The following is a 72089-nucleotide window of genomic DNA, read 5'->3' as shown; positions in this document are numbered from 1 at the left end:
ATCCGACAATTATGAATATGGACACGAACATAGGCATATCTCCGTATCCGAATTATTTGTTTGACAATCTTGACTTGTATGGTTACATTAATATAGTAATTTCTTCGTATCTCTCATTTCTTTACATTCCAAAAAAATGTTCATCGCACATTTTAAAGCGTACATAAAATATAGTTACATAACTTCTTTTTAAAATTTTATTTTTTTGAATAAAAATTTAAACATTTAATTTTTATTTAAAATCATAAAATCGTAAAAAGTAAGTTATTTAACTTTATTTTTTATGCATCTTAAAATTCGTGTCAGACACCCTTTCCGTAAAAAAATGAGGAGAACGGAGAGAGTAACTTTTTTACGTATAATATAATATAAAATAAAAGATATATTTAAGAGAATTAATATATATATAAATTAGAAAAATAAAAAAGTAAAAAATAAACATAAAAAGTCTGTATAATAAAAGACAGAAAGATATACGGAAAGACATATGTCACTATAGGAGCAAATGAAAACTTCAAAGTATTCATCGAATGCTTGAAGTTAGTTTCGTAATACTAAAAATTAGGGCGTGCAACAATAAATTTGGGTGTGCATATATGACCGCCCATTATTTAAGCGTGCATTTTTTGTTAAGTCACTCAAATGCTGGATTTTAAATATGGGCCAATAAAGTGCAAAAATATTAATGCACCGGCAGTTTTGTGCAATCTAGTCTTAACATAACTGCTACAAACTAAGTTAACCCAGACGGGCCGTTGGTCCACCAGGAAGCGGACTATGTTAACCAAAACATAACATAAAACATACAAGGGGTGTAAATATAACTCATCTATTGGGGCCAATCTGTAAAACAGTCCAATCATTTTAGTTAGTCCATTAATACGCAAAGTGCGAGTACTGACTACTGAGAACATCAACAGATTGTGAAACTTTTTTGAGTAGTCAATTTTTTTCAAAATTAGGTGGTGTATTTGATCTAGGTACTATACACTATTTTAATTGGTGCCCTACATAGGTACAAAATTGCATCATAATGAATTAGTATTGTGGCTTGATATTTAGAACCATTTTTATATTTAATTTGGGTAATTTAGCATTTTTTTTTGTTTTATTTCCTGATGAATATACATTAAAATTTATAATCATACTGATAAACTCGATTATTATAACATATTTTTTTTTGAAAGCTCAAAAAATTAAAGCTGGACAAATATTCGAATTTTTAACTAAATAATTTTTACTAGAATGTAATCTTATTATTTAAAAAGCAATCCAATTTCTCAATTTTTCACATATTTTCATGAACATAAAATACAAATTTTGAAACTAAAAAATAATGCCTATAGAATATTTCTAAATGGACTAATAAAAATATAAATAAAGTAAAATTTCACTACTAAAATATTAGAATTATATCATGTTAAGACATGCCTACAAAAGAGTGAGGACAATGGGTCATTATTTATTTTGTCTTTCTTTCACTATTTTAGTATTTTGGATGGTCAAAATATCCAATCCTTTTTTTTGTTTTCTTATATTTTTTTGAACTTTTCTGCAATAATAAGTTAATAATATCATCCATGCATGTCCCCAAATAAGATTTCAAATTGTGAACAAAAGAAATAAGTCAAGAAAACAGGCAAGGGGAATGTGCAATTAGGTGGGTGAAATTATTGGTGATAGTGATTAGTGAATGGTTGATTAAGCAGTTGACTTGACCCACATCTGTGTGTAATCGGGTTGTCATGCTCAAAGCCCACGTTCTAACCCTAAAGACAAATAAATCCCTTTCAAGGATTAATTATCCGGTTGCCTAAGATTATAAAAAAACAAATTTCTTATCCCTTCATTAGGGATGGGGTCGGGTCTCTACACGGCCGGATAGTATTATTTCCGCTTTCGGCCCGCGGTTTTAAACCTAATCCCCGTCCTTGGTTCATTCCTCGTCGGGACTATATATCATTTCTCGTTCCCGGCCCAAACGGGGAAAGGGGATCTTCACGAATAATCGGGGATATTTTATTTAAATCAAAATTTATATTAAATAAATTTTTTCATGCAATATATATATATATAAGTAGCAAAACAAAATATTAAACTGGAAATTCTAATAATTTTGTCTTTTTATACATGAAATATTTATGTAAAATTAAATTACATTTGTAATATTTCACTCTCATCTTATAGTTTGAAAAAGATAGTATTTAAAAACATCTTTAACAACAGAGAAAATGCAAATTATTCGTAGAACTTACATATTTCTTGAAGATAAATAAGAATATATAAATATATCGTAGAGCAGGAAAAAATCGGACGGGGGACGGGGATCGGGCCGGGTAGACATAAAAAACCGTCCTCGGCCCGTTCACCGATTTTTTTTCCGAAATCGTCCCCATTCCTCAGCCCGTACCCGCAAAAATCCCCGAATCCCCACCACTTTCAGTGCGGGGATCAGGGCGGGATTGGTCGGACCAGAGTCAGTGCCCATCCCTAGCTTCGATAACGAAAAGATTGACAATATATATGATTATTTTTCTGATAATAATATAATCACCGCACATTATGTATATATATATCTATATATATATATACATGATCAAATAGAAATTAAAATTAAAATGGAAACTAGAAACTAATCTAAGCCACTATATCAATATAATCTAATGGTCACCCCTAAAAGCACCACACCCCCAACTAATCTGCACCCTCCCGCACACAATTTCAGCTTTCTCCATCCGTTTTTAATTTGATTTTTCCCTCAAACGGTAAGTTTTTTTTTATAATCCGACTTCACTGTATTTTTCTCCATCTTTCAACGATCGATTTGCATATGATATATTTCGAAATAATTTAAAAAAAATATTTGATTTCTAGTTTATATTTTAAAATTGGTTTTTATTTAGACTAGCCACAAACACACACACATATATATATATATATACATATGCGTTCATAAATTAAATTCTATCATTTGTAATGTCACGTCTTGCAAAATTTTTGAAATATCTAAGATGACTCTCAAATAAACAGTTAAAGTGATTATGCAAAATTAAATATAACATGTATGCTAATAATCTTAGCAAATAGATCACCGCAATTCTTGATAAAAATTAGGGTCATGATTTTAATTTAATTTGATCTGTTCTTGTATCGGATCGAAACTATTCTATATAAAAAGAAGCAATAACTTTCACTCGAAACAAGGTGAATGTTAGAAATTGATAGACAAATAACAAAAATAAAATTTTGTTAAAAATTATTTACAAATATTTATCCATCAGGGTGTGACTTTAAAAGTTTACAATTTAAAATTCACAAGTTTGAATTAACTAAAAAGTACGGAAGCAAGTGAATTGTCGTAATGGATAATTACGAGTATGCTAGCATTAATTCAAGATTAGTACAGGTGCGCGGAAATCAGCCCGAATATCGGATTAACAAAAGAAAATTACAAATAATTAATTGATAAATATAATAAGCCGTATGACCAATCTAGAAGCCGAATTCCCTTGTACAGAGGACAAACATATGTCCAAATGATTCTGTAAATTACAAACAACAAATCAAATATTGTACCGTATGAAGATGCGATATTATGGATCCTTCTCAACTGAAAAAGACTAATTGCATTTCAAAGCAATATATTTGACCAGCTAGCTTCTAGCATGTATAGTTACACTCTTTCTTAGTCAACTATTAATAATCGTTTTTATTTTTAATTAATCAACCTTTTCTATTTGCCTTTGCTCTAAGCAACAAAATCATACATAAAAATCTCCAAACAGACCCTTATCAGAACAAGTCTACTGCTGTACATTGCTGCGCATTTACATGCATACATTCTGTACATACTAGTAAACTGCATTATTAGTGTACACATACTTCTTATCTGTCACTACTTGTGTTTTTTGTACATATATATACCACACAAGTTGAAGCTGTAGAGGGGACAAAGTGAGAGTTTTCTAAATGGCTGTCTTTAGGTTGATGTATAGTTGGGTTTATTTTTTTGTGGTGCTGACTTTAGCTGGAGTTGCATTCTCCAGGCATCAAATTAGTGACATAAGTTATCAAGTGAGAGCTGCACAGGAAGCTGACCGGATTATCGAGCTTCCGGGGCAGCCTCAGGTGAGTTTTAAGCAGTATTCAGGGTATGTTACGGTTAATGAAAGCCATGGAAGGGCACTGTTTTATTGGTTTTTCGAAGCTACAGAGTCCCCTGAAAACAAGCCTCTTCTTCTTTGGCTTAATGGAGGTACTTACTTACGACTCATTTCTTTTAATTCCTCGTGTTCCCTTTCTTTTCTCTTCTCTTCTCGGTTCCGTTTTACATGTAGTGTTATCATCTTGAAAGTTCACGATTCCTTTTTAGGCATTATAGTTATATGTGATCATTGGCCTATTTTTATAAATGATATGATCATATCGAAGAACATAAATTTATTGCCATCATTTAAATTTTATCGAGTGCTTCCAACAATCTAAACAGGGCCTAACTCTCTAAAGTAATAATCATTCTGCAAAATTGAAAACTTCTCAATTCTAAAATTTACCTCATTGTACAACTGTACTTGGAGTTTAAACTAATGTAATGAGCTTGGAATGATTAGTTGACCTTGCAATAAAATAAGGAAGTTAAACCATATTATCATTGATGTTATAGCACTGTAATTATGCTGGTGGGAGCGGTTTTGCATTTTGTCATCTTTCTGAAAAAGGTGCAAGTTGTGAACCAACAACCTACACATCTTGTCTAATTTATGTTGTTACATTACATGAGTCTTGTAGATTGTTGCAACACACGAACTTTGTGATGTATTTCTAACCAACTAATCCATTGCGTAATGACTGTCTAGTGTATGTGATTGTTGGAATACATGTCATCATTCTAGCTAAACAAACTGTTCTGGTTTTCAATATTGACAGAGTGTTCAGAAAAACAGAACAACAAAGAATGCATACTTGGGGGATTGTATTTTTTTTAACTATCAAGCATTCCTGCATGAACATATTACAGACGTAAATGTTGCGTGCGGTCATTAGTAGGCGATCATAATATTAATGTTTAAGACTCCCCCTCACTCGTATGAGTGGACAATCAGAGGCCACAAATACAACTGACAAACAATTATGGGGGGAGGGGGCTTGAATCCGAGACCACGTTCTAACCGAGCTCTGTTAGTAGACCATAATTGTTCATCGTTATCGTTTTAGATGTACACAAACTTGGATACCTTACTGTATTCACATTAGATCCCAGAAAATCAAATTGTTAGGTTTGAGTTGTTGCCCATTAGCTATAAGGAATTCACAGTATTGTCATTATCCATGAATGGTTAATTCCTTAAAATGAGTGGACTTGTTTATAGGAATCTAGTATTCTAGATACAGGCACTAGCTATAAAACAGGTCCCCAACCTTCAATTTTCTCAAACAAGATAATTGAACAAGGGTCCCCTCCAATTACATTGTGACCACTTTGCGATAATCATAAGAAAACAAAGTACATTATTTAAAATGTGTCATGATAGGGAAGTAGAATTTAAGGAATAATGTTATAAAGTTGTGTAAAAAGAAGGAATTTGGTGAATTTCAGGGCCTGGATGTTCATCAATAGGATATGGAGCAGCAGAGGAATTGGGTCCTTTCCTCTCTCAGAAAGGCAAACCAGAGCTAAAATTCAACAAAAACGCGTGGAATAAAGGTATAGTTTCCATTTACATACATAACTTAGGTATAGATAGATAGATAATACTGCCATTTCTTTCTAATTCCCACTTGTGTGCTCTGATATGAGTTGGAAGAAACGACACGGCCACTTTTACACAAGTTGACACTCGTGTATTTTCTGCATATAGAGTGTTGCTGCAAAGAGTCTAATATTGATATTGAGCAACAGTTGTATTCGATAAATTATTTTCAGATACATTATTGTGTAGTATTTAGTAGTGCCGTATTGGTAGTACCAAGTGGACAAGTCTTGCACATCAGCAGAGTAGACCCTAGACACTTGATCATCACACGCCAATAATGATCTTCACTATAGTTTTGTTCAGTAATTTGTGAAAATATGGCTTAACATGCAATGCTTGTTTACTTTCTACAGCGGCAAATTTGTTGTTCCTAGAAGCTCCGGTTGGAGTTGGATTTTCTTACACAAATACCAGTAGTGATATTAAAGAGCTAGGCGATGAAATTACAGGTGAGCGTCTGAGCACACACTAGTACATACATTATAGCATATGAACTAATAAATTCTAAGCGAAGGCTTGCCTGATACTTTTTCAGTGCCTAAAAATGATACATTCTGCCATTTTTCTATTTATCAGCCACGGACTCGTATACATTTCTAGTGAATTGGTTTAAAAGGTTTCCCCAGTACAAGTCCCATGATTTCTACATTTCAGGAGAGAGTTATGCAGGTATGCTCATTCACAACAAATAAGGTAAACATATACATAGGAATCGATCCATATTCAAACATATATATATTTGATTACTTTTGTTTCACAGGTCACTATGTTCCCCAACTTTCTGAAGTCATATTTGATAAGAACATGCATGTCCCTAAGAAAGAATACATAAACTTCAAGGGCTTCATGGTGATCATATCTCTAATTACTACTTTTTCCATGAATTGTCTTGATTCTCCACTATTGTACTAAAAATTTGTTCAGTAAAATGAATGAATCACGACATTTAGTGACATTAACTTAATACTGTCAGAATGCTAATTAGAAATTGTTATTAAATTGCAGATTGGGAATGCATTGATGGACGATGAAACTGATCAGAAAGGAATGGTAGATTATGCATGGGACCATGCTGTAATATCTGATCACCTATACGACGAAATCAAGCTTGAATGCAACTTCAGTAATGAAAATACAACAGATGCTTGTGACACCGCCATTGGAAAATATTTTGATGTTTACAAAATCATAGACATGTACAGCTTGTACGCTCCAACATGCTTTGATAATGCCACCAGCAGTACTAGGAAATTTACAGGGATCCGTGGCATTGCTCCTCGTTTATTCTCTAAGCAGGTGAGTTTTGTATTGCCTGTATCCATAAAACATCTGGTGTAACGTAGTGTGCAGACAATTTGTTTGTATCAAGAATGCATCACAAATAATAGAAGTATTTTTTATAAGATTCTTATCGAATCTTGATTGTTATTGCAGAAAGGATGGCACCAGAAGCCAGCTGGTTATGATCCTTGCCTATCAGAGTATACAGAAGTGTATCTAAATAGACCTGATGTTCAGAAGGCACTTCATGCTAATGTCACCAAAATGTCTTATCCATGGACTCACTGCAGGTACAACTAAACCTACCTACATTCGTGACTGACCTTCCCATCCTCGATATTAAATATCCTTAATGTGAACTAAAGAACTAAGTTCTAGAAAACCAAGGTATATAAATGTATAATTCTCAGTATTATATGATATGCAGTGATACCATAACATTCTGGAAAGAGGCACCAGCCTCCATGCTACCAGTCATCCGAAAGCTCGTGAATGGAGGGATTCGCGTTTGGGTTTTTAGGTAAACAAAAATTACTTATAGCCCTGTTACCATTAATAAGCTGAAATTCTAACAACATACACTACTTCAAAATATAGACAAAAAAATTTCACCCCTGTTGGCTTGTAATGTTGAAAAAACTTAGAGAAAAAAGACACCTACATTTTGCAGAGAACTTGTACTGCTATATTTTTTGTTTTCTTTTTCTCTTTTAAAACTCAAGGTAAACTAGCCATTATATAGGCTTTACAAACATATTAAAACTAACTATTACTAAAACTAACCACTACTAATTAATGGGTAAATTACATGTCCATAATTTACTCCATAACTCCACTACCCCACTACTAAACAATTCTAAAATAATATTTTTCTCTAATAATTAATCATTGCTAAATATCTAATAATTAAATAAACAAATAATTAATAACTAAATTTAAGATTATTCCAACATTCACCCCATAATCTTAAATTTACGAAGCACTTTCTCTTCGCCTGTGATGCACTTCTCACCACCATCAATTTTGATGCACTATCTCATCAAAAACACTTTGGAGCACTTTCTCTCCAAAAACACTTTGAAACACTTTCTCTCCACAACTCTAAAGGAGTGGTTCTCCCTCGATCAATTGTGCCATCCTTTCTTCATCATTCTGAAATCTACAATTCTTCGCCAGATGCCCATATTTTTTGCATTTGTAGCATTGTGGCTTTCCTTTGTACCAGCAGTCTTTTTCTTCATGTCCCATCTTATGACAATGGTTGCATTGAACTTTGTTACCTGTGCCTTTTGAGGATGAAGCTTTAGCTAATAGCAGTCCCTCATTTTTTCCTCCAATTTCTTCCTCCCTCATTGATCTCTTGCTTTTCTTTTCTTTTCCACCTATCATTTCATCTTGATACTTCACTAAATATATATGGAGAAATTTTTAATTCCATTTGAAATCACACATAAATACTTAATATATATATATATATATAAATGTATGTATTTTTATAAAAGTCTCACAAGCCCTAGAACATATAGCTCTGATGCCATGTTGAAAAAACTTAGAGAAAAAAGACACCTACATTTTGCAGAGAACTTGTACTGCTATATTTTTTGTTTTCTTTTTCTCTTCTAAAACTCAAGGTAAACTAGCCATTATATAGGCTTTACAAACATATTAAAACTAACTATTACTAAAACTAACCACTACTAATTAATGGGTAAATTACATGTCCATAATTTACTCCATAACTCCACTACCCCACTACTAAACAATTCTAAAATAATATTTTTCTCTAATAATTAATCATTGCTAAATATCTAATAATTAAATAAACAAATAATTAATAACTAAATTTAAGATTATTCCAACATGTAACTTATCGTTTTCAACACAAGTTCTAGTATTTATTTTCGTGCAATGATCGGAAATAAGTTCATGCAATGGATCACATTGTCACAGTTAGAGTTAATATATAAGTTGGGGATAATAATGGTGCAGCGGAGATACTGATGGAAGAATACCAGTAACATCAACAAGGCTAACTCTGAAAAAACTAGGACTTAAGACAGTTCAAGATTGGAGTCCTTGGTACAGCAGTCATGAGGTAATTATCCAATTTTTTTAATTTAATATACATAGCTTTACAATGTCATATACTAATAATTTATGTACAAAAAATTAATAATGTATGTTTGTATAGGTTGGTGGATGGACAGTAGAGTATGAAGGACTGATGTTTGTGACAGTAAGAGGAGCTGGTCATCAAGTTCCAACTTTCAAACCCAAACAAGCCCTCCAACTAGTCAAGCATTTTTTGGCCAATAAGAAGTTGCCATCTACACCATCTTAACACTTCTAATGTACTTCCTTCAACAAGCAAAGAATTGAAGGAAAATAGTGTCGATTCTTTCACAAATTAAAACAAAATTTACTTCTATACTGGACAGTATAATTGAGCAATTTATAAGATAGTGGTGAATGTGACTAGTGAAAAGAAAACAAAAATCTCATTGTGCTCCAAGTATCACAAATATAAGATCTTTCAATATTTCGTTTTTAATATAAGTTTAAGTACGATAAGCTAAGTATCTTAAACTTGTTGGTGTATAACCATAATCATCTGAACTCAGCTGAATATCAAGATTCATACAAATGCAGAGCAGTCATAGATCATCTTGTGGTCCATTCATAGTCTAACATTTAAGGATCAAGTAGGTACTTAAAAAGTTAAAGTCTTCACAAATATTACATCTTAAAAAGCAAAAACAGAAAGTTGTTTATAGATTTGCAGCAGCCAGCATGAACTTGAACCGGCTTCAATCTTCATACTTCAGAGCATAATATTGTCAGCCGGATCCCGGGAAGAATGCAACTTAAACACACAGTGAAGCCTCATAGATTAAAGAAAGAGAAGCTGAAATATTAATGATACTGTGATACTTTTGTTACCCTTTACAACAGTGTTTTCCTGTTGTATTTATACAAGTTTACAAACCTTAAGTTTAAGATAATTACAAAACTAAAACATTGTACCTTTTAAATAGCGTAGCACTCGCTTAAGAGCATACCAGTGATTTTCTGATGGTGCGTGCATATACTGGGACAAGCGATTAACAGCGTAGCATATATCAGGCCTGGTGATACAAAGATATTGAAGGCCGCCAACAAGTTGTCTATATGGAGTTGGATCAATCTTCTTGCTGCCATCTTCTAAAATAAGTGATATTGATGATGCCATTGGAGTTACAGTCTCTTTGGCGCCGTCTAATTTATGTTGAATGAGTAAATCAGAGATATGTTTTGCCTGATATAAAAAAAGACCATAAACTAAAGAAATCACTTCAACACCCAAAAAATGATTCAAGTCCCCAAGTCTTTCAGGGAGAAAGTTTTGTCCAGCTGAGATACAAATGTATTTATAAATGACATAGATTTTCCGGTTAGGACTATATCATGTTTGGATGTAAAAATCTTGGAGGTTGTACCATATAAACTGCGTCATCTAAGCTTCCATTTAGGAAAGCATTATTGATGTCCAGTTGTCTCAAAGGCCAACCATGTGTGAGCGCAAGACTTAAAATGATACGAATTGTGGCTGGTTTAGTTACAGGGCTAAAAGTTTCAGAAAAATCAATCTCGGGTCTTTGTTGAAAGTCTTTCGCAACAAGCCGGGCTTTATATTTATGGATAGAACCATCAGGATTTCTTTTAATTCGAAAAACCCATTTGCATGAGAGAACATTCTGATTAGTTCTTGGAACAAGATCCCATGTACCATTCTGAACTAAGGCATCAAATTCAGAGGACATAGCTTGCCTCCACTGAGGTTCTTTTAGGGCTTGAGTAACACAAGTGTGTTCAAGAGAAGAAGCTACAGGGTGTAAAGTTGTGTGATTTACAAACGAAGAATTATAATACTTGGGGTTGGGCAAACGGGTGCGATTAGGACGATGATTTTTGGGAATTTGGGACTCACGTGATGTGGAAGAAGTTGTGTCAGCAGAAGATGTAGGCACAGGTGGACTAGTTCAGGTGGAGGAACTTGTGTTGGTTGATGATGCGGTCAACTGAGACGTTGAATTTGAAGCGGGCGAATCCGGAGCAAGAGGTGAGTGAGACGGAGATTGAACAAGTGAGTCACTATTATTTGTTGGAGACAAATGATTGTGGGGAGTGGGAGGAGTCAAAGCTGGTGCCTGAGACAAAATTGACATTTTTAAACGTGAAGAAAGCAATAAAGAGTGAGCATGATTACCTGGAGGATCCACATTTACAGGAGCCGGGGAGTACTGCAGGGGGGAAACCTGAAATGGAAATTGATTTTCCACAAAACGCACATGACGGGAATAATATAATCGATTGGCAGAAAGGTCAAGACATCTATAGGCTGATTTTGAAGTAGAATAACCCAAGAATATACATGGAGTAGAATTAGGATGTAATTTGGAGGTTTAGTACGGTCTTAGCCATGGATAGCAAGTACATCCAAAGATTTTAAGTTTACTATAATTGGGCTTTTTACGAAAAAAAAGTTCAAGTGGAGAGACTGGTGCCAATTTTGAGGGCATTCTATTTATTAAGTACACTGCTGTTTCAAAAGCACATGACCAATATTTTAAAGCAATATTTGCATGATGTAAGAGTGTACGAGCAGTTTGCACTATATGTCCATGCCTTCTTTCAGTAAAACTATTATGTTCCGGAGTATGTGGGGGAGATGTGAAATGAGAAATTCCATTATCTCTTAGGAACGATTTTAAGGCAATATATTCGCCTCCATTATCTGAATACAAAGAGATAATTGGTAACTGGGAATACTTTTCAACAACGTTCTTGAATGGAATAAATGTATTTTTCACATCAGATTTATGTTTAATCGGATAGAGCCAAATATATCGAGTAAAGTGATCAATAAATATGACATAAAAGCGATACCCGTCAAAAGAAGTAATCGTTGGTCCCCAAACATCTGAAATAATTAACTCAAGTGGTTTGGACTTGACATAGATGAAATTCCAAAAGGGAGTTTTTTGCTTTTATTACAAAGACAAGAATTACAACTAAAGGAAAGTTGTGAAGGAACACTAGCAACAAGATTATTTGAATCTAAAATGAACTTAAGAGTCTTGGTATGAGGATGACCGAGACGGTGATGCCATGAAATAAGACTAGAGCATTTGGTAGCATGAATTTGGGAAATGGGCTGATGTGGTACGTACTACACATCATTTTTGTTCTCCCCGTGAAGTAGAGTAGCCCCCGTAGCGAGGAACTGAGATGGAAAGAATTCAACAGAAACATGATTAGTTTGACAAAATTTTGCTATAGAGACAAGGTTTGTATTTAGAGAGGGAACACAAAGCACATTAGAAAGACCGAGTGATTTTCCAGATGCATTTAAATGTGAGGTGCCTGTGTGTGTAATTGGCAAACCTGAACCATTTCCAAGAACAATTTCTTCTGGACCCGCGTAATCTGAGTATGTAGTCAAATTAGATGGATCGCTGGTGATGTGATGAGAAGCTCCAGTGTCAAATAACCATTGCTGAGGATGAGAAGTGTGAACCAGCGTAGCATTAACTGTTGGCGAGGCATTTGATGCTTGTGATGCAGTCTGGATGCCATTGTCTCGAAGAAAATGAGATAGTTGCCGACACACTTTTGTATCATGTCCTGGGCGTTGACAGAAACGACAATAAGATCGATTTCCAGAGGCAACACCTTGTGAGGTCCCATGTTGTCGATGAGAGGGCGCTTGTTGGTATCGATTTGAGAAACTGTGATGATAATTGCCTCGTCCTCGTTACACAAAAGTTGTATTGCGATTAAAGGTTGAGGCTTTTTGAGTGTAATTAGCCGTGACAACAGCTGGTTCTGGAGATTTTAATGTGATCCCCCTTTCATAATCTATCAACTGCTCGTGCAAGGTATTAAATGTTATTGGGGTCTCACGAACAGATAAAGCATATTTAATATTTCGAAATTCATCTCCCAGACCAGATAAAGTAAGGATAACAAGGTCATCATCAGGTACAGGTTGTCCAGCTATTGCCAATTCATCCGCTATAATGCGTATATCACGAAGGTAATCAGACATGGTTCGAGAGTTGCACGGATTATTCATGAGATGAGTTTTGAGTGACATAATGCGGGAACGAGATTTGTTTGCAAACAGAGTGACCAGTTGATCCCACATTTATTTATCTGTGTTAGCAGTAGAAATCAAGGGTTGTATAGTCTCATGACAGCTTCCCAGTAGAGCACTAAGTATGTATTTATCCTGTTGATTCCAGGCTTTAAAGGCTGGATTTGGTTTGTCATCTTGCAGAGACGGTGGAGGTGCAGATATGGTGCCATCAATATAATCTAGAAGACCCAGACCGGTGAGAGACGAAATAACCTGTGTGCGCCATACTGCAAAGTTTTTCTGTGATAAGGTCGTCGGAAAATGCGTAGGGGCATTCACCAGAATAATTTCATAAGAGGATGTGACAATCACTGGAGTTTTATCGGTACGAGACATAATTGTGAATGAGACAAGGAGATAGGCAGTAAATAAGGATAGTAATAAAAAAAAGAGAAAAAAAAGAAAAAAAAAGAGAGAGAGGATCAACTGCAATTAAGCTTTATAGCTCTGATACCATAAGAGCATCTCCAACGGGAGTAGCTATATTCATTAGCTATATTAGTAGAAAATAGATATTATGTAAAAATTGATGAACCTGTAAGGAATTCTGCTTCAGTGGTATTAGCTATAATGATTAGTTATATTCAAAAAACAGTTTTTATTGTTATTTTCAAATTTTAACAGTTATGTTTTATCAAAAAGAGTTGGTAAGAAATTATTAATAAAAAATATTTTTTTAACTTAAATATAAGTGGAAATAATATATATATGTATAAAATAAAAATATTTACTGATGTTATTATAATATATAAATCATGAAAAAAATTAGTTAACAAACATTACTTTTATATATTATAAAATATTTAACTAATTTTTTTATCCAAGTAATTTTTAATAGTTTTTTTATATAAAAATGTACAATAAAAAATTATATAATTAATTAATAAAATTGGTTAACATGATTTTTTTACAACTTTTTGATATTAAATTTTTACAATTAATATTACATAAAGTTAAAATATAAAATTAAATTAGTAATTATTTATATATATTAAATGTAATTATTATATATATATAAATATAATTTTTTTGTAAAACTCCACTCAATTCTAAAATCTCAAACCTTAATTATATATATTTGATGAAGCCAGATGTTCTAGCGGGAAGGTGTACAAAATTTTACCTAACAGGCCCTTGGAGTACTGTTTTTTTTACATATTATCTATATTTTTAAAATTAGGGTTGTCATGTAGATATTATTGCTAACAGGTACTCTTCCTTCGAGATGCTCTAATAGATTAAAAAAAGAGAAGCTGAAATATTAATGATACTGTGATACTTTTGTTACCCTTTACAACAGTGTTTTCCTGTTGTATTTATACAAGTTTACAAACCTTAAGTTTAAGATAATTACAAAACTAAAACCAAGTAAATCTGATGAAAGACTTATCCACTTCTGTAGAGTTTTGATAACGTTGGTCACACAATAAATGGGATAATGCTTCTGAACGCATTAGCACCTAACTGATCTGTTAAAGCCTACAAAAACACAGTTCAGAGCTCACATTGATCATTCTTCTATCCATAATTACTTACATCTAAAAAAACTTGTAAATATCGATAATTATGCAATGCACATTCTATAAATCTAATCTTCTTTGAATCTCTGGAATATTACTAGTTACGGAGGCTAAGAGATTAGTAGAGTACTTGCATGCTTGTGTGCTCAAATTTTTGCATATAATCATTTCCACAAGAAAGAGCTTGACCGTTTGTTTAAACATTTTTAAATAAATAAATTCAAAATTTATAATGTAATAAAGATAAAATTTTATATTTAAGAAAATATATTTATTTGTAATGGATCATATAATATTAGAGCGGGCAATCGGGTCGTGTCGTGTACTTTCGTGTCGTGTACTTTCGTGTTTCGTGTACGTAAACATGAAACACATATCCGACCCGAAATGATTTCGTGTACCCATATGTGAAACTCATATCCAATTCGAATCGTGTCGTGTACTTTCCGTGTTCTTTCCGTGTATATTAAATAAAAAATTAATATAATATATATATCTACATAAAATATATAAAAAAATCTATTTTAATGTATAATTTAATGAAACATGGACATGGACAGTGTATATATAAATATATATTTTTACATAGTATTCTATAAAAACTTGTAAATATTTATATTATAATTATATTATATACATAAATATATGCATGTGTTATATATATTTATTTATAAATATATTTATCTCGTGTAATTTCGTGTACTTTCGTATACCTAAATTGAAACACATATCAGACACTAAATCTATCGTGTAATTTCGTGTTCGTGTACATTCGTGTACCAAAAATTAAAACCCATATCCGTATTTTTCGTGTCGTTTCGTGTCGTGTACCAAATTGTCCGCTCTATATAATATTCAACTAGTATAATAGTCCGTGTAAAGTACCCCACCACACTTTTTTTCAAAAATACGATTTTTTTGATTTTGTATTTGCAAAAATATGATTTTTTATTTTTTTTTTCAAAAATACGATTTTACAACACGTTACAAAATGTAACATTTACAACAAGAAACAATTTAAGGACAGAGAAGTTGCATATGTGGTTGTTTTTTTGTTGCAACCCTATATTTACATTTTTTTTTCAAAAGATGCTAAAATTGCAAACAAACTTAGAAAAGTATTTAGTAATTTTTCTTGATTTTATTAATTATTTATGTATCAATTTATAATTCTATTGTTGGTTTAATTGTGAGTCAATTTTATTTTATAATTATTTTATCTTATTTAAATAAAATACATGGTAACTACTTTTAAAAAAAATTTAAATATATTATTTAAAGTATTAAAATTCCTTTTCATTTTATAGTAGAAAAATGTGTCAAATTTAACAAAAGAAAATAGGGCTTTTTGAAAAATTACCAAGATAAAAAATATTTTTGCAAAAATACTATAATTGTTTTAAAAATATTAAAAAAATCCTTTTTATTTGAAAAAAATACTATCTTTCAAATGTTTTGTGGAAAAATACGTTTTTTTTGCAATTTGATTCAAATAGATGCAAGTTTCGACGAGTGCAACTTTATGCAATCTCATGCAACAAAAAAACTCGATTCAAATGTTGAATGTCTCCTTAATTTTGGTTAATTCCGTATTTTAAAAAAAATCAAATCAGAATATAATAAAATCGCAAAAAAAATTAGAGAAGTTAGTAATTTTGATAGTTTCTTAAGAAAATTTTTAGTTTCCGGGTAGGTATGGAAACGGGTCGGTTTCGGTCGGATATTGTAAAATCCATATCCGAATCCAAATTTTTTCGGGTTATCCAAATCTAAATCCGTCGGGTTTCGGATCGTATCGGGTATTTTTCGGGTATTCAAAATTACGAATAATGTAGTCAAATTTAATATTATTTATACATACAAACACTATTAATTTATATGATAGCAAAAATTAAAATACATTAACTAATAAGTAGTTAAACACATTATATTGCGGGTTGACATGATGAGTAATATCTAAGACATGTTAAAAAGATAATAGTTACTAACTCCGTCCCATTGATTTATTTACATTTACTATTTACACGTATTTCGAGATTTTTATAAAATATAGTTTCGTAATGTTTTTTTTCTATTTTTTTTAATAAAAGTTTTAACAAAATTTTTTTATACAGAATTTTTTTTAAAAAAAATATAATAGAGTTATACTTTAAACGAGCATTGAAAAGCATGGGAAAAAAGTGATGTAGAAAATTTAATGAGACCAAAAAGTGATGTAGAGAATTTAATGAGACCAAAAAGTGATGTAGAGAATTTAATGGGACGGTGGGAGTAGTATTTTATCACAAATTAGTTTTTTTTATAAATATATACAAAGTACCTCTTACATGGAAGCTGATTTTGAAATAAAAAATTATAAAGATGGGGTATCGATACAGTTGAAATCCAAATTTAAAATTTTGAATTCTGAGAATTTCAGATTAGATATCAGTTGGATCGGATTAGTTTATCGTGCTAGTTTCAGGAAACATTTTGATATTTGAGAGTTATCTGACGAGATCAAAATAACAACACCTCAAGGCGAGTGAACGAAGTCACGAAGAATACAGAAACTGAGTTTGGGCTCTTCTCCGGACACTATCTGAATTTCTATACACGATTCGATTCGGGCATTCAGTTTGCTATCTCTCTTTTGTTAGTGCATTCTTCAATTGGTTTGCTCTTCAATCGGTAATACTTTTTTTTTCATTTTAGATTTGCACATTATATATATATATAATGTATATATATATATAATGATATATGATGATATTGTACAATTTAGCTAAGAGATCACTGGGTTACTTTAATTGCTCCAAGATTACCTAATGTATATGAATTATTTGTATGCTGTCAATCAATTACTTGTACATGGAAATGAATGGTCTGTTCACTTGATGTATTATATCTGAATCATATATTATAGCTATCATGATTTCTCATTTCTCTATTTGTGGCACTATGTTTTCGCTTCGTATTTTACATGGATTTAGAGAAGTCAATTATATGCTTAATTTCTGCTTTGAGCTTAGAGGTTCATAATTTTAACTGCCTGCACTTTTTCCCTACCAGTTGCAACAATTTTTGACAAATTTAATACTTTAACACTAACTTCTAGTCAACCAATCAACATTGCACCCACCTTATCTAATACAAGCCGAGGTCGTAGGAACTTAGGTTGTGTTTGGTTGGGGTGAATGGAATGGAATGTATGTAAGTTAAGGAAATAAATGGGAGTTGGAGGGAAGATTTGAAAAAAATAATTAGATGGACAATTGTTATGATAACAATTGTGAAGAAAATGGGGTTAATAAGGAATGAAGCATTTCATCTCAAATTGAGGGTGTTTAATTATATTGTAGGCGGTTAGGAATGGAATGGGTGAAAGAATAAAAATTTTAGAAAATTTAATCATTTTCCACTTAAAATCTCATTCCATTTCATTCACCCCAACCAAAAACAACATTGGAGTCTACTTTATATATAGCTCCACCAGGACAGGAGGGTTAGAATCATATAGCTATAGTAATAGGAAGGGTAGTAGATTCTTTTACTAATTAGTAGTGGTTTAAGAGTACAAATAGACCAAAAGTATTGTAATTCAATATGTTTGAACTATTAGACAGAAAATGAAAATTAGTTTTCCACCAATCTCGGGTTTATATCTCTTTAAAATTGTCAATCTATATCTAATTCTCTTGCATTTTAGCTTAGTTTCTTTGATTTTATACTTGTTTTAGTGTTCTATGTAAACATACTCAAAAACACAAAAACCTAAAAAATATAGGAATATTAAATGTGAAGGCATGACACTCTAATAGTATGTTTACAAAAAATCTTGCACTCATAATTGTCGAATATCAAAATAAATCTGTAAAAAAAACAATCTGTATATCTAAATTCAGTTTAAAATACAGAGTAAAGCTGTGACAGAATGATAATCAAATTTTGATGAGATCAGTATTCAATAAAAATGCTGTGGCAATGTGATTAATTAATGATTTTTAAGGTCTGTGTTGCTTAGTGCACGGGAGAACTGGACGTATAATCAAATTATAGCAGACTGGTGGCTCTCGCCTGATGGTGTAGCCTTAGTTTCATTAATGTTGTAAGAATAGGGAATCGGGGTATAGTCAGCAAAGTGATATTGTAACGATTAATTGGGTTATCGGGGATTATTCAGTAATGATTAATTGGAACAGTAATAGGATATATTTAAAAATAGAACAATATTTAATTTATTAAGCTTGATATATTAGCTTAAAAAATATGTAGGAATTAATCGGATTTAATAATCGAACTAGTAGAGGAACTTGTGACGATTAATTGGTAAACCAGACGATTTTTAGAAATATGGTTTCATCACTTTGAAAGTGTTAAAATTATTTACTAACTAGAGTGTTGACGACAAGAGTGCACAAAATCCTCTGGGAAGGTATCCGAGGTTAGTCACTAGAATGTATGTGACAATCTAATGCGTAGAACTTCGAAATATAGCATTTGTTCTACTTACAAATTGCAAAAATTAAGTATCTTACAGTAACTTATTTTAAAAAATAAACTGCTTCATTCGAATTCTCTACAAGTATAAGCAGCAATGATTTAATTCAAATAAATTTAGCAAAAACGTAATATTTCTCGGAACAATCAAGTATAGTTCGTTATTATATAAGATATACCAGAGTCTAGAATGTTATTATTAAATTATTTAACTAAAATAGAGCTAAAAACTTATTAGTTATTATTCTAAAAAATGAAAGTTTGTAGATGTTATTTACTTGATTTTCAATTTCTAACACAAATTGTTTCTTCTCAATTAGAAAGAGTGATTACTTTTTCTCCTTTGCTTGCTTATTTTTTTCCTCTGATCGAGAAATTTTATCTCACACTTTCGCTATTTTATTTTCACTTTCTTATTGCTTTTGTCCATTTTCTTATACTACGATCTTCTAAATTTCTTAGTAGGGTTTTTCTGTTTATCTCTCATTCTCTTTTTAACGAAGTACATCACCCCTTTTTTATGCTTATCAATAATCAAAATTGATTTAGCCTTTTTGAAGTTCTCTCAAATTACTCCAGTTACACATACAATTAATTATTTTACTAAGAATTATATCAAAATTGACATATCAGTAACTCATGGGGACAAAATTAGCTAACATCAAACTACCCTCTCTCCGACCAAGCCTTACCTTGGGGAATTCTCTGGCAATTAGTTTAGGCCAGTTATTGAGGGTTTTTTTTTACCAGAAAACCAGATAAAGGAGGATATTGAACCTATTTCTGAGAGAAAACACAATGAGTTTTTTCCCATTCTAGTAATTGTAATCATCATATCTTGTTTATGGTTGTAACTTGTAAGGTTGTTATGCAGGCTCAGGTGCCAATCTATCTTCTTTGAAAGAAAAAAACAAGTCTCTCTAACATCTTTGACCTCATATGGATCCAGAAGCTTCTCGTACTGCTAGGGAGTCTCTTGACCTGGCATTTGGCATGTCAAACATTCTTCAGACAGGTCTAGATCGTCACACGCTATCTGTTCTCATTGCCCTCTGCGATCTGGGTTTGAATCCCGAGGCGCTGGCTGCTGTTGTGAAGGAACTGCAGAAAGAACCTTCATCCTCCAATGGAACGACTCCATCAGTTACTTAGAATACTAGATATTTTGAATTTTTGCTTTAAAATGTCTGAGCAATCTTCTGGATAAAAGTACTTGTAGTTTTATCGTTAGCCTATATATTCCATGCAACTAATTGTCTGATGTTTTTTTGGGTGTGTAGCTGGACCCAAATTTGTCTTACTATTGCAAGTGGAAATCTGGCTAATGTGTCAAGCTAGCTCACCCTTGATAAACATGTGTTTTGGCTCTTCTGCTCAATGTGGATTCAGTTGACGATTATGACAATCAGAGGAAAAAAACTTCAGTATGATTTTTTTTCAGAAGGGTTGCTTGAGCAAAATGGTGGTGATTCTACTACAGCCTTAAATCATAAAAACTCCACTAAAAAACTTGCTCGTATTAAAGGTTCCGAATCTGTGATATCAAAGGAGAATTTTATTGCTTCTATTCTCTGTGCATCCTGTCAGTAAGAGTCATGGTATAAACAATGTTTTTCACTTTACAGAATGCGAGTTTTCTCCTTTTCTTTTTACATACTTGATTGAGGTTCAACTGTATTACTAGGTCGCTGAGTCAAATGAATACCTTATGTTGGAATGTCCAAGGAATTGGGAATCTTTCGTTCAATGCATTGACATCTCATTGTGCAGTACATGAATTAAAGTTGGTCTTTCTTTCACAGATTAAATTATCCAGTACAGGATAAATGATGATTAAAATCATTTTTTGATATTTCCTGACAGACCCTGATCAGAACAAGTATACTGCTGTACATTTACATGCACACATTCTGTATATATATGTAAACTGCATATTAGTGTACTGTGTAATTATTGTGTAATTATTATCTGTCACTACTCACCAAGGCTGTGGCAGCGCTGAGTGGGGATACGGGTGTCGGGATACCGGAAAAATAAACAAAAAGTTTTGTGTGTGTCTGTATATATATATATATATATCATGTTAAACATAATAAAACTTACCAACAAAACCAAAAATTTGTATGTAAGCATAATCAAATTATTAATCTAAAACATCAAAATACAAGTAAGTTCTTTTCTTAGCACCTCACACTAGCACACAGAGAGAGAGATTCCTAAGTGGCTGTCTCGAGCTTGAGAGAGAGAGAGATAGAGAGAGATTCCTAAATGGCTGTCTCGAGCTTGATGTATAGTTGGTTAGAGAGGGACAGAGAGACTAAATGGCTGTCTCGAGCTTTATGTATAGTTGGTTTATTTTTTGTGATGCTCACTTTAGCTGGAGTTGCAGTCTCTAGACATCAAGTTAGTGAGATAAGTCATCAAGTGAGGGCTGAACAAGAAGCTGACCGGATTATCGAACTTCCGGGGAAGCCTCAGGTGAGTTTTAAGCAGTATTCGGGTTATGTTACGGTTAATGAAAGCCATGGAAGGGCGCTGTTTTTTTTTGTTTTTTGAAGCTACAGAGTCTCCTAAAAACAAGCCTCTTCTTCTTTGGCTTAATGGAGGTAATTACTCGCAAGTCATTTCTTTTAACTTTCGTGTTTTTCTTTTCTTCTCTTTTCTTAAATTTTTTACTAGTATTACATTGTGACCACTTTGGAAAAATTATAAGAAAACAAAACATATTATTTAAAATGTGCCATGAGAGGGAAGTAGAAATTACGGAATAATGATGCAAAGTTCTGTAAAAAGGAGGAATTCGGTGAATTTCAGGGCCTGGATGTTCATCAATAGGGTTTGGAGAAGCAGAGGATTTGGGTCCTTTCCTTTCACAAAATGGCAAACCAGAGCTTAAAATCAACAAGCACGCGCGCATGGAATAAAGGTATGCTTGCAACGACATTTACATACTGCGACTGCTTTCTAATTCCCACTTGTGTGCTGTGATGTGTGTTGGAAGAAAGGACATAAGTGTATTTTCTGCATATAGAGTTGTCAAAAGAGTCTAATATTAAAGTTACTAATATTGAGTAACAGTTCTATTCGATGTATTGGTGGTACCAAGTGGACAGTCTTGCACATCAGCAGAGTAGATACTTAATCATCATGCCAAATTGCCAAACATGATCTTCACTACAGTGTTGGATCGGTAATTTGCCAAACATTATTGCTATGCTTGTTCAGTTTATGTAGCGACAAATTTTGTTGTTCCTGGAAACTCCGGTTGGAGTTGGATTTTCTTACACAAATACCAGTTGTGGTATCAAAGAGCTTGGCGATACAATTACAGGTGAGCGTCCAAGCACACACTAGGACATACATTATAGCATATGAACTAATAAGTTGTTGGTGAAGGGTTCCTTGGATGCTAATATCATATGATACATTCTGTCATTTTTTTGCAATTTATTAGCCAAGGACTCGTATACATTTCTGGTGAATTGGTTTAAAAGGTTCCCCCAGTACAAGTTCCATGACTTTTACATTTCAGGAGAGAGTTATGCAGGTATGCTCATTCACAACAAATAAGGCAAACATATGCATATGAATTGATCGATATTCACTTTGACATATAATTTTTGTTACTTTGTTGTTTTGCAGGTCACTATGTTCCCCAACTTTCTGAAATCATATATGATAAGAACATGTATGTCCAGAAGAAAGAATACATAAACTTCAAGGGCTTTATGGTGATCATATCTCTAATTACTAATCTTTTCATGAATAATCTCGTGTATATTATCAATATTTATTCGGTGAAGTGAATGATTCATGACATTGGTTACATTAACTTAATACTGATCACTTGTGATTACAGATTGGCAATGCTTTGATGGATGATGATACTGATCAGAAAGGAATGATAGATTATGCATGGGGCCATGCTGTAATATCTGATCACCTATACAATGAAATCAAGCTTAAATGCAACTTCACTCTGAAAAATCCAACAGATGCTTGCGACACCGCCCTCAGAAAATATTTTGATGTTTACAAAATGATAGACATGCACAGCTTGTACACCCCAGTATGCTTTGATAATGCCCACCAGAAGTACTAGGCAATTTCCAGGGATCCGTGACATTGCTCCTCGTTTATTCTCTAAGCAGGTGAGTTATATATAGCTTGTATCCGTAAAACATCTAATGTAACCCAGATAGTTAATCTTAATTATTTGCTTGTATCAAGAAGAAGAAGGCATCACACATAAATAAATGTACTTTAATAAGAGATTTTCGAAATCTTGATTATTTTTGCAGAAAGGATGGCACCAGAAGCCAGCTGGTTATGACCCTTGCTTATCAGAGTATACAGAAGTGTATCTAAAGAGACCTGATGTTCAAATGGCACTTCATGCTAATGTCACCAAAATGTCTTATCCATGGACTCACTGCAGGTACAACTAAACCTAACAAAATGCCATTAATTTGGAAAGATGCACCGGAGCCCATGCTACCAGTGATTCGAAAGCCTGTGAATGGAGGCCTTGGCATTTGGATTTTTAGGTAAACATAAATAACATTTTGATAGGGTATAAGAGACCCGGGTAAGGACCAACCTGGATCTATGGAATACCGGGCTCAATCGATGTACCGAGACCCCCCTCTCCCAATACAATCAAATGGAGAGACCAGACCCAGGCCCATCCCATGACCCGGGTCCGGATCCAACCCGGAACCCGGACCTAATGCCTACCCGGATCCGGATCAGGACTCAAGCCACCATGAGGGGGGTTCCTAGCAAACACATGCACATCCCACAACCCGTCAAGCAAGGGTACGCGGACACGTGACTTTGACAGCTATCAACAACCAACACACCAGACAAGCACGGCGCGTGTCAGAGGCCGTTAGGACACTCTGAAGGTGGTCCTCCCCTGGACACGTGTAAGCAATCCCCCCAAGGCAGGCGTCCTCCGCTCCCAAAATCCAACGGCCCAGATTTAGAGGTAACTACCCCTAAATCCTACCTTGGGGCTATATATACCCCCAAGGCTGAAGGGTTTAGGGGTTAAAAAAAATATTCACTCATTCACACTCACACACTCTCATACATTCAAAAACACACAGCAGCCATCACATATACACACACACACAGCAGCCTCTAAATTACATAAGTATACATCCTTTCATCTTCTCCATAGCCTGTTCTTATTCTTACACCGGAGGCGCCGTGGGAGCCAAACCCCCCTTCCGGTGTTGTTTTGCAGGCACCCAACCAGCAGCTACACCTCACCCCCGCACAGAAGGTCCAGGAACGCCGTCGGACGGAGCCGCCCGCTCACCGGAGTTATCATTTGGCGCTAGAAGGAGGGGCGCTCCATCCTTGGGTCTCGGTGCCCCTGGATTCATCTTCATCAGCAAACTCTTGAGAGAGTCCACTTCCAAACCTGTAAGAACATAAACAGCAAAACCCTTTCTTGAATATGAGTTTTTATTTTAGCCACGTTTGTGTGAGCTTGTTGCTTTAGGCCACGTTTGTATGAGCCCGCTCTTGTTTGTTAAGTTTTAGTTGTTTAGGGTTTGATAATCTTGGTAATCTTGAAGCCTGGGGTTTGATAGTCTTGGTGATTTTAAAACCCAGAACTGTTTTAGCTTGCATATTTTCTTTTGTGTTCAAGAGCCTGCTGTTCTTGTTTGGTATTATTGTTAGCGAAACCCAAAAAATTTGCTTGCTGTTATTCTGGAATTTTTTTGTAACATTCAAAAAAGCAACCTCAGATCCACATTTGTAGCCTCAAATCTTGGTCAGTTGTTTGTACAATTGTGGTAATGACAAGAGCAGGAAAAAGTACAGCTGGTAGGCCCTCCGCCAGTACCCACATTCAGGATCAAGACCCCTCTCAAGCCCAAGAACCTGGAGGAGACAGAGAGATCTTCCAGGAGCAACCATTGACGCAGCATACCCCGGTAAGGGATGCCAGAAATGTCATAGAGCTCAATCAGTACAACCAATGTTCCAGTTGCAGAGGAGCATATGGCCAACTTAACAAGCCACGAACTTGCTGAAGCAATCTGGCTCTACAGAGATGAACAAGCCCGGGCTCAGATGGAATTTGAACAAGATGATGAGCAAGAAGAGTCCGGGGACTCTCAGCAATCCAGGAGATCTGTCTTCGACCGAATTGGGGCCAAGGCAAAGAAAAATCAAAAGGAGCCTAGCAAGAAGGAGACAGAAGCAACCAGAAAGAAAAAGTTAAAAGAAATCAGAGAAAAGATAAGAAAGGAAGAGGAAGAAAAGCTGGAGCAAAAAATTCAGAAAAGAATGCAACTGGAGGAGGAGAGGCTCCTAGCTAAAGCAAGAGGCAAAAGAACTCGGAGGGACCCTACCCCCGAACTTATTTCTGATGACGAAGAGGAGGGTCAGAAAGATCTCAAGGACATGATTTACGAGCTCCAGAGAAAAATGGAGAAAGAATCCGGGGTGGAAGTTGGGGAGACCCTCACGCCCTTCAGCCATCCCTCGACAGAAAAATCTCAAACACTACAACTTCGACTCTTTCGATGGACCGAGGGATCCGGAAGAGCACCTCAACTACTTCGAACAGATAGCTCAGATATACTATTACAATGACTTGACGAAATCTAGATTCTTCGCCTCGACTCTCAAGGGGGGCTCAAAGATGGTTCAGCAGAATCCCATCAAGAAGCATCCACTCCTGGAAAGAATTCAGAGGAGCCTTCCTTAGAAGATTCAGAGCCAATAAAACACATGAAATGCACATGTGCCACCTGGAGACAATCCGCCAGTATGATAACGAAGCACTCTCAGCCTATATGCGGAGGTTCCAGGAAGCCATCAACAAAGTTTCGAATCTTGATGAAAGGGAGGCTCTAAGCATATTTCGAAGAAACCTGGATCCAGAACACAATGAGAGGTATATTGTGGAGTTGATAAACAAAGAGCCCCAAAGCTTGGCCGCTGCTTATTCTATGGCAGCTCGGATCATAAAAGAAACAGATGTTCTTCAGGCAATGAGAATGACTCGGAATGGAGGAAACAAGAACAAATCTTCTGATGACCGACCGAAAGGGGGTTACCATCAGGAGAAAAAGTTCAAACAAAGCAACCAAACCCAGCAAACAAATGTTGTACAAAACACCCCAATATTCCAAAGATTGGGTCCTAAAACAGAATCTAAAAGTGATCCCGGTCCCCCTAGGCAGCAAAGGGAGCCTAGGCAAGAACCAGAGTGGACACAACTAAACAGGACCCGGGAAGAGATACTGAAAGAGATCAAGGGAAAGCCATTCTACTATCCTCCAAAGCCAATGCAGACTCCCCCAGAGAGCAGGCCTTACAACAGGCAGTGCGACTATCATGAAACCCATGGGCACAAGACTGAAAATTGTCTCTCTTTAAAATACTTCATTGAAGATCAAGTCAGGAAAGGCAACCTGAATCAATACATCTCAAGGGAGAAAAATCAGAGAGAAGAAAGGCAAAGGAAAGGTAAGAATGTGGTGAATGTGGTCCTAGGAGGTTCGCACTCCCCCCCTAGGAGCCCGGGCTCAGGAGATGCAGTGTTCTCCATTCAATCCTACCCGGATATGATGATATCATTCAGCAGCAAGGATTATGAAGGAGTCAACCCGAATCACAATGAAGCCTTGGTTGTAACACTTGATATCTTTGACAACGAAGTGAGAAGGATGTTGATCGATAATGGATCCTCAGTAAACATACTCTTCAAGCATACTGTGGACAGGATGAAGCTTGGGAGCGTACGCTCCAATGAATGCCAAGAGGACCCTCTGTATGGGTTCGGGAACAACTTGGTCCCGATCCAGGGAACTTTATACTTGCCAGTCGCATTCTGATCGGGCTCAAACCAAGTTACCCATGTGATAAAGTTCTACGTGATCAATACTCCTTCATCCTACAACGGCATAATCGGGCGCTCGGCCTTGACCAGGATCCAAGCAATCACCTCCATATCACATTTGAAAATCAAATTCCCAACTCCAACCGGGGTAGGAGAAATCAAGGGAGATTATGAGGTAGCTGAAAGATGTTATAGCCAGGCTCTGGTAATGGCTGAAACCCACCAAGATAACAAGAGAAAGGCCGTGGTACTCCGGAAACAACAAAGTATTAAGAAACATCGCCCCCACCCAAGGGACGATGCGAGGAAAGAAGTTTAGGTCATAGAGTCCATCTCAAATCCGAAGGCAACCAAACCAAGCTCAGAAGAGCAAAAAAGCAACCAAGTCACAGAAGGGATTGAATTGAGCCTAGGCCTTGGCCAAACCAACCCTACTGTGCAAGCAACCAAACTAGAAAAAATTGGAGAAAAAAACAATAAAGAGATGACAGCCCAGGCTCAGAGTTATATGAAAAAGAACACAGAGGCTCGGATCCAGAAGATGGTATCAAATACGGATCAATCCAAGATAGAGGCTGCTGTTGAAACAGAAACAATTCTGATCAGTACAAGCGATCCTTCCAAAAAGATAAAGATAGGATCCGGGCTCGAGGCTAAGTTCAGAAAAGACCTGGTATCGCTACTCCAAGGGTACTCTGATATATTCGCTTGGACCCCGAAAGAAATGCCCGGGTTGGATGAATCCATAGCGATGCATAGTTTGGACGTCAACCCAGAGAGGAAGCCAGTCAAGCAAAAGAGAAGAAATTTTGCCCCAGAAAGGCAGAAAGCAATCGATGAAGAAATTGAGAAACTACTGAAAGCTGGAATAATATGCGAAGTCAAGTACCCGAAATGGCTGGCAAATGTAGTGATGGTGAAAAAAGCAAACAGAAAATGGAGAATGTGTATCGATTACACAGACCTGAACAGCGCATGCCCCAAAGACCCCTACCCCTTGCCAAACATTGATCAATTGATCGATGCGACTTCTGGGCACGTGATGCTAAGTTTCATGGACGCCTACTCGGGGTACAACCAGATCAAGATGAATCCCAGAGACATTCTAAAGACAGCCTTCATCACCCACAGGGCGGTCTATGCCTATGTAATGCTGCCGTTCGGATTGACTAATGCGGGAACAATATATCAAAGGGCAATGAATAAAATCTTCAAGGACCAGATTGGAAGGAACCTGGAATCCTATGTGGACGACATGATTGCAAAATCCACAAGCGTCCCCGGGCACATAGGAGACCTGAGAGAATGCTTCGACAACTTGAGAAAATACTCACTCAGGCTCAATCCAGAAAAATGCACATTTGGAGTAGGGGCAGGAAAATTCCTTGGATTCATGATAAGCAACTGAGGAATTGAAGCCAACCCAGAAAAGATAAAGACAATCCAAGAGATGAAGGCCCCAAAACACAAAAAGATGTGCAGAAGCTAGCAGGATCACTAGCAGCACTCAGAAGATTCATCTCCAAGTTAGTTGAGAGGTGCCTACCCTTTTTTGACCTTTTAAAAGGAGCAACCAACAAGAAAGAAGTTAATTGGAGCCCGGAATGCCAAAGCGCATTTGAAGAAATCAAAAGGTACCTTTCTCAACCCCCTGTGTTAACAAAAGCTCAACCCGGGGAACCCCTATCCCTTTACCTGTCAGCAGGGGCCCTGGCAGTTGGAGCAGCCTTGATCAGGGAAGAGAATGGAAAACAACAATCAGTTTATTATGTGAGCCAAGTGCTAAAAGATGCAGAGACCCGGTACCCGAGGCTAGAAAAGTTTGCTTTTGCCTTAGTCACAACATTCAGGAAACTCAGACACTACTTCCAGGGAAGGGAGATACGAGTTGTAACAAATCAACCATTAAGGAAGATAATACATAAGCCAGATGTCTCAGGGAGGTTGGTAAATTGGGCAGTTGAGCTAAGTCAGTTCAATCTAAGTTTCATTCCTAGAACAGCAATCAAAACCCACGCTCTAGCTGATTTTATCATGGAATGCAATTTTCCAGAAGAAGAGCCCGTGCCCATGTGCATTGACCCTGAGAGAAACACAGATCAAGAAACAGAAGCCCGGGCTCTCAAAGTTGATGGTTCTTCAACCAATGAAAGATCGGGAGCCGGGCTCATCCTAAAGAGCCCAGAAGGGTTCACAATCCAAACAACAATCTCCTTTGCATTCTCAGCAACAAACAACCAAGAAGAGTACGAGGCCTTGATTGCAGGATTGAAGCTAGCAAGAACACTCAGGATCCAGAATCTCAAAATCTACAGCGACTCCCAGATCGTCGTAAAGCATACAAATGGTGAGTACATAGCCAATGATCCAGTTCTAGCCAAGTACCAGGCTCTGGTCCAAAGCTACCTCGCCTTGATACCAAAAATACAAGTCATCCAAATTTGCAGAGAGGAAAATTCAGAAGCTGATACACTATCTAAGCTTGTTCAAAATTCATCAGACCTGGATTGCTCCGTCTACTTCGAAGAATTGCAGAAACCAAGCACAGAGTCTGAGGAAGTTATGGAAATAGACAACAGTCCAAATTGGATGACTCCATTCATTAATTACTTGGAGAAGGGAGAGCTCCCGGATGATAAAGGGAAGGCACAAAGGTTAAAGGCAAAAGCTTCAAAATTCTTCATTGAAGAGGGAATACTCTATCGTCGGTCCTTCTCCTCCCCAATCCTCAAGTGCATAGGCCCAGGAGAGGCACAGTACTGCCTCATGAAAGTTCACGAAGGAATCTGCGGGGACCACATGTCCGCAAAAGCACTAGCTCACAAAATCAGAAGGCAGGGGTACTACTGCCCTACTATCCACCAGGATTCAATAGACTTTGTGAAAAAATGCAAGGAATGCCAACTCTTCAGCAATGTGACACGGATGAGCCCAGTCCTACCTTCTTCAGTCTTGTCACCAATCCCATTTGCTGTATGGGGCATTGATATCATGGGACCCTTTCCCAGGGCCAGAGGAGACCTCAGGTACTTACTAGTCTCAATTGATTATATGACAAAATGGGTAGAGGCAAAGGCAATGAGAACAATAAACCAATAAGACTGCATCAAGTTCATGGATAACATTCTGATGAGGTTCGGGATCCCGAGAGTACTGGTCTCAGATTATGGTCCGCAATTCGTTGGTTCAGAATTCGAATCCTACCTTCAAGAACGGGGTATCCGGCACAAGAACTTATCTGTAGCCTACCCTCAAGGGAATGACCAAGTTGAAGTAACAAATAGAATACTTCTCAGGGGGATAGAGAAGAAACTCAAGGAAAGCAAAACCAAATGGCCAGAAGAATTACCTAATGTACTTTGGGCATACAGAACAAGCCCCAGAACAAGCACAGAAGAAACCCCCTTCAAGCTGGCTTATGGAACTGAAGCCATGCTACCAATTGAAGTAGGATCCCCCTCCCATCGAGCAATCAACTTTGACAAGATAGCAAATGAGGAGGGGCTCAGAACGAATATTGAGCTAATTGATGAAGTCTGATGTAATAACCCCAATTTTTGAGAAATTTTGAAACCCTTATGAATAGTGTTTTTGCTGAACGAGAAAACTTTTCATGCCACGCTATGTAGGGGTTCTGTTATTGATCTTATGGGATATTATTAGTACTCTATGTGGTATATAAGTGTATGTAAAGATCGTCAGAATCCAATTCCGAACACTTTGATTTTTTCCGGAAATCCAATAGATACGGAAAGAATTGAGTATTAGGTAACAAGATAAAAAGGATTTAAATTAAAGGATTATAAGAGAGGATCATAAAAGGAATACAATATATTGAGAAAGGTTAAGAGAACCTAAGTAATAAGATCCCGGGTATGATCCCTCAAACGATAAACGAAAACGAAAGTTAAGCGAACCGTATAACAGATCAGCGGTCATTAGGCAAACGATTAGGAAGTTAATCAAGGGGATTAGTGGGGATGATATCATCCAACCAATAGAAAGAGGACAAGGAGGGGAGGATGACATCATGAGGATGACACAAGCATGACATGGGAAGGAAGGAGGTGTGGTTGAATGAGAACCACACAAATTCAAGGGCAACAAGGTAATTGACTAAATCAAACACAAAAACAAAGCAACCAAGCCAAGTAAAATCATTTTCATCAAAATCAAAAAGAAACCAAGGCATTGTTCTTCATGCTCTCGGCCAAAACAGAACCAGAACACTAAAACTGCTGTATCTCCTTCATTTCTCACTCAAATATTGTGTTCTATAGCTCATTGGAAAGGTATTGAGATGGCCTACAACTCTTGTTCACAAGTCTCGTCCAAATAATCATGGTAAGACCCTCATTTTTACAGTTCTTTAAATCGGACTTTTAGAAACTTCAAAGCCTAACTTTGTGTTCTTGATTTCTTTGGAAAGACCAAGCTTGTAGGAGGCTCCCTAAGGCTTCCTAGCAACTTAACACCTCCCAAGGAAGGTATAAACTTCAAACCCTAGCCTTTACTTTATTTGTTAGTAAGTTTAATGGTTGGTGTTGTGAAATGAGAAGCATGGATTGTGATTATTAGTAGTTTGGTTTGATTTGGAAGTGTTTTGGTAATTGAAGCTTGATTATAGTTCATAGGTCTTGATTGTGGTTGTTTGAGTTGAAAACCTTGGAGATTATGGACTGATGTGGTATGGTTTAGGTGAAGTTTTGTTGTATTGATGGTTATGAGTTGGTTGGTGGTTAATTGGAGTAGTTTAAACATTGGTAATCGCGTAAACATAGCCGTCGTAACGTCCGCTTTTCTTTGGACTGTTTTTGTGCATAGCATTAGGACCCGAGAACCCCCTGCTAGATTATGACCACTGCCATGTTTAGATAGCTCATGTTACGAGCTTCGTTTTGATATGTAGTTCGTTCGATTCCGATGCACGGTTTAGGAGAAACGACCGTTTCAAGTAACGGCGTTTCGCGAACGAAACTTTTCCCCTCGCCTTACTTTGAAACATAGGTTAAAGACCAAAAAGGGTTAATTAATGTATGAAACATTTATGGTAAGTGTGTTAGGCAGTTGGTAAGACACTCACGAAGGAATCGCTTTAAAACTCGTAAAGGTTAAATTATTAAAAATGGTGGAGTCGAGGGTACCCGAGTGACTTAAGCGAATCAGTGAGCGCAAAACAAGCGTTTGAGTCTAAGTTAGTTAAAGTATAGATTTACAAGTGATTTTGGTTTAATTCCAACTTACTTGTTGTTTATAGGTTACCAGACTCGTCCCGAGCCTTTTATCACCCCAAGTCGCTCAGGCAAGTTTTCTACCCGTTATACTGTTGTTGTGATGTATATATGTATATGCATTATCTTGTGATAGATGCATGTTGGTTAATTAGCAAATGTTGCGATATATTGTAGCATGTGATATGGTATATATGCATGCCTGTTTCATATTCTTGAAATATATATATCTGTTGATTCAGTTGATAATACCTATGCTAGAGGATAGCGGTAACTTGCATATACCCTTAATATAGGGACTCAAAGGTGAAAATATTTTCTAAAACCGGGAGTCGAGGATCCCGAGTAGATTTTGTATATATGGATATGGATATATATATATATTTATATATATATATATATATATGGTTATAGTTTTCCAAACTATTAATCGAATAAGGTTTATTCGATAACTTTAACTTTATTTTATTATTGAATATTATTTCGAATATTATTCGAGGGCTTATGACTCTTTTATATTATTTATTGAATATTATTTCGAATATTATTCGAAGGCGTATGACTCCTTTTATTTATTTATTTGAATATTATTTGAATATTCATTCGAGGGCTTATGACTCTTTTATATTATTTATTGAATATTATTTGAATATTCATTCGAAGGCTTATGACTCAGTTTATATTACTTAATGAATATTATTTGAATATTCATTTGAGGTTCTATGACTCCGATTATTTGCTGAGGTATATTCTTTATTTTATTAAAGAATAAGGTGTCAATAATCAAACTTATTTTCGATTATTCAAATAAAGATAATACTTTCATATAAGTATATCTTTGATTATTTAATACTCGTTTCAAGTATAAGTTTTAATACTTCTACTTCAATTATTTTTATAAAGATTATTCTTTGTGGGAATATTATTTAAATAATAATATTCAGACATTTTCTAAATATACTGGGGACTGATGTACCTCATTAAATCAGTTTTACTCCAAACACTCTTTAAAGTGTTTTCGAGTCTTCAAAATGATTTTTAAAAGTTAGAGCGGATCCCAAAACTCATTTTTATATTTAAGATCTTCCTTTTTAAGGGGATTTAAATACTCGCTCAAAACCTGAGGGATCCGGCTCTGTGGTGTATTTTATATTCGCAATAAGGTTGCAGTTTTGGTAAATGAATTGATTACTTGCCCAATGTTCGGGAAGTAAGCCCATCTAATTGAGTCGGCATAAGCGACATGCCGGGGTACGGTCTATTAATGTGTAAGTGGCTGGGTGGCAGTCCATCAACGCGTAAGAGGCCGGGTGGCGGTCCAACACAAGGTCCTTATGAGGCCAGGGTGATGACCGGTGGGGGATTCATCCATCTACTAGTAGAAAATGTTACTTATTGGTATCTTTGCCTGATCAGCAAGATATCTGGTTTATGCCAAAATTCTTTTCCTTTCCAAAATTCATTGGATATTATAACTCTGTTCATACTTTACATGACAGAGATTTTCAGGAAATGTATGAGATATATATATATATATATATATATATATATATATGGATATATATATCAGGACTTAATGAAGTATCTCGTAACTTCATTATTTATAATGATATTTCAAAGATTGAATATATTCAAGTCTTATCTTGTAGTCTCATCTATGTGATGAACCTTTGAAACTGATTATAACTTGAACGGGGGTAGTTCAAGTAGTATTTGGTAAAGATATAAGTATTTTGGGGTATCTTGTAACTTCATCTTTTAAACTTATATCTAGTTAATGATTGTCTTATGAATGACAAAGATTTTCGGAAAAACGTTGAGACAAGGTTAGATATATGAGATCACCTTGCAACGATATTTTTTGTATATACAGTTATAAACGGGAACTCTGTGTATATTATGGATGGAAGAGGACTTCCAAGATTTTGAAAAGTATATATGTATATATACTGAATATTTTGCGACTTCATCGCATTAAGATATCAAACTTGATTCATTTCTTTTGACCAAGACTTTCATGAGTACTATGAGAAGGCTCATATACTATTAATCATTATACATATTATTTTGGTGGGCTTGCTGCTCACCCTTGCTTTATTTCTTCATCACACAACAACAGTTAGGAAAGATGGCCAGACTCCAGCAGACCCAGCGCAAGCGCGTGGGAAGCGTCCCGCGTCTTCCCGTTGATGTTGTAGCTGCTATAGCTGCAGAGGTAGATCTATTGTAGATCAGACCATCTACTTTTGAGAATCAATTATGTATAATTATAACTTGTGGCAGATAATGGCAATTAACTGTAAATTTATCAAGTAATCATTTTGGGTTGTAATAACTTTTAAATTGTGGATTCAAAGACTGGTACTTATTTAAATTTCATCTCTGAGACTATAACGGGTTGTGGTGTGTGTTAGTGTGGGGTCACAGCATAAGGTTATTTATTATTAATTAAGTGAAGTGATATTGTGGAAAGAAAGACCGTGACGACCCGGATCCCTGACCCCGGGTTAGAAGCAAAAAACAAAAGCAACCACTATTTGCTTAGAAAAATTCTAAGTAAATGGAACAATCACCAATCCAGGTTAGACATACCCGGATTGAAAGCAAATTTAAAAGCAAAAAACAACCCGGATTAACATCCAAATCCAGGTTGCAAACAACCATTATGACTTAAATTTTCTAAGTACATAAAGAAAAAAAAAGAAAGAAAGCAAACATCAATCCGGGTTAGACATACTCGGATTGAAAGCAAATTTAAAAGCAAAAAACAACCCGGATTAGCATTCAAATCCAGGTTGCAAACAACCATTATGTACTTAAATTTTCTAAGTACGTAAAGTAAAAAAGCAAACATCAACTCGGGTGGGTTTTATACCCGGATTGAAAGCAAATTTAAAAGCAAAAAACAACCCGGATTAGCATTCAAATCCAGGTTGCAAACAAACATTATGTACTTACATTTTCTAAGTACATAAGGCAAAAAAAAAATTAAACATCCTGGACACGGTTCCATACCCGGACCAACCCTGATATGAACCCAATCCGGATTAGGGGCCATAACCAGGATCCAGATCGCTAAAAAAAAAAATAGATCGAAGAAAAGCAAATATTTCCTACAACGGAAGAAGAGTTTAAAACACAATACGGATTGCCATAAACCCGGAACAAATCCAAATATTACACAGTTCAAATCAAAGTACGACAATGAGAAATCCTAGAAAATGAAATTACATGGGCTGGGCCCGAGAAGCTTTGCAAAGCTGGTCCGAATCTAGAGGAAGCTGGGGCTCGGACCATTATAGGGTTCCGGTTCCCCTTGACCCTGCTCAACTTCAGCCTTTGTAGCAAGGAACTCCTGGATGAAGCTCTCCCAGGACGCCAAGGGGTCGGTCTTTATATGACGCTCAGCAACGACCCAGGACCTACGAACCTCGGGAACCCCGGCCTGAGCAACCTTGAAATCATAAACATCGCTAGCCTTGAATTCAGCAATGATAGCCTCCTTGTTCAAATTTTCTTTAGCAGCAAGCTCGGCCTTGAGCCTCTCCACTTCCTTGGCCAGCCCCTCAGCCCGGGTCTCGGAATCCTTCAGCTTCTCATTCAACCCGGACTCCACCACACGGAATCCCTCCCGGGCCTCCTCCAGCTCTCCCCTCAAGGAATCGGAAAATATCTTCTCGGCTTTAGTCCGGTTGTTGGCCTCCTTGAGCTCAGTAAAAGCAACATCGGAGCAAATGGATATTGCACTCCCAAGCTGAGAAACAAAAAAAAACATAATTATGAGCAAAGCACAAAGTAAATCGGGGGGCATAATCCGGAACTAAGAGCATAAAAATTCAGAAATCACCTGCCCCCATTAACCTGTAACCCTTTTCAAGGCAGCCGCCATGCTGTACCCCTCTACCTCCTCCCAGTCATCTTCGGAGGGTATACTAGACATGAACCCGGCTAGGTCGATTAGAGTTTTGGTACCTATCTTCACGGCCTCTCCATCGGGCCCTCGGCCTTCCGAATCACATACAACCCGGTTGGAAACCACAGCTTTGCCCCGGGGTGGCTTGGTCGGAACATATTTTCTTTTCTTCCTTAGGGGGTCATCACCGCCCGGAATCTCCTGGACCTCGGGCTCAGACTCGTGGCCCGGATCCGGGATGTTCTGAGGGACGGAGGACTCGGCCCCTCCTTCAATATCTACAGAGCCAGATCCGGGACCAGGGGTTCCTTGCTTGTCTTAAAGGCCAGCCCGAGAGTGTTAAAAGCAGCAGCATACGCAGAAGAAGACATGATTTTCAGAAAATTGCGGTTGAAATGAGGAAGACCTGTGGAAATAAAACAAAGAGAGGTTAAATTACGGATCAGAGGCAACAAATTTATTCAAACAAGTTAAAAGCAAACTGGACCATGATCCGGATCATCAAGATGGGTGAAAGAGATCCGGATCAGAGGCAACAAACTATACATTCTACAAGCAAACTATACGTTGATCCGGATCATCAAACTGAGTGAAAGTGATCCGGATCGAAGACAAGCATCTCATCCAAAATCAAAAAGAAAAAGAAAATTGAAACAGGACCCGGATCCCCAGGATGAAAGGAAGATCCGGATCAAGGGCAACACAAATTAAAGGAAAACTTGCAGCCTAGATTAAAAAGCAGCTTATGGTTCATAAATGTGTCCCGAGTCGGCTGGAACTCGAGAGATTCACAGAAACATCTAATCTGGGTAATAGCCCGGTCTTCGAGCACAGCCGGGTTAAACTTAGTTTGAACCCCCTCAGTAGTAAAGTAAGGGAGATATGCCAAGTCATATCCCTTCAGAAGGATTATCTCCCCATTCCAGTACTACAAAGAAGACTGGTGCATTATTGGTTTGGCTCTGCCCGGGCCAAAACTCCACTCCGAGGCCCGGAGCCTGATCTTATAGAAAGGCTTCTGACTTGACTTGGATAGGTAGAAAATCTGGTGGAAGAGTTTCAAAGTAGGCAGAAACCCGGATTTGTTGCAGCAAGCGATGAACTAGGTCATTGACTTTATCCCATTCGGGGTGATTTGCATCGGGGATATCCTGTATACGTGCTTGCAGATGTGCTTTATGAACATATGGCACCGAGGGCTCCACCCGGATCTGAGATGTTCCATCCAGACCGGGACAAAACCATCTTCTGGACGATGATAAATCCTCTCATGTGGTTCTGGCCATCTCCACTCAATATCTGGGGTCAACTGGAAAACAACCCGGACCGCCTCGTTCATCTCACCCGGATCGGCCTCAGAGAACGAGTCCTTCAACTGGTAGTGATCCCGGCTTATAGGAAACTCAACAAACATCCTCTCGAGAGCTTCCTGGTTATATACCCCGGGGTGACCGTCGGGCTGTCTATCATATCTAACCCGGCTATAATAGACCTCGTTTTCGATCTCGGTCGGCTTTTCAACAAAGTGATACTTAACATCTATCCAGTACCCCTCGGGCGTGAAGAGAACTGAGCCCCCAGGCATTCTCTTATACCTGAACTTTGAGATTATCTCGGCGGAAGCAGAAGCTTTCTTAACCATCTCTCCCCGGATCTGTTCTCTACCAGATGAATCCGGGCCACTCTCCTCTCCAGAAAAGTTTGGGTAGCAGTTATAGACTTTTCTAGCCCGCTCCTTGATCCAGACCATATACCTATTAAAATGAAGGTCAGTCAGCCTGGTCCCTACATATTTTAATTGTTTCGCTAAGAGGTCCGGATCAAGTGTGTTATGTTAGTATAAGCATAACCTAATGATCCGGACCACCAATGCAAGTCCAACCCGAAAAAACATCAACGATCAGGATCATGTTAACTACAAATAAATAGCAAAACAACCATGGACCCGGACCTTTGTGGCAAATACTCAGATCCGGATCCATAGCAACCAAAAACTTAAAATTACCCATACCCGGATAAAAAACAACCAAAAACAGCTTAAAAAACCTAAGTCATACAATCCTACCCATAAACCTCCCCCAAATCCGGATCCTATACCCTCGACCCGGATCAAAACCAAAACCTTCACCCAAAAACAGCAACTTTGAGAATCAAAAACCAAAAAACACAACTTTTACATATACACACAATTATATTATCTCAAGAACACGAAGAACAAACAGAGAAAACCCAGAAAAATCGAGCCCAAAAACTCAAAATCAAACCAAAACACAACGAAAACCTACAGATCTAAGCATAAACACACGAAACAAGCACCAACAAGCAACAAAAACGAAGCCAAAAATCATGATTTCTGCTACTTATGTGCGGACGAAAAAGCAAAATCAAGGCATACAAAAACTCGGAGGAAATAAAAACAAAATCGAAAAGAAAAACAGAGGAATAAAGCAAAAAAGCAAGTGAAGATCTTACAAGTTAATGGAGGATTAATGGCGAGACCGGCGAGACACGGCGGAAGAATCAACCACAAACACGGTGATTTGCAGAAAAGCGAGAGAGAGAAGAGAAAAACAAAGGACTGTTGAGTTTCTTTTGTGAAAATAAAAAATGAAATGGAAGAGGGGAGGCAGCCTTTTATAGGCCCATGAAAGAGTAACTCCCCTGCCACGTGGCGTACAAACACTGGTTCACCCAACAGTTACAAAAAAATATATACACATTAACCGCATTAAACCCCATCATCATTAGGGGCCTATTTTCAAGGAACGTAACTGCCAAATTTTCAAATTATTGGGGGGAATTGAGCAGAAACGTTACAAATTCCAAAAAATTCACAGGACCTAAAGCTTTCTACCCGGATCATATAAGCCTACACAGGAACATATCTTAGTCCGGATTGGCATCTACTACACCAGATCCGGATTGGGGGGCAATCAAGAGCAGAAATTTTCTAAAGCAACTACTATACCTTAATCCGGATTGGTATACATTACACCAGATCCGGATTGGGAGGCAACCAGGAGCAAAAAAATTTCTGAAACAACTATTCTACCTTAATCCGGATTGGTATACATTACACCAGATCCGGATTGGGGGGCAACCAGGAGCAGAAATTTTTCTGAAGCAACCATTCTATCTTAATCCGGATTGGTATCCATTACACCAGATCCGGATTGGGGGGCAACCAGGAGCAGAAAGTTTTTTCCTAAGCCAAACATGCAACCCTACTCTACTCCCTCATCCAGAAAATCTGCATAAGGGAGTGGGGGCAAATGATAGGGTATAAGAGACCCGGGTAAGGACCAACCTGGATCTATGGAATACCGGGCTCAATCGATGTACCGAGACCCCCCTCTCCCAGTACAATCAAATGGAGAGACCAGACCCAGGCCCATCCCATGACCCGGGTCCGGATCCAACCCGGAACTAATGCCTACCCGGATCCGGATCAGGACTCAAGCCACCATGAGGGGGGTTCCTAGCAAACACATGCACATCCCATAACCCGCCAAGCAAGGGTACGCGGGCACGTGACTTTGACAGCTATCAACAACCAACACAACGGACAAGCACGACGCGTGTCAGAGGCCGTTAGGACACTCTAAAGGTGGTCCTCCCCTGGACACGTGTAAGCAATCCTCCCAAGCCAGGCGTCATCCGCTCCCAAAATCCAACGGCCCAGATTTAGAGGTAACTACCCCTAAACCCTACCTTGGGGGTATATATACCCCCAAGGCTGAAGGGTTTAGGGGTTAAAAAAAATATTCACTCATTCACACTCACACACTCTCATACATTCAAAAACATACAGCAGCCATCACATATACACACACACAGCAGTCTCTAAATTACATAAGTATACATCCTTTCATCTTCTCCAAAGTCTGTTCTTATTCTTATACCGGAGGCGCCGTGAGAGCCAAACCCCCCTTCCGGTGTTGTTTTGCAGGCGCCCAACCAGCAGCTATACCTCACCCCCGCACAGAAGGTTCAGGAACGCCGTCGGACGGAGCCGGCCGCTCACCGGAGTTATCACATTTTACCCTGTTTCCGTTGATGAGCTAATATTTAACAATGTACACTACTTCAAAATTTTGACACACAAATGTGGGAATCTGTTGCCTTGTAACTAATCGGTTTCAGCATGCTGCATTAGTATGAAACTCGTGCAATTGATCGAAATAATCGGTCACAAAGCACGGAGTAGAAGCTAATTTACTTTATGGGCTGGACGGTATAGTTGAACAATTTACAACGGAATAGTGGATATGAATGTAACTTGTTAAAAATAATCCCGCTGTTCTCCAAATTGTCAAATGTTATTCGTATACTAAATTGATTACCTTGTCCTTCAACGTTCTGGTTATTGACAATGATCATGGCAATCATCTATTCGGTATTATTTTTTGTAAAGAAGTTCAAAAATTAAAATAATTGAAATTCTTGTAAAATATATACCTTTTTTGGTTGTTTGCTCGGCAATATATAACAACAGATGAATAATTACTGACTATCGAATGTTAGGGACCGGCTTTCATTCTTTTATGTTAGGTTTAATAATTTTAAAAAATTCAAGGTTCACTCAAATATATTCATTTGCATCTATGATTTAAAAATATTCTTTTTTTCCCCTTCAAGTATTGAAAATATATTTTTTTCATCCATTAACTTGGAAAAACCCGGAATAAACCGGACGGTCCAAAAATAAAAAAATTTGAATTCAGTATTTCACGAACAAATAAAAATGAACACTTTTGCGATGAGATAACTCAAATGGTTAAAGGCTTATCTTTTGTCGTCCCAGATTCGATTCTCGCTCACCTCCAAATTAACATGGACATATGAGTATATTCGTATTCGTGCAAATCTTCGTGGCATAAACAATGGGAGAAGAGAATTCAAACTGAAAAAATCACAACGAATGTGACTCGACTTCATCAAATTAGAAGTATCCTTTTGTGGACTTCTCAATAATAAAGTGCAAAATTATACAAAGGTTACAATAATCCTTGGAACCAGGATCGACCCCATATTATACAACCTAGTTAGGTACTAAGGAGAAACTTAAAAGAAATTACCAGTACAATTTATTTCACGCATAATCCTTTCTCAAGTGTTTCTACTAGAGTACTTGAACATCCCAACTACTTGTAACTTGATAAGCAATCTAAAGTATAATTTAGATTGATAAACATTTACAAAGCCTGTTACAATCAACCAAATAAGCAAACCCATAAGCTATATTCTTCAAGGTAGCTTCATGCAGCTCCTCCGATGATGTCGCCGTTGCATCCGTCGAGAAAAACACCCTAAACCCTCTCACAAACGCCTCACGCGCCGTCGTCTCGCAACACAAATTAGTCATAACACCAGTAACAATCACCTCCTCCACGCCCATTTCCCTCAGTCGCTCTTCCAGGCGCGTGCCTCTAAACGCGCTGTAGGTGTCTTTCTCCACCACCATTTCTCCGTCTCGTCGCCCCATCTCCGGCATGATTTCTGCCTCGGGAGTCCCGTCGATGACGAGGTCGTTATTCCACCACTCGGCTAGCATGTTGTTGGACTGGATAGAGGGATTGTGGGAGTGGCGCGTGAAAATGACGGGAATGGAGGCGTGTCGGCAGAGGCTGATGGTTTTGGTGATAGAAGGGATGATGGGGCCCGCGATGGAGGAGAAGTAGTTCTGCATGTCGATGACGAGGAGGATGGATTTGTGGGGATTTGGGTCTTTGATTCTGGTCTCAAATTTCATGTACGAGGATTTTGAGGTTTTTAAAGCAGACATGGTTTGGGCACTCAAGTGTGTTCCAAACTGTGATGAATGATTGTCTTGATAAATTGTAAGTACATACATTAATCATATCTTCTGGCAGGTTCCCAGACACGTGTCCGACTTAGGTTGAACTTTCACTCTTTCAGCAGTACAGTCGATGACTCGGGTGTAATTACGATAGAACTTTCGAGTAAATAAATGACTAATTAAAAAATGTTAGTCATTTTTAAATGAAAAATGCTTGGCAACCAAATAAATTCCGAAATTATCTTCGAAATATGTGGTATTAATTTATCTGTCTTTTTATTGTTATAATTTTATTGATAAAATTTCGAAATACAAATAGAATATATCTCTGAATCACAAAATTCATCGGGTAATCAAAAATCACGCAAGTTAGTCTCCAAAAATTTTAGACGATAAAATCTTAATGTATATAACAAAAAATCCCTAAAAAAGTTTTGTTAAAATCTTGCAAGAATAATAATTTATTTAAAAAAATGAATGTACTATGCCATTAAAGATAAATTAAATATTTGAATAAGTGTAACTTTATCTTTTATTGATTCTCTAATATTTGAATATATTGTAGTAATATTATAAAAGATCAAAACTGTCAACTATAGTTTTGACCAGTGGCTAGTTAATTCTATGTAATCTAGACATATTTAAATAAGATGTACCTTTAAAAAAGGCATTCAAGTAAAAATCTATTTTTAATACTAGAAATTAACTTTTCATGTCTAAAACATAAAACAATACTATTTCCGTCCCTAAAAAATTGGCATTATATGAATTTTTAAGAATCGAACACGTTCAATTTTGGCCAAAAAAAATACTTTACCAATCTATAACCCTTAGAATTTTAAAAATTAAATATGATAAGTTGATAATACATCAAATATATTTTCTAATAATATATTTTTTCATAATTTTTATATTTAACAATATTTATTAATTGTTAATCAAATTTGATAGAGTTTGACTTTAATATTTCACAAAATGCCACTTTTTAACGAACATGGAGCAGTCATTTTAAAACTAGTTTTATGCCTGAATTATAAAAATAATTACCTTTTTGATATATGATTATTTTTAATTTTATTTTAACCAAGAATCAATCAATATAATTATATAAAAGAGAAGACGGGGCGTTTAGGTGACGCATCTCAAATCGTCTCATTCTATTTATTCTAATTTTATCAATTTTTTAAGTTAAAAAATATCAAAAACTACAATCACCTTATATTCTCTTAAATATATTATCATCATTCGTAATATTCTCCTAAATTTCTACAAGATCTTTCATTAAAATTTTTAAAATCAACTTGTCATTTTAATATTCTCTTAAAACTTCTTCTTTGTATTTAAATTAACTTTCTATCTTGATGTTCTCCGAAATTTCCCTTTTAATATAATTTCTCTCATCTTTCTCATAAAATCAATGTACTACATTATATTTTCCTAAAAAATTTCTTCAATTTTTAACTTATGAAATATTTCAAGGACTAGTATCTGTAAATATATTTTCTCGATATTTTTTAAAATCATTATTTCATTATATTTTGTACTTATGTAAATAAGAAGATAAACCCGGTGATGTATCGCCTCTCATATCGTTTCAATTTATTTTTGTATTTTTCCCAAATTTTTATATTATTAAATAGAAAAAATATTATATTCATTATTAACTAAAAAATTATATAATTTCATGATATTAAATTAATGAATAATAGGAGATTTACTTATTGGAGTAAACATGTTTAATGAGAGAACTACTTTTTAAAATTCTAAGATTTATTATATTTATTGATTATTCAATAATTTAGAATGAACAAGATCTGATGAGAAATACAAAAATAAAAAAAACTGCGAAGTGCGGCTTCGTAAACTAGTTACAATATATATCTTTTACCACTTAATTCCATCCTGTTATGCATTGAGAATGTGAGAATCAGAAAATTTGAGAATATGATACTGAATATGTATTATATAATCACTAAAAACATTCACGGTAGCAATCTAAATTGGTATATTGAATGGGCAGATATGGCCTCGTTTGGAATTTCTTAAAAGTAACTTATGATTTAAAGTTGAAAATTACCGTTTAAGTTATATGTACATCAAAAACTTATAAATTATTTAGGTGTTTGGATAATTTTAAATATAAATAACTTAAAAATAGATAATATGTTTGGTAAATTATAACTTATAAGTTATGATTTTTTTGAAACAAAATTAAAATGTAAATTACAAATTTTGAATTAATAATTTTGATACATGAATATAAAATAAAAATGAGAAAATTTAAAAAGTAAGGATAATGGTATCGGGATAAAACTATTTAATATCCACTATTCATCTCGACGAAAATAAATTATACTTTTAATCTGGCCTAAAAAACAAAACTAGATATAATTAGATTGATTTAGTTTAGTCGATATAATGATCCCAGATTAAAACAAAATTATACGATTACAACATGATAAAATAAAATAAAAATTTATTCAAAAAATTTGAAATTCAAAAAATTAGAACTTTAAAATTTGAATTTAAAAAATTAAATTTAAAATATAATAATTGTAAAACATGAATATAAAAATAAAAGAAACTTTTTAAAAATATAAAACAATAATATAAATGAATGTAACAATAAGGTAATGCAAAATTGACATGAATAGTAAAATGAAAATGAGAATGAGAATGAACCCTCCTCCCAACTTTCAAATTTCCAACAATTTTTAACTATATGATGGTTTATTTTAGACTGCAGTAAGATGAAATTTCAATTGAGCTTTAAGCCTGTTTCAGCAAAAACTTGAAGCTCCCAAACATGCACTAGTATTTCTTCTGAATTCGTTGGTTCTTGGGTTCGAATACCTTCTGCGGATATTATTTTTTCCCCAAAAATACAATTAACTGTAACATGATGACAAATTTAGAGTATATCCAATGATGATGCAAAAATAGATGTAGTTATTGTTATAATTTAGTATCAAAAAATAGTTTTTGGTGTTAAAATTGCATCATGGTTTCAATGGTTGATTCTATATTTTATTCCAAATTTCATAACTCCCCAAGTATCCCACTATTTTGAATACAAAATCAGTTTTTCTAGTTAACTTTTTACTTCACCTATTTTTTGTTCTATATTTAGACAAATTATAGGATTGTGTTATTTTAGCACACCATTGAAGTGATAAATTTTAGCTTTTACTCTATAATATTGATATAGAACAAGATGTAGCACACCATTGAACTTGCTTTTATATATTGATTTCTTAGACATCTTTCCTCCCCAAAAATTCTTCACATTATCATTATCTGAATTTGCAGTTCATGAACTATAACTCCCACAAGAGAGAGATGATTAAAATTGAAGGAACATGAAAAATTTGCGTAACGTGAAAGTGTGGGATACTATAGGAGAATGAGCAGGCGAAACTAGCTATTGAAGAATGTGATATTTATGTATGATAGCTCATATTAGTTTGAGCCCAGTGAGAGGAGCTCAGGGCCTAACTAACAAAGGAATGAAGGACGCCCGGGCACGTGACAACATCACCACCGTCCAGGTGGCCCGAATCTGAAAACTTCCAATGGTCCGGATTCGGGGACATGTTGGCCCATCACAGTCGTCCACACGATCCTTAATCTAAAACGCACCGACGGTCCAGAATCAAGGTACAAACCCCTAAATCCTAATGAGAACCTATAAAAGGCTGATCAAAAGGTGTATTGGGGGTTACCGAAATCTTTACTACCTACACACCTATACACACACCACTATTTATCTGTTTAATTCCTATCTTACCCTTTCTTCTCCGACACCCTATCTTACTCTCACGTCGGAGGTGCCGCGGGGACGCCACCCCCCTCCGGTTTTGTTTTGCAGGAGCCCATCCCACAGCTGTACCGCAAATACTGTCATTTCTACACACATGGAGGTTGAGTCCGGGTAGAAGAAAGAGAAGACCCTGGGGTGATTTGGAGTTATCATTGGCGCTAAAAGGAGGGGTCGAACCTCCGACCATCGGTGATGTTTTTTTTCAACATCTCTACTCCGCCTAGGAGACCTGAATCTCTCCGCCCATGAGACCAGAATATCTCACTCCCGTAAGACTACTATTTAGATTTTTCAGATCTACTTTGTTCAACACTTGCGCTTTTAGAGTTTCTTTAGTAGATCTTGTTTAGCCATAATTATCATAATACGTGAACACACATTGGGTTATAGTTGTGATTGCCACATACTTAGATCTAAACTCACATATTATTGCTCGAGCCCACACCCTCTTTTACTTTGATTTTTACGTATTGTTGGAAAACCATGACTATGAGAAAAAACAAGGCTGCCATTTCTGGATCAATCCTGCCACCACCCGCCCCGCCCAGGGACGGAGAAATGGAAGATGTGGAAGAAGGGGCCCCCATATCCCGGACCCCATCCCAACCCCTCCAACCAGGAGATCAGAGAGTAATTATTGAGAAGGAAGCTCACAAGTACGCTGAAACTTCGGCAAATCCTTGGGGAAACATGACCCTGGAACATATACGAGACGCAATGAACATGTGGAAAGAAAAGTACAATCTTGAACCTAAAACCCGCTCGGGGGATCAGGAAGAGCACTCTGGGGAATCCCGTGGATCGATCCTGGAACGAATCGCGAAGAACCTGAAAATGCCACTTGAGGACGCCCGGGATGAAATTCGGAGAGCCTCACTCCGGGACCGAATCCGGAAGGAGGAGGAGGCTGAGGACAAAGAAATCATTGAAAAGAGAATCCGGGATGAAGAAGAAAAATTGAAGAAGAAGGCACACAGGATCCATGTTTCTTCGGACTCCGAACCTGAAAAGGAATCCAAACAAGAACAAATGGCTCGGGCCCTCCGCGATCTCAAAAGGAAGGTCGAAGGTGACATGGAGATAGGAGCAGCTTCCACCCCTTTCACCAGAAAGATGGAGTCCACTCCCAGAGAATTCAGACTCAAACACTTCAAATTTCGATTCTTTCGACGGACTAGCCGACCCCAAAGAGTATCTAAACTATTTCGAACAAATCTCCAACATCTATGATTACAATGATCTCACAAGATGTCATTTCTTTGCGTCAACTCTAAAGGGAGGAGCTCAGAAATGGTTCATCTGAATCCCATCTCGGAGTGTGGATTCATGGAGGGATTTTCGAGAAATATTCTTGAAAAGGTTACAGGCTAATCAAATGAATGAGCTACAAATATGCCATTTGGAAAGAATCCAACAGAGAAGTAAAAAGTCCCTCCCTGAATTCATCAAAAGATTTCAAGAGGCGGTTAACCAACTCTCCAACCTGGAAGAAAAGGAGTCCATAAATATTTTTCGAAAAAACCTACATCCGGTGTGCTGCGAAGGATACGTCAAAGACCTGATCCACAGAGAACCCCAAAGCCTCGCATCCGCCTATGCCTTAGCCTCCAAGTTCATAGAGGAAAATAATTTCCTCAAGTCAATGAAGATGAACAGAAGAATACATGATGACAACAAATCCCTGAAACGTCGCTCATCGTACAGAAAAGACGAAAGATTCAAGGTCGACAGACAGTCATACTACATCCAACAGTCCCAGGGAACCCCACCCCGGGATAGCTATTTAGGACCCCAGAAAAATGAAAGAAAACCAAGAGCCAAAAGAGTGCCCAAGCCAGATCCAGAGTGGACGCCCCTCAACAGATCCAAAAGAGAGCCAAAAGAGAGCCCAAGACAGAGCCAGAGCCAGAGTGGACGCCCCTCAACAAGGCCCGGGATAAGCATTGTGGATACCATGAAGATCACAGCCATACGACTGCGAATTGTTTCTCCTTGAAAATGTTCATCGAGGATCAAATTAAAAAAGGGAACATGAACCAGGATCTTTAGAGAAAATTGAATGACAAAGACAAGGCCCCGTAAAACGGCAAGAATATGGTCAATATCGTTTTTTGTGGGACAACCTCACCACCCCAGAGCCCAGACATGGATAATGATGTAATGATGATCCAGCCCTTCAAAGATGAGCCAATATATTTCTCCTATGCGGACTATGAAGGATTGGATCTAGACCATAACCAGGATTTAGTGGTGGCTCTAGATGTGGCAGATAATGAGGTAAAAAGAATTTTAGTCGATAATGGTTCTTCTGTTAACATAGTTTTCGAGCACACACTCAACATGATGAAGCTCGGACACTTGTGCATGGACCCCTACCTCGAAGATCCCCTTTATGGGTTCGGGAACTCAATGATACCAATCCGGGGAGTCATTTATCTCCCCATAAATTTTGGGACTGCACCCCAGCAGGTTTCCCATATCATGAAATTCTACGTGATAAGTGTGGCGTCATCATACAACATGATCCTCGGTAGGCCCATAATAACCAAGCTCCGGGCCATCTGTTGAGTGACATTTATGTCACTTTATAACGCTCCGTAAAACTTGGAATTGGTGTTTTGTACTCAAGTTGTTGGTGTTTTTAACATGTTTTTGTAGTATTTTGCATTTCAGGCCTTTATCAGGAATTCGGGTGATTTAGCATTGTTTTGATGTTAATATGGTGTTAGGATGGTGTTAAAAAGATTGCTCATGAAAAGACCAACTCAACCAACAAGAAAATAAGAAGTCAGAAATTTTCCAGAGAGCCAGTGTGCCCGCGCTGTAGTAGCGCGCGGCCGCGCCAGGATTACAAAAGTGCAGTGCGCCCGTGCCGGGTCGATTTCCAGGAATCCTGTTTCTACTCTGATTTTGATCCAGAATACTTCTAATCTGCATGGGCTGCTATATAAACATAACTTATGATCATTTTTATAATAAGACGTACCAGAGCTTAAGGAGAAGACGTAAGAAGACCATAGAGCATAATTCAACCAAGGCAAAGAGGATCTAGTCTATTCTTGTGATTCTTTATTTTAAGTTGTAACTTTGGATGCTAGTTTTCTTGCTCGTGAACCTATACTCTCGTTTCGTACTTGGTTTATTATTTATTCAGTATAAAGACTACGTTTATTATACCATGCTTTCATCGAAACCCACGTTGATGATGAGTCCGATTATGGGCTAATCATTATCGTGGGGTTCTAGCGGATTTACTTATGGATTTCTTTAGTTAATTTGTTTCGACACCTTAGTGTGTGGTGATTGTATGATATCCTAATATTGGTTGTGCTTATTCGTCTTATGAGCGTCGCAAACTTATAAGATAGCGTGTTAATTTCTAATGAAGCGAAAGTGAATTTAGGGGTTTAGAACTTGCCATGCTAGCATAGGTTCATGTATTTGTTATGCATGATTCGTAGGTAATTTTAACCATCTTACTTGCCCTATGTAATCACAATAGATAACTTGTGCATTAAACCGTTATGTTGTCAAATTCGACAGACATATAGGGTCTCAATATAATTGATGTATATTCAGCTTCTATCTCTTTTGTGGATGTCTGGTAGTATGGTATTCGTACAACGAAAGTTGATGATTATCAGTTTCGTGTTATCTGATTAGTATCATCACATTGCATGCTAAGGTTAAGAACAAAAAGGCTATTGAATGAAGTAGTAATGAAGTTAGAATCCCATGTTTGTGTCATATAGTAAAACAATCCTCTTAAATCTCTTAGTTAATGTTCTTTAGTGTAATCTCTTAGTTAATCGTAGTTATAACAATCTCAATTTGTGATCATCTTAGCATTGAATAATAACCATAACATTGTTGCATAAGTACATTGATTAAAATTAACCTAAACCAGTCTCTGTGGGAACGAACTAGAATTAATTCTATATTACTTACGATCGCGTATACTTGCGTGAATATTAGCGCGTGTTCTAGCCCTAGCAAGTTTTTGGCGCCGCTTCCGGGGACTCGGTGTTAATTTTTAGTTTATGTGTTTGTCATCAGTGTTCATTAAAGTTCAGTGACTCAGATATTGTTACTTAATTATTTCCTTGTCCTGTTTCAGATACTCTAGTGAGCGTGTATGCATACGCGTTCTCGGTCTCGTAAGAGAATACTGGATAATACTGAGGAAGAAGTTGTAGTAGCTAAGGAAGTTTTCGAAGAAGTTCTTGTAGAGGAGAAAGTTGAAGAAGAAATCTTAGTTGAGAAAGAAGAAAAAGCTCTTGTTACAATGGGTGAACCAGAAGCGAATCCAAAGGCTTTGATGGACTATTCTCAACCAAAGATCAATGATATTCAGTCGAACATTATTTGACCGGTCATTGCGGCTAACACTTTTGAAATCAAGGCTAACACGATTCAGATGATACATAATTCAGTTCAGTTTTGGGGTTCTCCTATAGAAGATCCCAACATGCACATCAGAGATTTCATCGAGATATGCGACACCTTCAAGTTCAATGGAGTGTCTGAAGATGCTATAAATCTAAGGCTCTTCCCATTCTCTCTGAGGGATAAAGCTAAGAGATGGTTACATTCTCTACCATCAGGCTCTATCACTAAATAGGAAGATTTGGCTCATAAGTTCCTTTCTAAGTTCTTTCCTATGGCGAAGACTGCTGCAATCAGGATTGCTCTTACTCAATTTGCGTAGCAGTCTGGAGAGTCTTTGTGTGAGGCTTGGAAGCGATATAAGGAGATGCTAAGGAAGTGTCCTCACTATGGGATGCCTGACTGGATGATCATTAACTACTTCTATAATGGTTTGGGTGCTACTTCTAGACTCATGCTTGATGCAGCATCAGGAGGAGCCTTGTGGGATAAAAGCTACGATGAAGCTTACGAATTAATTGAACTGATGGCTGCTAATGAATACCAAAATTCTTCTCAGAAACTACCTTAGGGTAAGATAGCAGGAATTCTGGAGGTGGATGCAGCTACTGCTATAGCTGCTCAGCTTAAGGCTTTGACGATGAAGGTGGATTCTTTGGCTAATTATGGAGTTAATCAGATCACTAGTGTCTGTGAGCTTTGTGTTGGCGCCCATAAGACGGAGCAGTGTGCTAGTTCTAGTGAATCAGCTCTGTTCGTGAGCAACTTTCAGAGATCGCAACAGCCAGTTCCAGCCACCTATCATCCTAACAACCGCAATCATCCTAACTTTAGTTGGAGCAATTCTCAGAATGCGGTTCAACAGCCTTATCAAAAGTATACAACAAAGCAAAACAACCCCCTGGTTTCCAACAACCACAATACGTACCAAGACAACAACTCCAGTTGCAACAGTCTAATGAAAAATCTGAATTGGAGGAGTTGAGGCTCATGTGCAAGAGCCAAGCGGTGTCTATCAAGACCTTGGAGAATCAAATTGGGCAGATTGTCAATACCTTGCTGAATCATCAACCTGGCTCACTACCAAGTGACACAGAAGTTCCAGGCAAGAAGAAAGCTAAAGAGCAGGTAAAGGCAATCACATTAAGGCCTGGGAAGGTTGCAACTCCCGAAAAATCTCAAATTTCGGAAGATGAAGCTGTGGCTGAAAAAGAAGTACAGAAGGAAGCAGGAGTGGAACTAAGGAAGACTACAGTGGAACACACTCCTCCTGAGGGTAATACGGGGGAGAAACAAATCTATCATCCACCTACTTTTCCTAGGAGGCTACAGAAGAAAAAGCTGGATAAGCAGTTTGAGAAGTTTCTGGAGGTGTTCAAGAAACTTCATATCAACATACCTTTCGCTGAAGCTCTTGAACAGATGCCTAGTTATGCGAAGTTTATGAAAGGTATTCTCTCTAGGAAGGTGAAGCTTGATGACTTAGAGACAGTTGCTCTCACGGAGGAATGCAGTGTTGTGCTGTAACAGAAGTTGTCTCAGAAGCTTAAAGATCCTGGAAGCTTCACTATTCCTTGCACTATCGGAAACTTTTCGTTCGACAAGTGTTTATGTGATTTGGGAGCTAGCATCAATCTGATGCCCTTGTATGTCTTCAAAAAGTTGGATTTACCTAATCCAAAGCCTACTTATTTGTCCTTGCAGTTGGCCGATCGCTCTATTACATATCCACGAGGCATTGTGGGGGATGTTGTTGGGAATGTGTTGTGAACTTGATGACTTCATTAATAAAACACCTTAGTAGATTCAACTTAGTATATTTTGTAGCATTCAATGGATAAGCAAATATAGTCCCGACGGATGACTCAATACAGTCCCGACGGATGATGATTTGACATCCATCGATTGAGTAGCTTATGTAATTAAGAAGTCATGTAGCACATTTCTGCAAACACCTTTGTATAGATTCTGTAGTAGCATATAAGTCATGTTAACTTTAATTAGATATGCAGAATAGGTTGATTAATTGTACATAGATGATGTCTTGTAATTCTGTATAAATGAAATAATTAATTAGTAGTAATGAAGTTAGAATCCCATGTTTGTGTCATATAGTAAAACAATCCTCTTAAATCTCTTAGTTAATATTCTTTAGTGTAATCTCTTAGTTAATCGTAGTTATAAAAATCTCAATTTGTGATCATCTTAGCATTGAATAATAACCATAACATTGTTGCATAAGTACATTGATTAAAATTAACCTAAACCAGTCTCTGTGGGAACGAACTAGAATTAATTCTATATTACTTACGATCGCGTATACTTGCGTGAATATTAGCGCGTGTTCTAGCCCTAGCAAGTTTTTGGCGCCGCTTCCGGGGACTCGGTGTTAATTTTTAGTTTATGTGTTTGTCATCAGTGTTCATTAAAGTTCAGTGACTCAGATATTGTTACTTACTTATTTCCTTGTCCTGTTTCAGATACTCTAGTGAGCGTGTATGCATACGCGTTCTCGGTCTCGTAAGAGAATACTGGATAATGCTGAGGAAGAAGTTGTAGTAGCTAAGGAAGTTTTCGAAGAAGTTCTTGTAGAGGAGAAAGTTGAAGAAGAAATCTTAGTTGAGGAAGAAGAAAAAGCTCTTATTGCAATGGGTGAACCAGAAGCAAATCCAAAGGCTTTGATGGACTATTCTCAACCAAAGATCAATGATATTCAGTCTAACATTATTTGACCGGTCATTGCGGCTAACACTTTTGAAATCAAGGCTAGCACGATTCAGATGATACATAATTCAGTTCAGTTTTGGGGTTCTCCTATAGAAGATCCCAACATGCACATCAGAGATTTCATCGAGATATGCGACACCTTCAAGTTCAATGGAGTGTCTGAAGATGCTATAAATCTAAGACTCTTCCCATTCTCTCTGAGGGATAAAGCTAAGAGATGGTTACAGTCTCTACCATCAGGCTCTATCACTAAATAGGAAGATTTGGCTCATAAGTTCCTTTCTAAGTTCTTTCCTATGGCGAAGACTGCTGCAATCAGGATTGCTCTTACTCAATTTGCGTAGCAGTCTGGAGAGTCTTTGTGTGAGGCTTGGAAGCGATATAAGGAGATGCTAAGGAAGTGTCCTCACTATGGGATGCCTGACTGGATGATCATTAACTGCTTCTATAATGGTTTGGGTGCTACTTCTAGACTCATGCTTGATGCAGCATCAGGAGGAGCCTTGTGGGATAAAAGCTACGATGAAGCTTACGAATTGATTGAACTGATGGCTGCTAATGAATACCAGAATTCTTCTCAGAAACTACCTTAGGGTAAGGTAGCAGGAATTCTGGAGGTGGATGCAGCTACTGCTATAGCTGCTCAGCTTAAGGCTTTGACGATGAAGGTGGATTCTTTGGCTAATTATGGAGTTAATCAGATCACTAGTGTCTGTGAGCTTTGTGTTGGCGCCCATAAGACGGAGCAGTGTGCTATTTCTAGTGAATCAGCTCTGTTCGTGAGCAACTTTCAGAGATCGCAACAGCCAGTTCCTGCCACCTATCATCCTAACAACCGCAATCATCCTAACTTTAGTTGGAGCAATTCTCAGAATGCGGTTCAACAGCCTTATCAAAAGTATACAACAAAGTAAAACAACCCCCTGGTTTCCAACAACCACAATACGTACCAAGACAACAACTCCAGTTGCAACAGTCTAATGAAAAATCTGAATTGGAGGAGTTGAGGCTCATGTGCAAGAGCCAAGCGGTGTCTATCAAGACCTTGGAGAATCAAATTGGGCAGATTGTCAATACCTTGCTGAATCATCAACCTGGCTCACTACCAAGTGACACAGAAGTTCCAGGCAAGAAGAAAGCTAAAGAGCATGTTAAGGCAATCACATTAAGGCCTGGGAAGGTTGCAACTCCCGAAAAATCTCAAGTTTCGGAAGATGAAGTTGTGGCTGAAAAAGAAGTACAGAAGGAAGCAGAAGTGGAACTAAGGAAGACTACAGTGGAACACACTCCTCCTGAGGGTAATACGGGGGAGAAACAAATCTATCATCCACCTCCTTTTCCTAGGAGGCTACAGAAGAAAAAGCCGGATAAGCAGTTTGAGAAGTTTATGGAGGTGTTCAAGAAACTTCATATCAACATACCTTTCGCTGAAGCTCTTGAACAGATGCCTAGTTATGCGAAGTTTATGAAAGGTATTCTCTCTAGGAAGGTGAAGCTTGATGACTTAGAGACAGTTGCTCTCACGGAGGAATGCAGTGTTGTGCTGTAACAGAAGTTGTCTGAGAAGCTTAAAGATCCTGGAAGCTTCACTACTCCTTGCACTATCGGAAACTTTTCGTTCGACAAGTGTTTATGTGATTTGGGAGCTAGCATCAATCTGATGCCCTTGTCTGTCTTCAAAAAGTTGGATTTACCTAATCTAAAGCCTACTTATTTGTCCTTGCAGTTGGCCGATCGCTCTATTACATATCCACGAGGCATTGTGGGGGATGTTGTTGGAAATGTGTTGTGAACTTGATGACTTCATTAATAAAACACCTTAGTAGATTCAACTTAGTATATTTTGTAGCACTCGATGGATAAGCAAATATAGTCCCGACGGATGACTCAATACAGTCCCGACGGATGATGATTTGACATCCATCGATTGAGTAGCTTATGTAATTAAGAAGTCATGTAGCACATTTCTGCAAACACCTTTGTATAGATTCTGTAGTAGCATATAAGTCATGTTAACTTTAATTAGATATACAGAATAGTTGATTAATTATACATAGATGATGTCTTGTAATTCTGCATAAATGAAATAATTAATTAGTAGTAATAAAGTTAGAATCCCATGTTTGTGTCATATAGTAAAATAATCCTCTTAAATCTCTTAGTTAATGTTCTTTAGTGTAATCTCTTAGTTAATCGTAGTTATAACAATCTCAATTTGTGATCATCTTAGCATTGAATAATAACCATAACAATGTTGCATAAGTACATTGATTAAAATTAACCTAAACCAGTCTCTGTGGGAACGAACTAGAATTAATTCTATATTACTTACGATCGCGTAGCAAGTTTTTGGCGCCGCTTCCGGGGACTCGGTGTTAATTTTTAGTTTATGTGTTTGTCATCAGTGTTCATTAAAGTTCAGTGACTCAGATATTGTTACTTACTTATTTCCTTGTCCTGTTTCAGATACTCTAGTGAGCGTGTATGCATACGCGTTCTCGGTCTCGTAAGAGAATACTGGATAATGCTGAGGAAGAAGTTGTAGTAGCTAAGGAAGTTTTTGAAGAAGTTCTTGTAGAGGAGAAAGTTGAAGAAGAAATCTTAGTTTAGAAAGAAGAAAAAGCTCTTGTTGCAATGGGTGAACCAGAAGCGAATCCAAAGGCTTTGATGGACTATTCTCAACCAAAGTTCAATAATATTCAGTCTAACATTATTTGACCGGTCATTGCGGCTAACACTTTTGAAATCAAGGCTAGCACGATTCAGATGATACATAATTCAGTTCAGTTTTGGGGTTCTCCTATAGAAGATCCCAACATGCACATCAGAGATTTCATCGAGATATGCGACACCTTCAAGTTCAATGGAGTGTCTGAAGATGCTATAAATCTAAGGCTCTTCCCATTCTCTCTGAGGGATAAATCTAAGAGATGGTTACATTCTCTACCATCAGGCTCTATCACTAAATAGGAAGATTTGGCTCATAAGTTCCTTTCTAAGTTCTTTCCTATGGCGAAGACTGCTGCAATCAGGATTGCTCTTACTCAATTTGCGTAGCAGTCTGGAGAGTCTTTGTGTGAGGCTTGGAAGCGATATAAGGAGATGCTAAGGAAGTGTCCTCACTATGGGATGCCTGACTGGATGATCATTAACTACTTCTATAATGGTTTGGGTGCTACTTCTAGACTCATGCTTGATGCAGCATCAGGAGGAGCCTTGTGGGATAAAAGCTACGATGAAGCTTACGAATTGATTGAACTGATGGCTGCTAATAAATACCAGAATTCTTCTCAGAAACTACCTTAGGGTAAGGTAGCAGGAATTCTGGAGGTGGATACAGCTACTGGTATAGCTGCTCAGCTTAAGGCTTTGACGATGAAGGTGGATTCTTTGGCTAATTATGGAGTTAATCAGATCACTAGTGTCTGTGAGCTTTGTGTTGGCGCCCATAAGACGGAGCAGTGTGCTATTTCTAGTGAATCAGCTCTATTCGTGAGCAACTTTCAGAGATCGCAACAGCCAGTTCCAGCCACCTATCATCCTAACAACCTCAATCATCCTAACTTTAGTTGGAGCAATTCTCAGAATGCGGTTCAACAGCCTTATCAAAAGTATACAACAAAGCAAAACAACCCCCTGGTTTCCAACAACCACAATACGCACCAAGACAACAACTCCAGTTGCAACAGTCTAATGAAAAATCTGAATTGGAGGAGTTGAGGCTCATGTGCAAGAGCCAAGCGGTGTCTATCAAGACCTTGGAGAATCAAATTGGGCAGATTGTCAATACCTTGCTGAATCATCAACCTGGCTCACTACCAAGTGACACAGAAGTTCCAGGCAAGAAGAAAGCTAAAGAGCAGGTTAAGGCAATCACATTAAAGCCTGGGAAGGTTGCAACTCCCGAAAAATCTCAAGTTTCGGAAGATGAAGCTGTGGCTGAAAAAGAAGTACAGAAGGAAGCAGAAGTGGAACTAAGGAAGACTACAGTGGAACACACTCCTCCTGAGGGTAATACGGGGGAGAAACAAATCTATCATCCACCTACTTTTCCTAGGAGGCTACAGAATAAAAAGCTGGATAAGCAGTTTGAGAAGTTTCTGGAGGTGTTCAAGAAACTTCATATCAACATACCTTTCGCTGAAGCTCTTGAACAGATGCCTAGTTATGCGAAGTTTATGAAAGGTATTCTCTCTAGGAAGGTGAAGCTTGATGACTTAGAGACAGTTGCTCTCACGGAGGAATGCAGTGTTGTGCTGTAACAGAAGTTGTCTCAGAAGCTTAAAGATCCTGGAAGCTTCACTATTCCTTGCACTATCGGAAACTTTTCGTTCGACAAGTGTTTATGTGATTTGGGAGCTAGCATCAATCTGATGCCCTTGTCTGTCTTCAAAAAGTTGGATTTACCTAATCCAAAGCCTACTTATTTGTCCTTGCAGTTGGCCGATCGCTCTATTACATATCCACGAGGCATTGTGGGGGATGTTGTTGGGAATGTGTTGTGAACTTGATGACTTCATTAATAAAACACCTTAGTAGGTTCAACTTAGTATATTTTATAGCACTCGATGGATAAGCAAATATAGTCCCGACGGATGACTCAATACAGTCCCGACGGATGATTATTTGACATCCATCGATTGAGTAGCTTATGTAATTAAGAAGTCATGTAGCACATTTCTGCAAACACCTTTGTATAGATTCTATAGTAGCATATAAGTCATGTTAACTTTAATTAGATATGCAGAATAGGTTGATTAATTGTACATAGATGATGTCTTGTAATTCTGCATAAATGAAATAATTAATTAGTAGTAATGAAGTTAGAATCCCATGTTTGTGTCATATAGTAAAACAATCCTCTTAAATCTCTTAGTTAATGTTCTTTAGTGTAATCTCTTAGTTAATCGTAGTTATAACAATCTCAATTTGTGATCATCTTAGCATTGAATAATAACCATAACATTGTTGCATAAGTACATTGATTAAAATTAACCTAAACCAGTATCTGTGGGAACGAACTAGAATTAATTCTATATTACTTACGATCGCGTATACTTGCGTGAATATTAGCGCGTGTTCTAGCCCTTTTTGGCGCCGCTTCCGGGGACTCGGTGTTAATTTTTAGTTTATGTGTTTGTCATCAGTGTTCATTAAAGTTCAGTGACTCGGATATTGTTACTTACTTATTTCCTTGTCCTGTTTCAGATACTCTAGTGAGCGTGTATGCATACGCGTTCTCGGTCTCGTAAGAGAATACTGGATAATGCTGAGGAAGAAGTTGTAGTAGCTAAGGAAGTTTTCGAAGAAGTTCTTGTAGAGGAGAAAGTTGAAGAAGAAATCTTAGTTGAGAAAGAATAAAAAGCTCTTGTTGCAATGGGTGAACCAGAAGCGAATCCAAAGGCTTTGATGGACTATTCTCAACCAAAGATCAATGATATTCAGTCTAATATTATTTGACCGGTCATTGCGGCTAACACTTTTGAAATCAAGGCTAGCACGATTCAGATGATACATAATTCAGTTCAGTTTTGGGGTTCTCCTATAGAAGATCCTAACATGCACATCAGAGATTTCATCGAGATATGCGACACCTTCAAGTTCAATGGAGTGTCTGAAGATGCTATAAATCTAAGGCTCTTCCCATTCTCTCTGAGGGATAAAGCTAAGAGATGGTTACATTCTCTACCATCAGACTCTATCATTAAATAGGAAGATTTGGCTCATAAGTTCCTTTCTAAGTTCTTTCCTATGGAGAAGACTGCTGCAATCAGGATTGCTCTTACTCAATTTGTGTAGCAATCTGGAGAGTCTTTGTGTGAGGCTTGGAAGCGATATAAGGAGATGCTAAGGAAGTGTCCTCACTATGGGATGCCTGACTGGATGATCATTAACTACTTCTATAATGGTTTGGGTGCTACTTCTAGACTCATGCTTGATGCAGCATCAGGAGGAGCCTTGTGGGATAAAAGCTACGATGAAGCTTACGAATTGATTGAACTGATGGCTGCTAATGAATACCAGAATTCTTCTCAGAAACTACCTTAGGGTAAGGTAGCAGGAATTCTGGAGGTGGATGCAGCTACTGCTATAGCTGCTCAGCTTAAGGCTTTGACGATGAAGGTGGATTCTTTGGCTAATTATGGAGTTAATCAGATCACTAGTGTCTGTGAGCTTTGTGTTGGCGCCCATAAGACGGAGCAGTGTGCTATTTCTAGTGAATCAGCTCTGTTCGTGAGCAACTTTCAGAGATCGCAACAGCCAGTTCCAGCCACCTATCATCCTAACAACCGCAATCATCCTAACTTTAGTTGGAGCAATTCTCAGAATGCGGTTCAACAGCCTTATCAAAAGTATACAATAAAGCAAAACAACCCCCTGGTTTCCAACAACCACAATACGCACCAAGACAACAACTCCAGTTGCAACAGTCTAATGAAAAATCTGAATTGGAGGAGTTGAGGCTCATGTGCAAGAGCCAAGCGGTGTCTATCAAGACCTTGGAGAATCAAATTGGGCAGATTGTCAATACCTTGCTGAATCATCAACCTGGCTCACTACCAAGTGACACAGAAGTCCCAGGCAAGAAGAAAGCTAAAGAGCATGTTAAGGCAATCACATTAAGGCCTGGGAAGGTTGCAACTCCCGAAAAATCTCAAGTTTCGGAAGATGAAGTTGTGGCTGAAAAAGAAGTACAGAAGGAAGCAGAAGTGGAACTAAGGAAGACTACAGTGGAACACACTCCTCCTGAGGGTAATACGGGGGAGAAATAAATCTATCATCCACCTCTTTTTCCTAGGAGGCTACAGAAGAAAAAGCCGGATAAGCAGTTTGAGAAGTTTCTGGAGGTGTTCAAGAAACTTCATATCAACATACCTTTCGCTGAAGCTCTTGAACAGATGCCTAGTTATGCGAAGTTTATGAAAGGTATTCTCTCTAGGAAGGTGAAGCTTGATGACTTAGAGACAGTTGCTCTCACAGAGGAATGCAGTGTTGTGCTATAACAGAAGTTGTCTCAGAAGCTTAAAGATCCTGGAAGCTTCACTATTCCTTGCACTATCGGAAACTTTTCGTTCGACAAGTGTTTATGTGATTTGGGAGCTAGCATCAATATGATGCCCTTGTCTGTCTTCAAAAAGTTTGATTTACCTAATCCAAAGCCTACTTATTTGTCCTTGAAGTTGGCCGATCGCTCTATTACATATCCACGAGGCATTGTGGGGGATGTTGTTGGGAATGTGTTGTGAACTTGATGACTTCATTAATAAAACACCTTAGTAGATTCAACTTAGTATATTTTGTAGCACTCGATGGATAAGCAAATATAGTCCCGACGGATGACTCAATACAGTCCCGACGGATGATGATTTGACATCCATCGATTGAGTAGCTTATGTAATTAAGAAGTCATGTAGCACATTTCTGCAAACACCTTTGTATAGATTCTGTAGTAGCATATAAGTCATGTTAACGTTAATTAGATATGCAGAATAGTTGATTATTTGTACATAGATGATGTCTTGTAATTCTGCATAAATGAAATAATTAATTAGTAGTAATGAAGTTATAATCCCATGTTTGTGTCATATAGTAAAACAATCCTCTTAAATCTCTTAGTTAATGTTCTTTAGTGTAATCTCTTAGTTAATCGTAGTTATAACAATCTCAATTTGTGATCATCTTAGCATTGAATAATAACCATAACATTGTTGCATAAGTATATTGATTAAAATTAACCTAAACCAGTCTCTGTGGGAACGAACTAGAATTAATTCTATATTACTTACGATCGCATATACTTGCGTGAATATTAGCGCGTGTTCTAGCCCTAGCAAGTTTTTGGTGCCGCTTCCGGGGACTCGGTGTTAACTTTTAGTTTATGTGTTTGTCATCAGTGTTCATTAAAGTTCAGTGACTCAGATATTGTTACTTACTTATTTCCTTGTCCTGTTTCAGATACTCTAGTGAGCGTGTATGCATACGCGTTCTCGGTCTCGTAAGAGAATACTGGATAATGCTGAGGAAGAAGTTGTAGTAGCTAAGGAAGTTTTCGAAGAAGTTCTTATAGAGGAGAAAGTTGAAGAAGAAATCTTAGTTGAGAAAGAAGAAAAAGCTCTTGTTGCAATGGGTGAACCAGAAGCGAATCCAAAGGCTTTGATGGACTATTCTCAACCAAAGATCAATGATATTCAGTCTAACATTATTTGACCGGTCATTGCGGCTAACACTTTTGAAATCAAGGCTAGCACGATTCAGATGATACATAATTCAGTTCAGTTTTGGGGTTCTCCTATAGAAGATCCCAACATGCACATCAGAGATTTCATCGAGATATGCGACACCTTCAAGTTCAATGGAGTGTCTGAAGATGCTATAAATCTAAGGCTCTTCCCATTCTCTCTGAGGGATAAAGCTAAGAGATGGTTACATTCTCTACCATCAGGCTCTATCACTAAATAGGAAGATTTGGCTCATAAGTTCCTTTCTAAGTTCTTTCCTATGGCGAAGACTGCTGCAATCAGGATTGCTCTTACTCAATTTGCGTAGCAGTCTGGAGAGTCTTTGTGTGAGGCTTGGAAGCGATATATGGAGATGCTAAGGAAGTGTCCTCACTATGGGATGCCTGACTGGATGATCATTAACTGCTTCTATAATGGTTTGGGTGCTACTTCTAGACTCATGCTTGATGCAGCATCAGGAGGAGCCTTGTGAGATAAAAGCTACGATGAAGCTTACGAATTGATTGAACTGATGGCTGCTAATGAATACCAGAATTCTTCTCAGAAACTACCTTAGGGTAAGGTAGCAGGAATTCTGGAGGTGGATGCAGCTACTGCTATAGATGCTCAGCTTAAGGCTTTGACGATGAAGGTGGATTCTTTGGCTAATTATGGAGTTAATCAGATCACTAGTGTCTGTGAGCTTTGTGTTGGCGCCCATAATACGGAGCAGTGTGCTATTTCTAGTGAATCAGCTCTGTTTGTGAGCAACTTTCAGAGATCGCAACAGCCAGTTCCAGCCACCTATCATCCTAACAACCACAATCATCCTAACTTTAGTTGGAGCAATTCTCAGAATGCGGTTCAACAGCCTTATCAAAAGTATACAACAAAGCAAAACAACCCCCTGGTTTCCAACAACCACAATACGCACCAAGACAACAACTCCAGTTGCAACAGTCTAATGAAAAATCTGAATTGGAGGAGTTAAGGCTCATGTGCAAGAGCCAAGCGGTGTCTATCAAGACCTTGGAGAATCAAATTGGGCAGATTGTCAATACCTTGCTGAATCATCAACCTGGCTCACTACCAAGTGACACAGAAGTTCAGGCAAGAAGAAAGCTAAAGAGCAGGTTAAGGCAATCACATTAAGGCCTGGGAAGGTTGCAACTCCCGAAAAATCTCAAGGTTCGGAAGATGAAGCTGTGGCTGTAAAAGAAGTACAGAAGGAAGCAGAAGTGGAACTAAGGAAGACTACAGTGGAACACACTCCTCCTGAGGGTAATACGGGGGAGAAACAAATCTATCATCCACCTCCTTTTCCTAGGAGGCTACAGAAGAAAAAGCTGGATAAGCAGTTTGAGAAGTTTCTGGAGGTGTTCAAGAAACTTCATATCAACATACCTTTCACTGAAGCTCTTGAACAGATGCCTAGTTATGTGAAGTTTATGAAAGGTATTCTCTCTAGGAAGGTGAAGCTTGATGACTTAGAGACAGTTGCTCTCACGGAGGAATGCAGTGTTGTGTTGTAACAGAAGTTGTCTCAGAAGCTTAAAGATCCTGGAAGCTTCACTATTCCTTGCACTATCGGAAACTTTTCGTTCGACAAGTGTTTATGTGATTTGGGAGCTAGCATCAATCTTATGCCCTTGTCTGTCTTCAAAAAGTTGGATTTACCTAATCCAAAGCCTACTTATTTGTCCTTGCAGTTGGCCGATCGCTCTATTACATATCCACGAAGCATTGTGGGGGATGTTGTTGGGAATGTGTTGTGAACTTGATGACTTCATTAATAAAACACCTTAGTAGATTCAACTTAGTATATTTTGTAGCACTCGATGGATAAGCAAATATAGTCCCGACGGATGACTCAATACAGTCCCGACGGATGATGATTTGACATCCATCGATTGAGTAGCTTATGTAACTAAGAAGTCATGTAGCACATTTCTGCAAACACCTTTGTATAGATTCTGTAGTAGCATATAAGTCATGTTAACTTTAATTAGATATGCAGAATAGGTTGATTAATTGTACATAGATGATGTCTTGTAATTCTGCATAAATGAAATGAAGTCAAGTGCCAAATAGCTACCCGACGGATGATCAACAAAGCTACCCGACATATGATCAACAAGGCAACCCGACAGATGATCATGTACCCGACAGATAATCAATTCAAACATCTGTTGACAGTGGCAACACAGTCACATGCGTCGAGTGTATGCAAAAGAAATGTGGAAGCCTATTCAACTGGGCTTTTGAGAATAAAGAAGCATTGTCATTTCCATGCTATTATGAAGATATTCAAATATGCTGGAATAGAGTAATGAAGTAGCATGGTATTAGACCTGATAGGTTTTGTTATTATTATCTTCTCTTATTACTGTGTAATCTTGGTGATATATAAACCAAGAGTAGCAATTAGAACAACATATATGACTAAGCAAGTATTTTCTCAGAGAAACATTTGTAAGTTGTATCCTTAGCATTTCTCTTTAAGTTTAGTTGTTCTTATTTATAAGCAGCTGTGAGCTATTCAAGCTTTATAGAGTTCTCTTGATATATATATATATATATATATATCTGGTGGATACATTCTAATCCACCAGAAAGTTTTAAAGACTTGTGTTTTTATCGCTTTGTGTTTTGATTCATATTTAACTTGTTATTCCACACTTTGCAAATCAAAACATTATCATATATATCTTAAGTTAGAACATTTTATAATTCAGAAAAAGTTTCAAGAATTCTATTCAACCCCCCCTTCTGTAATTCTTGTTGCATTGTTAGGGACTAATAATTGGTATGAGGGCAAGCTCTTAAAGAACAAAGGGTTTAAATATCACAACAAACAACAAGATGAACAAGAAGGATGTTGGAGTCAAGATTCCTTTTCTGGACAAAGATAATTACCATCACTGGAAGGTAAAAATGCATCTCCATTTACTTTCTCAAGATGAGGCATATGTGGATTGCATTGAGAGAGGCCCTCATGTACCAATGAGAGCTGCAACTGGAAACGAGCCATCAGTTCCCAAGCCAAGGCATGAATGGTCAGATCCTGATATTGAACAAGTCAGGAAAGACAAGAAGGCCATGAATATTCTGTTCAATGGAGTTGATGGTGACATGTTTGACAACATCATCAATTGCAAAACTGCCAAGGAAGTTTGGGGTACTATTCAGATTATTTGTGATGGCACTGAACAAGTTAGAGAAAATAAGATGCAGTTACTAATTCAGCAATATGACCATTTCCACTTTGAAGAAGGTGAAACTCTCACTGATATCTTTAGTAGATTTCAAAAGCTACTAAATGCTCTAAAGCTGCATGGAAGAGTCTACCAAACCAAAGATTATAACCTCAAGTTTCTGAGATCCCTACCAAAAGAATGGAAACCAATGACAGTCTCCTTGAGAAATTCACAAGAATACAAGGAATTTACACTAGAGAGACTGTATGGCATTCTAAAGACTTATGAGCTTGAAATAGAGCAAGATGAAAGAATGGAGAAAGGGAGAAAGAAATGAGGGTCCATTACACTGGTTGCTGACATAGAGAAAGAGAATGAGATGAAGATAGAAGTTGTTGAGTCTACTTCAAAGGTCTATGAAAACAAGGTCAGGGGGCTGGTAGCAGAAAATGAAGATTCTTTGAGCCAAGATGACATGGAGGATATTGATGAACATCTAGCATTTCTTTCCAGAAGATTTGCCAAGCTCAAGTTCAAGAAGAACTTTGGAGCAGCTAAGCCAAATAGAAACATGGTGGATAAATCAAAATTCAAATGTTTCAAATGTGGCTTGGCAAGGCACTTTGCCAGTGAGTGTAGAAAGTCAGATTCTAGCAAGAAGAAGTTTAAGCCTGTGGATTATAAACAGAAATATTTTGAGTTTCTCAAACAAAAGGAAAGGGCTTTCATTACACAAGAAAATGACTGGGCAACAGATGGTCTGGATGAGGATGTCATTTATGTTAATCTAGCCCTAATAGTCAAGTCTGATGAAACAGAGACAAGTTCTTCAAGTAATCAGGTAATCACCACTAACCTTGCACATTTATCTAAAGTTGAGTGTAATGATGTAATAAATGACATGTCTACAGAATTATATAATTTGTGTGTTACACTTAAGTCTCTTACTAAGGAAAATGCTAAAATCAAAGAAAACAATTTGTTTTTAAGTGAGAGGAACAATGTGCTAGAGTCTCAATTTATTGAATTTGAAAAATTGAGAATTGAGTGTAAAATTGCTAAGGGTGAATTAACGGAGTCCTTGAAGAAAGAAGAGATCTTGAAGAAGCGGCTTGAACGAGAACAGGAGGTGATTAAGGCGTGGAAAACATCTAGAAATGTTCATGCTCAAATCACCAAAGTTCAAGGTATTGAGTCCTTTTGTGATGCAGCCTGGAAGAAGAATAAGGAGAAGCTGGAATCCAATTTGGTTGAAGGAGTGCTAACAGATGTGGACTTGACGGATGATGAGAGTCATCCGTCAGATAATCAAAAGGATTATCAGTCGAGTGATATAAACCCTCATCCGTCGGCTGTGAGCAAACCTGTGAGTAAAGCCAAACTTGCCAAGTTAAATGAAAAGTATGGATCAGTTTCCAAAAACTTCATTTCAGGAGAATCTAGTCAAGTAAGGAAGGAGAAGAAAGTGAATGTTGGTCATCTGTCTATCAAGCAATTGAATGACAGACTAGAAAAGATTAAGGTTAAAACAGAGGCTAAAAGGAAAAACAATAGAAATGGTAAAGTAGGGATTAACAAGCATAACAACTACACACCTGATAAGTATGCTCCAAGAAAAATCTATGTTAAGTGTGGTAGTGTAAATCATCTGTCTGTTAATTGCAAAAATGCCATGCCTACTTCCATATCTGTGCCACCTCTTTTTCCCAACATTAATGTCATGCCTTCTATGCCTATGAATGCTATGTCTACAAAGAATATGAATGCACAATTTGCTAATATGCCATTTGCACCTAATCCTTATTATGCTGCATTTAGTATGCCTCAAATGCCATTTAGCATGCCCTACTAGAATAACATGTTTACTAATAGCATGTCATTTCCTGTTAATCAAAATGTGCATGATAATTCTGTTGTAATGAATGGTTTCAAAGGTCCAACTCAAATGATTAAGGATGAATCCGATATCACCAAGTCAAATGAGATCAAACCTAAGAAACAGAAAAAGAAAGCTAACAAGGCAGGACCCAAGGAAACTTGGGTACCAAAATCAACTTGATTTGATTTTAATGTGTGCAGGGAAACAGAAAGAATCTGTGGTACTTGGATAGTGGATGTTCAAGACACATGACTGGTGATTCTACCCTGCTCACAGAGTTCAAGGAGAGAGTTGGCCCAAGTATTACTTTTGGAGATGACAGCAAGGGTTATACTGTGGGATATGGCTTGATTTCAAAAGACAATGTCATCATTGAGGAGGTTGCCTTAGTGGATGGTCTCAAGCATAATTTGTTGAGCATCAGCCAACTGTGTGACAAAGGCAATTCAGTAACCTTCAAATCAGAAGCCTGTGTTGTGACAAACAAGAGGAGCAACAAAGTGGTTCTCACTGGAGTGAGAAAAGGAAATGTGTACTTAGATGACTTCAACTCATCAAATGCAGAATCTATTACTTGTCTTCTCAGTAAAGCAAGTCAAGATGAAAGTTGGCTATGGCACAAGAAGCTATCCCATCTAAACTTCAAGACCATGAATGAACTTGTAAAGAAAGAACTGGTTAGAGGCATTCCTTAAGTGGAGTTTTCTAAGGATGGATTGTGTGATGCTTGCCAAAGCAAATTAAAGCATCATTCAGAAAGAAGCTTGATTCAACAATTGAAGAACCTTTGCAACTGCTACACATGGATTTGTTTGGACTAGTCAATGTGTTGTCCATCTCAAGGAAAAGATTTTGCCTAGTAATTATAGATGATTTCTCAAAGTTCTCTTGGACATATTTCCTTAAGTCCAAAGATGAGGCTAGTGAAATCATCATCAATCACATAAGGCAAGTCAACAATCATCTTGATTTCAAAGTTAGAAGAATCAGGAGTGACAATGGAATTGAGTTCAAAAATTCTGTCATGAGAGTATTTTGTGAAGAAAATGAGATTTTGCATGAGTTTTCAGCAGCAAGAACTCCACAACAAAATGGAGTAGTAGAAAGAAAGAACATATCACTTATTGAAGCTGCAAGGACAATGCTTGAAGAGTCTAAGTTACCAACATATTTCTGGGCTGAAGCTGTAAATACTACATGCTACACTCAGAATATTTCTCTGGTTAATCAAGCAAAATGCATGACTCCCTATTAATTGTTCAAGAACAAGAAGCCAACTCTAAATTTTCTTCATGTCTTTGGCTGCAAATATTATATCTTGAGAAATCAAACTGATCAGAATGGAAAGTTTGATGCTAAAGCAGATGAAGGAATTTTTGTTGGAAATGCTGCTGGTAAAGCATATATAGTCTACAATCTGAGAACCAACATTGTTGTGGAATCAATACATGTTGTGTTTGATGATAAAAAAATTGAAGGACTGCAAGATGGAGATTATCATGAGAGCCTCAAATTTGACAATGTGGAGATGGTTAGTGATGATAGTGATGATGAAAGTGATCAAGAAACAGTATCAAAGGATAATGCAGAAAAATCCACTACCAATGAAGCACAAAATTCAACATCTGTCGAGTTGCAAAATGCTCCATCCGTCGGGAGACAATCTGCTTTATCCATCGGGAGACAACCGGCTTCATCCGTCGGTACTCAAAATTTACCATCTGTCAGGTCATCAAAAGAAGCTGGAAGTCAGAATAGATCACTTACAGAAAGTTCCCCTTTCTTAAATCAAAGATCCATTAATTCAGGGGGAATTTCTAATAATCAAAACTCAATCACACATCAAGATAACAATGAGGCCTCTTCATCTAGAGCTAATCTACCTCAACAAAGAAAACGGACAAAGGATCACCCCTTTGAGCTCATCATTGGTGATGTATCTTCTAGAGTTCAAACAAGGAGAGCAACTCAGAAAGAATGTCTATATAGCAGTTTCCTATCTAAGGAAGAACCAAAGAAGGTAGAAGAAGCTTTGTTGGATCCTGATTGTATTTTATCTATGCAGGAGGAGCTAAACCAATTTGAAAGGAATAAGGTTTGGAAGATGGTACCCAGGCCTAAAGGAAATAATCCAATAGACACCAAATGGGTATTCAGAAACAAGATGGATGAAAATGGCATAGTAGTCAGGAACAAAGCTACATTGGTTGCTAAGGGCTATTGTCAACAAGAAGGAATAGATTTTGATGAAACATTTGCTCCTGTTACAAGACTTGAAGCCATCAAAATCTTCTTAGCCTATGCAGCCCATGCCAATTTTAAGGTCTATCAAATGGATGTCAAAAGTGCCTTTCTGAATGAAGATTTGGAGGAGGAAGTCTATGTCAGTCAGCCTCCTGGTTTTGAAGATCCAAATTTTTCAGAATATATTTACTATCTTTTGAAAGCACTTTATGGACTGAAGCAAGCACCTAGAGCCTGGTATGACACTTTGTCAAAGTTCCTTTTAGAGAATAATTTCACAAGAGGTACTGTTGACAAAACCTTATTCTTTAGAAATGTTAATGGCTCTAATATACTTGTTCAAATTTAAGTAGATGACATTATTTTTGACTCTATAAATGAGAAACTTTGCAAAAATTTGCCAAATTGATGCAAAGTAAGTATGAAATGAGCATGATGGGAAAACTAACTTACTTTCTTGGTTTACAAGTTAAGCAAGTTAGTGATGGAATATTCATTAGTCAAACTAAATACATTTATGATCTTTTAAAGAAGTTTGATCTAATGGATTGCACATATGCAAAAACTCCCATGGCCACTGCAACTAAGCTTGAATTAAACACTACTGAAAAGTCTGTGGATATTTCAAGTTATAGAGGCATGGTTGGCTCACTTCTGTACTTAACAACTAGTAGGCCAGATATAATATTTGCTACTTGTCTTTGTGCTAGATTTCAGGCTGATCCTAGAGAATCTCACTTAGTAGCTATTAAGAGAATTTTCAGATATCTCAAGGGAACACCAAAACTTGGCATTTGGTACCCTAGAGATTCTGGTTTTGATCTAACTGGTTATTCAGATGCAGATTATGCAGGTTGTAGAATTGATAGAAAAAGTACAACAGGAACCTGTCAATTTCTGGGAAACAAGCTTGTGTCCTGGTTCAGTAAAAAGCAAAATTCAGTTTCTACTTCTACAGCTGAAGTTGAGTATATTGTTGCTGGCAGTTGCTGTGCACAGATTTTGTAGATGAAAATCAATTGTTAGACTATGATCTGCAAGTGGAAAGAATTCCTATTTTCTGTGATAACACAAGTGCAATTGCCATCACTAAAAATCCAGTACAACATTCAAGAACAAAGCACATAGACATCAAGTACCACTTCATAAGGGAACATGTATTGAATGGTACTGTGGAACTACATTTTGTTCCAAGTGAAAAGCAGCTTGCAGATATATTTACTAAGCCACTGGATGAATCCACATTTTCAAGGTTGGTAAGTTAGTTAGGTATGCTAAATTACTCTTGAATCTTTACAGATAATTTGCAAGTTGTAATGTAGCCAGAAATTTAATTGATTTTTCAGTCTTGGATGAAATTTTGGCTAAGTCAAAATTTACATCTCGACAGATGATCATTATCCACCAAGTTTGATCATCCGTCGGTATATATTTTGTTAATAAAATCAATTATTTTTCTGGAATATTTTATGTCTCGACGGATAACTGTTTTATTCTCATTCGTCGAATTGTCTTATTCTTAGCCGTTGATTCTCTGAACACTATCCATCGAGTATACTTACAGTTTGTAAGCATAACACGACGGATAATTGATGGAATTTTTACAGTTTATTTTTAAACGGCTATTTTGGGCAATTCTTATTGGTTACATTATTTTACTTTATTATTTTTGACAGTTATTTTTGAGAGAGTATAAAAGCACAATTAATTTTCACTGATTTTCTTTTATCATTCTCAAATCATCTGCTCTAATTTCTCTCTTTCTCAAAAGCACTTACTCTCTCTCTCTGCAAGTTTTTTACTCTCTAACAATGGCAAAAGTCGTAAAGACCATGTCTCAAACTGGATTTATCTACGAGAAGAACAACTTCACAGCTTTAGTGAACAAGGGGATTCAGCAGTCTGGGGACTACCACAAAATGATGGATTTTGTGAAGAACTGCAAACTCAACTATGTCATGCTGGAATCACCCACCATTTTCTGTGAGGTTGTTGAAAGAATGTGGACGACTGCAACATACAACTCAACTGATAAGACTATCACATTCACTATTAAAGGTAAGGAATTCTGTGTTAATAGTGATATTGTTAAAGCATATTTCAAAATTTCTGATAGTACTGTAACTTCTCCACACACAGACAATGACATTGTTAATATGTTTAATTCCATGGGCTATGCACTCTCTACTTCTAAATTAAGTGAAATTAGGAAGTTGGGTCTTAGGAATGAGTGGAGTTATCTGTGTGATGTAGTTACTAAGGTATTATCTGGTAAAATTAGCAATTTTGATTCAGTTAATATCTCTATGCTTAACATACTTTACATGCTAGTAACTGATAAATTCTTCAACTTTAGTGATCTTGTCATATTTAAGTTGGGGTTTAAGTTAGGGGAGCTAAATAAGAGGGGTAAAAATGTTTACCATGCTAGATTTTTAATGATGCTTGCTAACCACCTCTCTGAGGATATTGTGCTTGAGAACCCAAACAACAAATTAGATTGTTGGGTTCAAGAAAGAAGAATCATTGCAGATTTGAACAGGGCAAACCATCACAAAGAGGTGCCACTCTTCTATTTTCCTGTTATGGAGGCACCTCAGGTAAGTGAGGTAAGTTCAACTGTATCTACTCTTCCAGCCTCACAAACTTCTTTGCATTCTAGTGTAGCTATGGCAACTGTGTCATTGACCCAACAGTTGTCTACCCAAGCTGCCAAACCCAAAATTTCAAAAACAAAGACAAAGAAAGCCCCCTCTGGTATCTCTCAAAAGATGACAATTGTAAAATCCTCCAAACCAAAATAGGGGAGTGTGAAGGTGGGTAAGAAGGTGAGGGACAGGGTGAACATCAAAGAAACCCTAAGGATAAGGTTGGAGAGGTGAGTGTTTCTCAACCTAGCCACACTGTAGTTTCCCAACAAGCTGTAGTGCTTAATAAGGACAAAAGCTCATTACTAGTTACATCCTCCCAAAATGATGTGACTATTGAACAAAGCTCTCAACCAAGAGCACAGGCCAAAAGGGTAAGGGACACAAGCTCACCCCAAACTTACAGTAGAAAGAAGAAATCAAAGACCCTTGGGGATACACAGGGTTCACACACTGTGCAAACTGGTGCTAAAGACACAATCACTGCACCTTCTCAAAGTCAGGTTGATGTGGCTCCAATGAATGTGGAGTCACAACCAAAATCTTTAATAATAGAAGCACCTGAAACACCAAATTCTCCCACACACTCTTTGGATGTTGACATGATAAACACATCACTTCCAAATTCTCCATCTTTAACTCTCTTGGAGAAGCCAAAAATCCAAGCAAGTGAGCATCATCTTCTAGATGATTTGTTGGCTCACTTGCCATTTCTTTCTGAACCTATTGAGACATATGTGCCAAAATTCTCATCAATCTGCACAGAGTCCACAATAGTTTCCACACCAAACTCATTCATTTCCACTCACTCGATGGATATTGTTCATCCGTCGAGTAGTGATTGTATCCCGACGGATAAGCTTAACAGCAGTTATCCGTCGGATAGTCAAACTGCAAACCCGGCGGATATCCCTTATCTGTCGAGTATCTCTGCACAGCTTCAAATT

At 37.2% G+C, this 72089-nt stretch overlaps 2 protein-coding genes, 4 non-coding genes and 1 pseudogene across 6 annotated transcripts; 2 read left to right on the top strand and 5 right to left on the bottom strand.

Moving 5' to 3' along the window:
• Positions 1–3799: 3799 nt before the first annotated feature.
• LOC141678226 (serine carboxypeptidase-like 34) lies at positions 3800–9573 on the top strand. Its single transcript, XM_074484488.1, has 10 exons — positions 3800–4255; positions 5597–5704; positions 6107–6202; positions 6330–6422; positions 6514–6602; positions 6759–7049; positions 7188–7324; positions 7462–7554; positions 9024–9129; positions 9226–9573. The coding sequence occupies exons 1-10, from the start codon at positions 3970–3972 to the stop codon at positions 9373–9375; spliced, it is 1449 nt and encodes a 482-aa protein (XP_074340589.1). The 5' UTR covers positions 3800–3969; the 3' UTR covers positions 9376–9573.
• An 11906-nt stretch (positions 9574–21479) lies between these two features.
• LOC141680656 (serine carboxypeptidase-like 34) lies at positions 21480–32582 on the top strand (annotated as a pseudogene).
• An 8573-nt stretch (positions 32583–41155) lies between these two features.
• Positions 41156–42059, bottom strand: LOC141679112 (nicotinamidase 2-like). Its single transcript, XM_074485601.1, has one exon. The coding sequence runs from the start codon at positions 42005–42007 to the stop codon at positions 41402–41404; it is 606 nt and encodes a 201-aa protein (XP_074341702.1). The 5' UTR covers positions 42008–42059; the 3' UTR covers positions 41156–41401.
• Positions 42060–50517: 8458 nt separating this feature from the next.
• On the bottom strand, positions 50518–50624 carry LOC141681764 (small nucleolar RNA R71). Its single transcript, XR_012559187.1, has one exon. It is a non-coding gene; the product is annotated as a small nucleolar RNA R71 (small nucleolar RNA).
• Positions 50625–53266: 2642 nt separating this feature from the next.
• On the bottom strand, positions 53267–53373 carry LOC141681763 (small nucleolar RNA R71). The gene has a single exon (XR_012559186.1). It is a non-coding gene; the product is annotated as a small nucleolar RNA R71 (small nucleolar RNA).
• Positions 53374–55979: 2606 nt separating this feature from the next.
• LOC141681762 (small nucleolar RNA R71) lies at positions 55980–56086 on the bottom strand. Its single transcript, XR_012559185.1, has one exon. It is a non-coding gene; the product is annotated as a small nucleolar RNA R71 (small nucleolar RNA).
• Positions 56087–58721: 2635 nt separating this feature from the next.
• LOC141681765 (small nucleolar RNA R71) lies at positions 58722–58828 on the bottom strand. The gene has a single exon (XR_012559188.1). It is a non-coding gene; the product is annotated as a small nucleolar RNA R71 (small nucleolar RNA).
• Between the last annotated feature and the right edge of the window lie 13261 nt (positions 58829–72089).

The sequence above is a fragment of the Apium graveolens genome, chromosome 8, assembly GCF_009905375.1.
Source record: "Apium graveolens cultivar Ventura chromosome 8, ASM990537v1, whole genome shotgun sequence".
Lineage (NCBI taxonomy): Eukaryota > Viridiplantae > Streptophyta > Magnoliopsida > Apiales > Apiaceae > Apium > Apium graveolens.
This window is presented reverse-complemented; position numbering and strand designations above follow the sequence as displayed.

Bases quoted from the DNA above. Each gene is read 5' to 3' on its own strand.
- LOC141678226 (XM_074484488.1), top strand. From the start codon at position 3,970: ATGGCTGTCTTTAGGTTGATGTATAGTTGGGTTTATTTTTTTGTGGTG. The intron at 5,705-6,106 runs GTATAGTTTCCA...TACTTTCTACAG, and splicing joins CAAAAACGCGTGGAATAAAG to CGGCAAATTTGTTGTTCCTA. The intron at 7,325-7,461 runs GTACAACTAAAC...TATGATATGCAG, and splicing joins TATCCATGGACTCACTGCAG to TGATACCATAACATTCTGGA.
- LOC141679112 (XM_074485601.1), bottom strand. From the start codon at position 42,007: ATGTCTGCTTTAAAAACCTCAAAATCCTCGTACATGAAATTTGAGACC.